At 36.9% G+C, this 72,089-nt stretch overlaps 2 protein-coding genes across 3 annotated transcripts in view; both read right to left on the bottom strand.

Annotated features, from left to right (window-relative positions):
• Positions 1-20,592, bottom strand: part of LOC145685834 (uncharacterized) — a 220,526-nt gene extending 199,934 nt beyond the window's left edge. For both annotated transcript variants that reach the window (XM_081758426.1, XM_081758427.1), the window contains exon 1: positions 20,311-20,592. In XM_081758426.1, coding sequence (XP_081614552.1) covers positions 20,311-20,368 — 58 coding nt within the window. In that variant the 5' untranslated portion in view covers positions 20,369-20,592. The remainder of the gene's footprint in view (positions 1-20,310) is intronic.
• Positions 20,593-38,546: 17,954 nt separating this feature from the next.
• LOC145684616 (uncharacterized) lies at positions 38,547-61,026 on the bottom strand. Its single transcript, XM_081757004.1, has 7 exons — positions 60,941-61,026; positions 48,272-48,493; positions 46,590-47,033; positions 44,504-44,745; positions 42,521-42,692; positions 40,768-40,864; positions 38,547-38,942 (listed from the first exon to the last, which is right to left on the bottom strand). The coding sequence occupies exons 2-7, from the start codon at positions 48,477-48,479 to the stop codon at positions 38,876-38,878; spliced, it is 1,230 nt and encodes a 409-aa protein (XP_081613130.1). The 5' UTR covers positions 48,480-48,493; positions 60,941-61,026; the 3' UTR covers positions 38,547-38,875.
• Positions 61,027-72,089: the final 11,063 nt, after the last annotated feature.

Here is a 72,089-nt window from a genome sequence, read left to right as displayed (position 1 = left end):
GACCCATAACGTACTTGAATAGGTAAAATTTGGAGAATGTCGGGAAAATCCCTACCATCAACTTAGGACCCCTCTGGAGTGGCTCTGGGTAAAAGCACACAATCCAGATGTACCTCAAAAATACTATAGGAGATAAGAAATGTGTGTACATAGCTTTGTATTGATAGGCGGAATACATATGACAGAAAAACTTCTATACCAATACAAGCTTACCCCTTATACTTATTCTGTCTATGAAAACAAAACTAGGTATACATATTTCTTATCTCCTAAAGTATTTTTCGAGATACATTTGGATTGTGTGCTTTTACCCGGGATCACTCCAAAGGGGGTTCAAAGTTGATGGGAGGGATTTGTAGAGGGAATTTTCCCGACATTCTCCAAATTTTCCCTGTTCGGGTACGTTATGGGCCCTAATACATAGCACCTCTAGAAAGCTTGTTTCATGCTGAAGAAAATGAACTATAAGCCATGGCTTTCCAATGAATAGTGTTGATGCAATAGCTATTTCACTGCGAGTCTACATTCTTCTTTATACTAACAGTGTTAATGGGCCCCAGGGACTTACTCTGTTGTCCATGGCACTTAATTTTTTGTGCATGACCATATCTTTGTTATGTTTATCGAATGGTCTAGGTTTGATTCGGATATCCGGATGACAGGTTAATGTCCGTTCCTTGTCATTGCGATATGCATAGGCGTAAATAGCGCCCCCGTAACGCAGAGCTCCAGGGGATCAAAATATAAAGAAAATGTTTAGAAAGTTAAGTGTGCATAAATAAGGATTGTGGACACTGAAGCTTCAAGTTACTCCACTGGCGATGTGGGTTGCCCGTGATGTCATCGATTCATCAAATTTGATTTTTTCTTTTGTTAAATTCGTAGGAATTATTCGTGGGCCTACATGCAAGAGAAGCGAGTCGCTGAAAAAGTCTTGTCGAATCTGCTGGTATTTTATTATTATTATTGTTTCTGGCTATTTATTATTATGATTTCGCGTATACCTTGGGTTGGAAACAGCGTTTGAAATGAAGTTTTAGTCCCACAGGTATGCCGCTGATGACTTATGGAGACGGATGAAACTGCAAGTGAATGATAGTGATTTAATGAAGAAATAGGTAGAATGAGAAGTGGGAGATGGAGAATCTCGAGATAATCCCGAGCACATTGTCATCCACCACGAACTCGCATGGCCTGGCATCGAGCCAGTGATTTCTCGAACCATAGGGGAGCATCCTTCTACCACGGTGACACCCAGAAAATGAGTTTTTTTTTTTTTTTTTTTTTTGCATTGATCGGTTGCATTACCCCTACACGTCAAACTCACTGTTTTAGACAATTCTTAAAGACTAACCATAACAATTCCTTCCACGAGTCCGAAAATATCCTCCCTATATATATTTTTTTTTCTGAAAAAGTACTTAGCAATTTGAAAAAAAACAGTTTTTAAACAATTTGATTACATTTTAATCAGAGGCGGCGTTAGGTGCGCGCGGGGCCTAGTGTGAATAATGACCCACGGGGCCAGAGTACTGCTAAAAATCGCTGAGGGTGCGAATTCAAAATTTATCTATGATATATATGTACGTGTGTGTGCAATGGGCTTTTGTACCCACTTTTTGGAAGAAACATACTCAGAAGACGGGGCCTTCTTAAGCGCTGGGCCTGGGGCGGTTGCCCAATTGCTACCCCTAAAATCCGCTTCTGATTTTAACTCTTAACCAGGGCTCTAGGATATACAAACATGAAAAAGTAGCATGTTGATTTTTTTGAAGTAACATATCAATAATGTAAACAAAAGAAAGTTGGTAAAATTCTATGTAAGGAATGAATTATTATTATTATTATTATTATTATTATTATTATTATTATTATTATGTAATTTTAATTTCAGAAGAGAAAAATTGTCATGAAGTGAAATTTAAAATGGCATTTTTTCAGTTTGTGTACCTACTGGTCAAATGAAGTGCTAGGAAACAAAGTATGTCATGTTTTGTTTGAAAAGAAGTAATCATTTCACTGGTGTATAAATTATTACATCTTACGCAAATGTATGTGAGTGAAAGGGAAGGCAATCCAAAAATATTTATTGAAAAACGCATTTTCTTATTTGGTGTTGGACATAATTCCCGCTAGGATGACCTTAACTTATTGTGCATTGTATTTTAAATGATTTCGTACATACTACCATTTCCAATGAGATATATTGTTTAGATCCATTCTGATAAGCTGGGGCTCTAGTACCCGTGAAAGACATACAAAGTGTAAACACACAACGAAAATCTGGATAATTCCAATCGATAATCTCGATATAAAAAATATATAATGCTAATAATTACCACCCTTGATGCACATTAACCCTTAGATTCATGGTATGAAAATTATACATAAATGCATATGCAGGGCCTCCGAGGCCCTGTAGTTTTTTCAATGGAAAAAATACGGTTTTAAATCATTTCACCTAAATAACATGCTATAACGTTTTTAATAATGTATTTTATTAGAACTATAGTCTATTATTTCTTATTTTCAGAAAGAAACAATAATGAGATACGCGTCTCAGATATTTATATATTTATTTTCAATGCGGTAGTTTCTTATTTTTTTTTTTTTTTTTTTTTTTTTTTTACTAAATTAAACATTGAAATGTCCTCAACACTTATTATATCCATGTTCATAAGATACTTACTATCATGTTGTAGAAATTGGTAACCAGCTATATATAAAGCTATTGAACTCTATGCAGCATGTATACCAAGAGCTTTAGTGATTTGATTATTATTGGGATTATAAGCCTTTTATGACATTTATATTATCAGTACAATGACTTAAGTAACATTAGTTGCTATATCACAATACATAAACTTTTCTAAGCATGTGCCGTCCAGTTTGCAATGTTCAGTAGTTCAGAAAACACTGTTCACTTATGAGAAGCATGAGTTACAAACTAACTTACTGTGTTGCTTACAAACGTTTTTTCCACACTTGGAGCATGTCAAGGTGCTTTTTCTGTGAAGATCGTAAGACCAGAATCCGCATCTCCTCCTTTTTGGTTCTTGAGCTCTGACTTCTTCTTCGGTTGGCTTGGAAACTCCACATCTTTTCAAGGTATCTTGAACTGACTTTGGGAGATTAGGTATTGTAAGTCTCATGATCATCTGAGGTTTCACTAATTCTTCTGCGAGTTCTCTAAGAAAAAGACGACGTTTGTCTGTTCTGTTAGGAAAATAGCCTGGATGTTGAGTGGAGAAGACAACATAACTGTTCAAAGCTGCAACATCCATCATATTCGTCCATAACACAAAAGGCCACCTTCGACTTTGTCTTTTCGAAGTATAGCAACGAATTTTCTGGTCCATTCAGTCCACACCTCCCTTTGTTGAGTTATAGATAACTTATTATTTCCGGTTTCTTCTTTGGATGGTCTTCAACAATGGATTTGTCATGATGCATTGTACTAAGCATAATTACTGATCTGTTCCTTTTGGGTACGTAACTTACAAGAGTGACGTCATTTTTGAAGGCGAAAATTGAAGATCTTACTTCTCTTGAGGGGGATGCTTTAAGCTCCTTCGGGATATCAGGTTTGTTTTGTCTTATTGTTCCCACTATTGTGAGTCCTTGCTGAAGCATATCCTTTGCAAGACTAACACTGGTAAAATAATTATCCATTGTTACGTTTCTTGAAGAGTTTTTCACGGTTTGAATGAGTTGTTTGACAATATTTACTCCCAAATTTTTTTTGAACTGGCTCATTTGGTTTCCTGCTTGTATATACACACCCATCAACAGCGTATGATGATTTGGCATCGCACAACCAAAAGATCTTTATGCCATATTTGGAAGATTTTTTCGGCATATATTGGATGAAACTACACTTTCCGCGAAATGGCACTAATTGTTCATCAATCGTTACAACTTCACTGGGAATAATTGCTTTTCTGCAATTATCAAGAAAAAGATTCCACACATAACTAATTGGTGCAGGCTTGTCCGTTTGCAGACGAACACTTCGTGTACGCTTGTCGTCAAATCTTAGTGCTTTACGGATATCGTCAAACCAGTTGACAGACATTGTTGCTTTATAAAGAGGATTAGACCTCTCGTCCAGGAATAGCTCACGAATAGGCACACCCCAACTCTTTTCAACTCCTGCTTGTAACAAAATACCGAAAAACGCATTCATTTCTTCAACGGAAACGTTCTTCCACTACTTCCCCTTTTCCGTTGCTAATCTTCTCCCTTCCATATTAGTGCAATGTATAATTTCTTCTATTATTGAATGGGTTATGAAACAATCCCATGCGTCTTTGGGACACGATGTTTTCACTTCCCTTGAAACACCAAGGGTACACTTTACAATATTATGAGCTCGGGTACGTGAAGTAGACTAAGCGTTCTTCTTCCATACTGTTCCATTTACGCTAATGAAGGTATCATCTTTCTGTGTTTGTTGTATGCACTCACTGTCACTGCAATACTCTGAACCTGATGAAGAATAGTCCTGATCACTTTCCTCACGAGCACTAATAGGCCCAGCAGTACTAGAACAATCCTCAACTTCAGAGTCGGTCGCACTACTATCGGATATCACTCTCTCTTCGTCACTGTCACTTCGAGTTTACAATGTAAAATGCATTGGGGAAAAAATCTACAAAAAAATCACTATCAACGTGCGTAGTGCCATCTATTGACAATCTTAAATGTGTAAAAGCACCCTGTTATTCAACGCCAGGTCTGAAAATATTATAGAAAGATATATTTTACGTCACAAAGTTTGAAAATAATGCAATGCGAACGCAATCTGGTCAAGGGCCTCGCAGGCCCTGCATATGCATTGATAGGGTATAAATCAAAAAATGCAAATTACTAAAAAGCGTTGACAGCTAATGGGTACAGAAAGACAATACACCATGTACATCCACAATCCGAAGATTACGCAAAGCCACAGCCTTTTACATAATAAAATATTTCAAAGGCTAAGGAAACAAAACTACATAGGGCCTCGGAGGCCCTGCTTATGCATCCAAGGGTTAAAATGAAACTAATTAGATTGTTCACTGGGATCCATCAAACCCTTTTATACCACAAAATGTTTGGGTTCCCAAAATTTGACTCGTAGGCTTTGGCTTTGGATGTCCTGGGGCAATTATTTTGCATTTTATAGGGAATTTCTATTGTCTGTCGACCCTCGTGCGAGGGAAGTGTTACTAGTATAGAAATACCTTTCCATATAAATACAACATACAAATTATATTTGTACTAGTAACATAGGTCCTCCAGGAATTTAAAAAATTGAGGAAAATAATTTTAAAAATCACTACTATTTCTATACTATTGTTTTACATCTCATAAAGGAGGGATTTTCGGTAGTCTTCTATTTCCAATACTCTTTTTTTATCATTAAGAAAAAAAAACGAGTTTCGTGCTGGTTTTATAGCCCATTTGAAGAGCCACATAATCTGGGAAAAGTAATGAAAATGTAAATTACAAAAAAAAAAAAAAAAAAAAAATCACTATATGTTAGATACTTTTAATTTTTAAATAATTTCACATCTAGCATCAGTGGTTAGCTACTTCGCTCAAAAATGGGGACCTACTCTAAGCCCCATTTACACTTCTGGAAAATATCTCCTGTTCCAAGAACTATATCATGGAAATAAAAGATACACGATATTTAAAGATGACTCAGAATATACGGAAGAAAGTTGGCCTTTATTTGACAATGAAATTTAATAAGCTCTATGCATTCCCACAAAATTAAAAACCTAACGATGCGTATGGTCTGACACTATTAGGTCGTCTGCTTTGGATTTTTCAATAAAACTTTTGAAAACCCTTAAAGAAAAAGTCTCAGCATTTAAAAGCTAACACCTTCAGCACACGCAGTCCCAGTTCGATTCCCACACAGAAAAAAAAAATTGTATGTGGCGTACGTAAAATCGTATGTTACATTTGTAGTTTATGGACTTAACGTACAGCAAACGTATAACGGAAAAAGCATGTTTTATAATACTTTCTGTATAAATGTTTCATCTGTACATACTTTCCGTATGAAACAATATAGGCGGTCAGGATCTCACATACAAATGGACGTATATAACATATACGGTAGCTGACGAAGGTAACATGCATATATGTATATAACATAATGAAGACTGTTAGATATCAGACATCCTGCAACGACGTGCTGTAACATCTAAGGGCAGTGACTATGTAGCATAGGGATAACGTATGCTCCGTACTGATTTCTGTAGTATGCAAGAGAATTCCATATATTTGTACAATATACTGCTGTCTGGAGAACGGATTTTACTCAATGCATAGGGAGAGTTTGAACGAAGATGCTTTGGATCCCATTATAAACTGTGTGTTCACGCAACTGCATAACAAAAGTTAAAATATAGGAGGGGACAAGAATATTTATTTAATTCCTTTCTCAATAGAGCCCCCCGCCACCAATAACGAGGCAATTCCGACAATCAGGACAGACAAAGGAATAAAGAATTAATTTACAGCTTACCGTTACTGCAATATGTAGCATTCCTTATTTTATTAAAGACGCTCCTAGACAATCGAGGGCGTCAAAATAACAGGAAAAGTGTCCATTGATTATAATAATACAGAACACTACATTTTGTCGAAAGCTTTGTAGTGTATACACAGCACTGTTTTCGTACTCAAGTTTTCAGAAAAGTTTTCACCCCTGAGTCTGATGTAAAATTAGGTAGAATAAACCTTATACGCCTTCGACGTCTCCCAATATCTTCTTCCAGAATTTGAGGAAGGGCAATGCCCTCTCCAACCCCCATCTTGTTACGCCACTGTATACAAGTCTCATATAGTCTTGTTGTTGAAACCGGACGGGACGGAAACGGGACTTCAAAATAACAAATCAAAAGTCTTTTTTTTTTTTTTTTTTTTTTTTTTTTTTTTTTTTTTTTAATGTGGATTGGTGTTTGGAAAATCTTTTGGAAAACTGCATGAACAAGTACTTTGTGACGTACTCATGTTCACGTGTAAGAATGTCAGTTAAGTTTCTTTTAATTTCACAAATTTCAATAGTTTTCTTCCTTTGCAAAATATTTGCAAAATAAATTTTGATAGATTCTCCTGCAGAATGCTTAATATTTCTGATATCATGAATGTGCTTATAAGTCGGCTTCTTCGTTATACTAGACGTAATAAACAATTGTTTTCGATTTGTCAATCGCTTTTCCTTTTTTTGATTTTATTGCAGTAAGTACGCCAGAAATTTTTACTTAGGGGGGTGCTCAAAATAAAAGGCTGTACTTTTGACGTGTACAGTTTCTTGCTCAGAATGTGCATCTCGGTCTTCTCTGTGGGAAAGACTGCTTTCTGTAGGTACTTCTCCAACTGTTTGTACCACACCTCGTGTCCAGCTTCCAGCTGTATCTGACAAAAAAAAAAAAAAAAAAAAAAAAAATCAGTACCTAAATTTTGTACAGCCTTTTCAGATTTAAAATTAAGTCTAAGATATAAGACACTTTTTTTTTTTTTTTTTTTTTTTTGAAGAAAAGTGTTTGAGGTCCGTATTTCATCAGTCACAACAGCCTAATGCTGAAATGGTATCTTAAATGCAGGCTTTAACTTCTTTTGGAGGCTGATCCTCCCATTTTTACACAGAAGATGGTTGCTTGGGAAGGATTTGGCTACGACACTCACTTGTGAGTAAGCTAGACTCGCAGTGGGTTTGTCATTAATCTCAAGTCTTATCCATTACGTGCTGGAATGTTGTGCATGCAACTATAAAAGGACCCAGAAAATTAACCTTGACTCTTTTAAATGAACATTTATAGCATTGTTTAACATGAATAGTTTTGTTTTAAATTTAGTTTACCATCCGCCTATTTGTCACGATGACTGGAGAGCAGGAAAGGCTTCGACAAAAATTAAGACGAACTCGGCCACGGCCTTATTAGATGCCATCAGCATTAACCTGGTAGGACTGGGAAAAACTTCTAAAATTGGACTACCGAACAACGTCTGAAATATCGCCATCCATGTTTTTTGAAAGGCCTGACAACTTTTGTGAGAAACTAATTAGTGCTGTTACTCATAAAGCGAACAATAATAGAGCGGATGATCGAGGTGCCTGAGACTTCAGGCTGCCAGTGGGGCATGGATCTTCGTGATTATTAAAACTTAACACCTAATGGCAACGTGCCAGGCCGATTGGTGGAATGAAGAAAGTGGGAGGAAACGGAAGAAACGCAAGAAAACCTACGCACACTGTGTTTATCCATCAGAAGGTCCACATGGCATGAGCCGAGTTTGAACCAAGGATCCCACGCACCAGAGGTGGGTGTTCCAACCAATGCGCCCACGCGGCCCCTTTATCAACATGAGTTAACACAAACTTGGGGTAATACTACTTGACAAAACTGCAGCATACCGAACATGCCTTGTTCACGTTCTTGTTGACAAGTGAGTCCGCGACGTTAAACTTTAGGGGTGAGTGCTAGTCAGGACTAGTTTTTTTTTTTTTTTTTGTGGGCATAAAATGACATAATATCCATTTCTAATGAGTCACTTTCACATCTATAAAAAATCAGGAAAAATAGAGCATTACACCTGTCAATATTATATGTCTAAATTTCAAAATAATGGCTCTCACCACAATAATTGGTACACTTATTTTAATACAATAAAACTGAGAGGCCATACCTAACAAGGGACCATTCCAATTTTGTAAATTCAATTGTTGAAAATGATTGTTAGCACTGGATTCAGCACCAAAAGAAACAGAGAAAAAGAGTTTAGTGGCATACCGTATACAGGGTGGGAAATAAGTGAGGGCAAAATGCGAAGATAGAACATAGAAAATGCCGAGAAATGTTATGTCAATTTTGAAACGAGTAGAGGGATTAGGAGAGTCTGAAGAAAATTTTTGACCTCTGTAACAGGAGGCGTTCCACGCTTTGGCAATATATCAATACTAAGGTGACATGAATGAAGAACTAAAGATCCTGTAATACGGTCCATAAGCACGTTGTATGCACGAAGGAATAACCTCGCTTGCGCGCATACCCACTATCACTGACGCGCCTGTTCCCTTCGGACGCATTCCTGCGCAGCCCCACAAGTTTCGTCTTACTCTGACTCGGTTAGATAACATTCGTGCTTTCTAGTGGCTACCTATCACCGGTTAGTTTATTTTTCGCACTATAGTTTTTATGGTACACATCCAAAGGCCGTATTTAGACGCAAATCGCAAAAGAATTGTAATTTTTCAACAGTTACTTTTTGTGGTTCCCTTGAATTTTATCTATGTCAAGTGAGATATTTTCATGTGGAAACCTTTTAGGGAACAATACGAAGGAAATTAGTGAAAGAATTATTATTCTTTTAGGCCTACTAATTTCTTCCCTATTTTCTTCTAAATGGTTTGCGCTAGGCGACATGAAAATATCTCACTTGGCATACTCGTAGAGAAAATTTAAGGGGGTCATCAGAAGTAGGCCTAATGGTTGAAAAATTATGGCCTTATTTTCTTTAATGATTTTCTTATATATAGCCAGTAGCGTACCCAGGAATTTAATTCGGGGGGTCGAAACTAAATATGAAAGTATTTTATATTAAAATTCCTAAAATTGCCCCTAAAATTATTCTAAATTTTAAAAAAGTCGAAATTTCGGGGGGGGGGTCCTAACCCCCAGGTCCCCGTCCCCTGCGTACCTCCCTGTATATAGGCCTACATAGTCCGGATATATGACAAAAACAAAAATGAAAAAACACAAATTCTCTGCTTGGTCGCCACTCAATAGCACGAATGCAATCTAACCGAGTCTGAGTAGGGCGAAACTGCAGGCCCGTGCGTAAGCGACAGGGTGGCGAACGAAGGGAGCAAGCGGATCAGCGACGGTCTTTCATATGCATTCACTTATTTCATCTATCGTAAAGCACTTGTACACTTGAAACCGTATACTAGTAAACCTAAAATACATGTGCATTACTTTGGCAGGGCTCTAGAACTTATTAATCGAGCAGACGGCTCTACCAAATTTTCACACATTTATTGCATTTTCTGATTTCTTGCAGAGCATGCACTAAATGCGGAGCTAATGCATAAACCACGAACCAACTCCTGCTACGTGGCCAGTAAAAGCACGAATGCTATCTAACCGAGTCAGAGCAGGAACGCAGCACGGGGCCCAAGCGGAGCGAGGGGGTGCTTTCGTAGGGACCAGGCGCGTCAGCGACGGGGGGCATACGCATAAAGAAGGATAGTGGAAAATACATAAAAAATCCCCAATAATTTTCACCTTGAAAAACACTTAAATAATCGTAACAATTCTTACTTTCAAAATGGTTTCACTGGTTTTCCGGGTACAAATGGCCCGCTGCGAGGAGAAATTAGTCTGTTTTGAATTTTCATTTCTTTTCCACACTTCGCATAGTTGATTTTACGTTTCAACATAACATGACGCTTCAAAAACTTTATAATATGACGCTCTTTATCACACAATTATTTGTAATAAAATCGTATGCTTACATTATACCCATCGCAAATGTCCATTCCTAACACGAACAGATTATTTCCACCTTTCCACCAGATTATTTCCACTTAGAATACGTTCACTGCCATTCAAAATGTATTTCAATATATCTAATGACAGAAATTACTTACAGTATATTCACAATCTACTTCTTTTACGAAATGCGTTTGTCATTGTATTTTACCTATAAATTTTGTTTTTGGTAGAGCCGTCTGATCGAGTGAACTCTTCTAGAACACAGGTTCCCATATCCATTTAGCTGTAATAAAGACACAAAACAACATTGCTTTGCATTTAATTTTATGGCCTGCAGAAATTTGTTTTATATAAATATGTCTTCTATGAATATGTGTTTCACATAAATATGCAAAGTTTTGAATTTGGACTGTAAATCTTTCACAATGTGGGTGCCAAGAGTAAACCAGCACCTTATAACTTTCCAACCCGTCTTTCTAGTGGTGCGCCAAAAGTAAACCTGCACGCCTTGTTTAACGTCTTTATTAAAGTTCCATGGGAAGGGGGACCAGTAATCTAGAACCTTGCCCTTAGAGGACAACCAAACCATTCTTGTTTGCTATGTTCAAGTAGTATCTAAAAACTTATATTAGAGATTTTTTTTTTAATAATACAAGAATGTCATCCATCAAAAGAGTGTGAAAAGTGTGTATTCCGAAATAATGTACTGAACGTAATGATTCATCTTCTGGGAAGAATCAAAAGAGCATTCCTACATGCTTTCCATCATTATTTCTAACAAACTTAATGTATATCATACGTTATTTCCACATACTGTACCTTGTCCAATCCTTGCGTGTTTTGTTGGAGGCCGGTCACAATATTCACACCACCCTTTAGATTCTTCTCTCGTGTAATAATCTCAGTGCCAAGTTTCTTCATTGCATCTTCCTCTTTTTACACCTCTTGCGTCCACGTCGGAGTCCATGATGCCGACTTGTTTTCACACAACTTTAGATTTCCCTGAACAACATTAAATAATTTCATGAAATAAAAATGGCTCCCGTTCGGGTTTGATCGACTTCTTTCGGATTTTAGCGAACATTTCAACGTAACGACACGCGATTTATAAAATTTTATACGTCACCGTAAATGCAACGGCGTGACACACAAAATATTCTTACATTGTCGTCCCTCTTAAGGCGAGGTTGTTACATTTAAACTTTACTTCTTGGTGTTTAAATGTAACAAAATTACATCCATTTTTTCCCAGCAAACCATATTTATACATCACATTCCATTTTACATATATTTCTTCTACAGTTACGTGTATTTATAAGTCAAACATGTGAATGAACGTCACAATTTTTCTCTGTGTAGACGCTCTTAAGATTCTGCATGGAAAAAGAAGCCTTAGGTAAGTGGCCTACTTTATGATTTATTTATTTTCACAGCATATAATAATTGAAAATATGAATGTTTGCAATTAATATAACCGACACTAACTTTTATACTATCCGGTACCTTTTAAATTATAAAATGCGTTGTTTGGACAACATAAATAACCAATATAAATATGTTTAATGTACAAATACATCGTGTCACTTGGTGTCAAATGTATTGCATTAAGTTTACCATACAAATTGAGTCAGATTTTTATTTTTTTCAATTTAAGGCATACGTCTGTCCGGACCTCCCTCAGAACTTATAATTTTTAAGAAACTCAGTTAATTGCAGGAACAAACACACAGAAACATTTGCATTACGTACTCCGAACCATTCTCGGAGCCCTGCCAAAAAGAAATCCTGTCGCGCCACTGCATCATTAATTTTCACATTACAGCTAATTGATATTCAAGTATCTTCAGCAAACTGTTATTTATTTAAAAAAAAATAATAAAATCGTTTTCGAGAAAATTCCCAATCTCAAAAATTATCACCTATCAAATACAATAAAATCGAGAAATTTTGTTTTGTGTGCATTCTAGTACCATAACATGATTTCTTGTAGGTTAGTGATGGCAGTGCCACAAAACGAGACATAATAATTTTCGAAACGAGACAGCGTTTTCAAGAGAAGTGCCGAGACAGCCTAAAATCTTGTTTCGTGGCATCACTATTGTCGATGCTGCTCAAACTGAGCTAAATGGGAGATGGTATTGTTCTTATTCATACTTAGAAGTGGTTTAGAATTTTTAAAATTGTTTTGCAAAAATGTTGAAGTATAATTTAAAAAAAATGGCTTTTGACTTTCCACCGTTGTAAATTAATACAACAATATACTTAGAAATTATACATTACATTATTTAATACAGAGTTCACTTCTAAGTTAGAAATGTTTTATTTCATTACTGTAGATGGTTTTGTTTTGAGCGTGGTTTGGTTTCAACATAAGAAGAGGCAAACGCTTGCTAAAGAATGGTGTATTTTATTCTCCCATTTATGACACTCTTCACATTTATTTTGCTTGTCTCCCTCCCTCCCTGTTCCTCTTTGCAGGCAAGTATAACAGAAAGACAGGGACAGGGGCAGACGGGCTCGCGATTACAAGGACCAAATGAAAAAAAAAAAAACTCTGATCGAGAACTCCCCGCGCTGTGTTCAAAATGAGAATTGCATTGACTTTCTCCCTCTTCTACTAAGCTCCGCCTATTCACATGCAAGGAGAACGTGCTGAACGAACCACAGTTCAGTTACAGAGAGTTGATGTCTTTTTCTTCTTCTACAAGAAGCCGTTCGAACGATTTGTTCATTTAGGAATGAACGTTTATATGAACGAACATATGAATAGTAGAAAAAATTTCGTCGACTACACTTTTGTGAACATCTGAACGAATCGTCCGAACTATGAACTAATAATCGATTCGTTCGAACTATGAGAAAAATCGAACGAATCGACTACGGTCGTTAGATCATGCCCATCTCTAGCAGTGAGGGAGTAAACTGAATTGGAAGAGGTTGGGTATCTTCACCAGCTTCCTTTGCCTGGCCTCCAAGAACCGATCTGAGACACCATACAATCAGTGTTGGGTAAGTTACTTGTAAAAATGTAACGCGTTACAACTTACTTTACTTTCTCTTAAAATGTAACACGTTAGTAACGCGTTACTTGCCTCAAAAAAGTAACTGTTACTTTGCTTCGAAAGTAACGCGTTACTTTTAGGTCCGAAACTTTGAATATGTGGAAAAAATCTTATTACTTCAGTTTTCCGTACTGCTATTACTACCGCTATTATTATTATTATTATTATTATTATTATTATTATTATTATTATTATTATTATTATTATTATTATTATTATTATTATTATTATTATTATTATTGCATGTTCTGAATCGATTTTTGTAAATGCAAGGACAAATTTTTACTTGACAACTATATGAATATTTTAATGTAATGTAACATTGACTAAAATGTCACACTGCGTTACTCGTAGGCAGGGTGCGAATTACCGGGGGGGATGAGGGGGATTTTCCCCCTCAATCACATTTTGTTCCCCCCAAAAGAAGTCAGCTGAAATATTCCCACCGGGGATGCTCGCTTTCCCCCTCAAACTATGCTTAGTATAACTCCAAATTTCACTGATTTTTGTTATTTCTTGTAAATTTAATCTTCTGGCTGTATTTCGAAATGATCGATGTAAACTGTTCAGTTTTGGTCATTTCTACTTACCACCTAATTACCCACTATTTTCAACGTTGTTTAGTAGAACTATATTATTATGACTACGGTTGTTACTTGCAACTGTACCTTCGTACCCTTCAGTTCGTCATCGTTTGTGAATTTGAATGCACTAATTGCGTATAACAAAGCCACATATGGATTTATAAATGTTATTAGCGGTTTGGCAAGAAGAAGTAAACAAATAGCTTCTTCTACCATACTTGAAGTTCAGATATGTCATATTATCCTCTATATTTGTATCGATTATCATCTTATTTTAATTTTTGTTATAACAAGTTATTTCATTTTCCAGTGTACTCTTTGTTAGCACATGGTCTTCATTCCCTTGTAGGTTGTGTGTATGCAACTCAAAAGTTGCATTTAATTTGTGATAATTAGCATAGTAATCACTGCTTTTACAGTTTACGGAAATGAACTTTTGAAACTGTACTTAAAATCTGAGATATAGGTATTCTCTCGTAAGTATATGTTAACGTACACGCTGGGTGATACGCTCCTAGTGAGCAAACATGTTAATGAAGGTGATTTTTAGGTGAATACGCGACAGCATTTGTTAATACGACTGGTTCTCCGTGTCATTGTCCGTGTCTGTATAAGCATTTGAACTGAAGCGGGTTTTTTTTTAAAGTTAACCCTTCATTTTTCCATTTTTTCGCTGTACAGTTTCCTGTCCACGCAATTAATGTTGTCTGAAAAACTTCAGTGTAATGTTTTACTTTATTTGAATAACGTAGCCCATAGTGAATCAACTCATCTTCAACCTAACAGTAAAGTAATTTTTAAGTGTTGACTTTCCGTGCCCATCACGGAATCGATATTTGGAGAAAAAAAGTCGTGATGAGCACAGATTTAGCGGAAAGTAGAAGCACAAGCTCGAAATTTGAATTGAGAGATTTTAAATATTTGGCCTTAGATTTGACCTTGATGTGAGAAATCAGGACCAGCAACAATCCATTTCTTATTTGATAGGCTAATATCTAGATTTTCTTAAAAAAAAATGTCCGGTTTAACTGATAATTTTAGTGGTTTTCACAAGACTGAAGTAGGTTTCTTTTCGCAACCTGTAGGTATTAATGCAAAGTGGAAGCTTTCAATATGAGTGGAAAAATTAACATATGCTTGTGATCATGGCTATCGCTCGAGGCGAATTATTAACTAAATAAACCTTAGAGAGCTACAAGGACAAGAGTGAGTACAACATTAAAACACGTTCAGAAAGGTTTAGTGGGGTGTGTGTATTGCAGACAATATATATGTGCATAGTTATTGTCGGTAGATTTATTAAATTAATAAATCTCTTATTTATTACAGATGTCACACACACACACATGTTATATATATATATATATATATATATATATATATATGGGGGGTAAGGCATTTATTGTCTCATTTTGAAATTTGAACCTTCAGACTATGTCCTTTGGCCTAATTTTATCCCCCCCCAATATAGATTATCTAATTCGCACACTGCTCGTAGGGATGGGCACGAGTGAACTCGAGCAAGTTTTCTTTGAAACTCGATTCGACTAGAAACAGACATCTTTGAGCTCGACCCGAGAACTCGGCTTGAAAAATTTCCTCCAACTCGACTCGCATTCGGGTCGAGTTTCGAGTCGAGTCAAATCTGATGTATAGTATCGAGTACTCTCTTCAAGTATCTTACATAGACACTATAATTATTATCAATGGTACTACTACTACTACATATTATTATTATTATTATAACAACACTGTATAAACATGAAAGATAGGCGGTTTATATATGAATACTAAAAAAGTAGTTGATTGCCGACCTCGGTAGCCGTGAAGTCTAGGAGTAAAGGACATTGTTCACGAGCTACTGAATTTGGGTTGAGGGTCTAGGTTGAGTATTCGGGCTCGAGCCAAACGTTGATAAAAGTTATAGGGCACTGGCCAAATATCTTCAAAACTGCTCGGCCCGGGTTTAGAATTGTCAACTACTCGAGCAGATCGGCTCACAGCTCATTCACTATCGACTCAAACCGAGAAGTGAGCTAAGCCAACAACTCACCCAACCGAGTCGGCTAGAGCCGTTCGCTCAGTTGAGTCGAACCGAGCAGATGGCTTATCCCAACCAAGCCAGCTCGAGCCGATGATTCACGCCAAGCGAGCCGGCTCGAGCCATCAGCTTAGTTAAGCCGAGCCGAGCTAAGCTTGTTACAAAAAAATCTCTTGTAGTCTCGCTATCGAGACGAGACGAGATGCGAGCAGTGTTCCCTCTCGTGAGCAACACTAAAAGTATTCCATATTACTGTTTAGCTTACATTTCTCATGGTTTTCGCTTTCCAGTGTAATCAGCCCATGATTTCGAAACGAGTTAAAACGAGCGAGCCACTTATCAAACTCGACTAGACTCGAAACTCGACGCCAAAAGCAGTGAATCGGTTCGGAACTCGACTCGAAAATATTACTTTTGACTCGACTTGGATTCGAGTCGAGTTTTAGCTTGACTCGTGTCCATCCCTATGAGTTAGAAAAAATGGTTGCTTATTATTATTCTGCTAAACTAATTATATAATAATAACAATGTTGCTATGTACAGAATATAGGGAAAGATTACACTACAACTGACGAAATGAGAACACATGAACTGGGGGTGAATCAAAATTGCCAATAACTCTAAAATCGATACATGCTTTTTAAAGCTAGTTTTCCAAACTCTATAATCAACGGGACTTTAGGATATGCAAACTGATCTAAAAGAACCCTAATATTACATACCATCAACATTACATCAATAAAGTAGACCTGCTCATCAGAACACCGTTTATTCATATTAAACCCTTACTGAATGTCGTTCATTATGGCACCCTAATTGTTGATAAATATTTCCCGCCGCGGCACCACTTTACTTTTAAATTCTGTTCAGCAGTGGCGTACTTATGATTTTGTTTCGGTGGGGCTTTGCCTGAAAATGTAAAAATTCTGCAAGATATTTTATATACTTTACTATAGTAAGTAAGATTTCGGGAGGGGCTTAAGCCCGGAAGCCCCACTCCTAAATACGCCACTGCTGTTCACCATTATCTTCAGCTTTTAAGAAAATGTATTCTTTCAAATGTTCGAACGATAAAATATTTTCGTTCTTCATCTTTATAAAACAGCACCATTCAAAGTAAAATAGACTACCAGTACCATTGCAGTCGTAGTTCACTCACTGAATGTATTGATTTGAAGCTGTCAAAATCTAAGACAAAATCTTCCAGGTGCTTGCAATCAGTACACGTGATTTCCCTGAGGCTGTCCTCATTTTCCAAAAGCAGCAAGTGACACAATATTTTGTTATGTAAATAAACAAATCAAATTGTATCTATGAATGTATTTGCAAGCCTACCAACATAAAGTTCGTAAGGCGAAACGGGAAAATGCACATCGAGATTTCCCGTTTCCCCTTGCATTAAGATGAAAAGTGATAACAGGTTTTACATGCTAATTTCATTGCTAGAGGTCATAAGGCGAAACGGGAAAAGGCAAACAGTGCAGGAATTGTCGGTCACTGACATCGTTCATGCTCCATTGTTCCATTCTGAGAAATTCACTTACAGGAAAGAAACATTTGTTTCCAAAAAAAATATACATATACATATATTGTAGTTACTCATCCGAAATGTAACGCGAAAAAGTAACGCAAACTAGGTACGTTACTTAAAAATTTGTAACGCGTTACCGTTACAGTTACTTTGGAAAAAATGTAACCCGTTACTTCCGTTACGTTACTTCCCAAGACTGCATACAATGCTCTCTTCGATTTCACCAAGCAACAAGTAAGAAACACTCGATATAACACAGCGCAGGAATTACGAACAGCTGTGGAACACGCCTTCACCTTCGTAATTCAGGAGTATCTCCGTAAAACATGTGCGAAAACTTGCCGCAGAATTCAACTATGTTACGACATGGATGATGATCATACCGATGTTTATGCCTCTCAACACTTCAAGGTAACTGGGTATAGACATTCCACCATAACTAACACTACACTGTTGAAACTAAAAGGGGTACAACCACTTGCGGACCACCCTGTAGTAAGAATTCTTTACTTTGTATGCTGTGTTCCTAATGATTTTTCGTGCACAGTAAGAATAGCCGTCAAATTTTTAAAATATATATTTTCCTTCAATTTTTGTGCTCCTAGGGCACCAGTTTCTCTGTACCTTTGAAGGAGGAGAATTGAGATGTGTGTTTGGCTGCAGACAATTTGCTTAGAAGGCATATATGAGGATTTTAAGACAAATTGGATTCATATTATGCCAAATATTGTATCTTCATAAAAAGTACATACAACAATAAAAATAAATGTAAAAATCGATAGAACTCTATTCAAAAAATACATGACAGAGCTACAACAGCATTAGGGGGCCCAGAACCGGCACCCTTACCTAAGACATTTTGCACTGTTATATAATTAGCCCTATGTTTAGCAGAGGGGGTCCAGCTCTTTTCTCTAAAACATGTTACAATTTTGTTAATTTCTGTTCACATTAGGTTAGTTTAGGGTAGTTTACGTAAGTCTAGGTTAGGCTCGGTTAGTTTATGTTATATTAGTATATGGGTCCAACATAATTTTCCAAAAAATGATAGAATTTCGCTTATTTCTACTAATATTAGGTTAGTTTATGTTAGTTCTGTTTAGTTTACGTTACTTTAGGTTAGGTTAGATTTGGTTACGTTCTGTTACGTCTAAGTACTTAATCTTCATTTCTCCTGTAAATTTTGTGTTCTGGACCCTTTATACTCCTTTAATTTGCATATGTCTAAATAATTTCATAGATTTACAATATGCGTCCAAAATAATGTGATAATTTACGGCTACAATTATTAGTCCGGAAAAATGCAATAAAACCTATCGTGCAAAAAAGACTAACCAGTGCGGAAAACATCAACCAACCCGTTTTAATTGGCCACTAAAGAGCACGAATGCTACCAAATCGAGTCAGGTTAGGAACACAGCAGGTGGCCATACGCACTTTTATAGGTTAGAGCACTTTGTGCACAAACACTTTCCGGGGGGAAATTAAGGGTTAAGTTTAGAGTTGCCCCTCCGTTTTTTATTTAAAAAAATGGAAAATTTATAGACGAAATGAGGTAAGAAATTATGATTTGGAGTTCTTATGTGATGTTTCGGTGTGTAAGTTTGGTAGTAAAGTTATGTTTAATACGAGGAAAGATGTGTGGAAGTTGGTACTATTTGCAAGAGGCGGAAGATTTCCTGATTCAGCAGCATGCCCATTTTGTGTCGAGAACAGAACCCAACGATTCCCTGCCGGGCTTCTAACCCATTCCTACTACTACTACTACCCCTACCCTTATTCCTACTGCTACTACTACTCCTATTCCACCTTTGGATTGAGTATAGCCCGCTCCACCCCGTGATTTTTAACGAATCATAGTGATTCTAACGAATCATATTAGTCCATAATGAATCGAAATTGCATGTTATAAAGATTCAAGAAATAAATCTTGTGTTAAGGAAGCTTTAGTATAAGTAGTAATAATAATAGTAGCAGCGGTAGTAGTAGTAGTAGTAGTAGTAGCAGTGGCAGTAGTGGTAGTAGCAATAGTTGTAGTAGTAGTGGTAGTAGTAGGAGTGGGTTGGAAGCCCCGCAGGGGTTGGGTTCTGTTCTCGATATAAGTAGTAGTAGTAGTAGTAGTAGTAGTAATAGTAGTAGTGATTGTTCCTGTATCGGTGACAACCAACTGGGAGGAGCGGGCTATACGCAAGCCGCACCTTTTAATGTTTTTACTGCTTTTTTGTAGGTTTTAGGAAACTGGAGGGCAACTCTAAACTTAAGTCGAAATAAATGTTACATAGATCTCTTTCAAATGCACTCACTCATCTCAACCATAGTATAGGACTTGTCATGGTTTGACATAATTTTACATTCGTAAACATAAAATACTAATTTCCTACATTATGCAGAAATGCTCCTCCAGTGGAGATAAATATCTTGGACAGTCCTCTTTCATATACTCTCACTCACTTTAACCGTGCTATTTCCACTTTTATTTATTAGCTATACTTGATTTCCACCTAATTTTTTCCTATGACTTCAAAGAAAAATGTAGCAAAACAGTGATGGTAAAAAAAGGTTTTAAAAAATCAGGTATCCTTATCTGATCACTTACCTGAAGGTGGTAAAAGGTAAAGAATGAACAAATAGCTTATAATCTTCACTGTGACCATATTTGCGACACATAAATTAAGAATTTTAACAAAATACAACTAGCTTCAATTTTGTTCCGTTTTTCATTCAACTATTGCATTGCTTAGAAGCATCTATGAACGGCAAACAACAAATTCAAATTACGGGTTTTTAAACATAGACTAATAATATAGTATAAGAGGTTTAAGCTGCTCTTCCCAGTGAAACTGTGCAGAGTATATGGATTATACGAGGAATTACACGGCTGCCATTTTGTGGGTAGGGGTCTTTTATATGCCTATGTGCAAGTTGTATAAATCTTTTCCTTCCTTCGTTTGAAATTTCATAAAACCATTAATCATTCATCTCGTATTAATTCATAGAGAACTGGAACAATTAGTTTTCAAAAACTAGTAGAAAACCATACCAGTTTGCGAAAATATTTTGCATGGTTTTATATCCATGATTTTAAATAACGTATTTATAAGTGGTCAAATTAAATATTCTACATTGTCATAAATAGTTTGATTCGTGTAGGTTGAATATAACCCGGCACACATATATTTAAAGAATTCGTTTCTGGAAAATCATTTAAACCATTAGTGATTATCTACTTTTACCAGGTAGTCTTTCATCAGTGAATAGCAGAATGTAATGTTGGTTACACCTGAGAGCTCATTCCATACATGAAACATTAATTAAGGGGACAATATTGACAAATCTCGAAGAAATACGAATAAATATTATTTATAAAGCCCCTAATAGTAGACATTTATACTGAAATGGGCCCACGACTCATTTTTGTTTTATTTACATTTTGTATGCTGTTTTGTTTATGTAATGCAATGAACCTGTTTGATGCTTCTTCTATAATTTCATGTTCGTATCGTACGTGGAGTAAGATTTGTTTTTCTTAAAATTGGCCCCCCTTGAACGGCAAAGAGCTTCCCTGGGGGCAGTTTCCCCCCCCCCCCCACAAGTTACGGCCCTGCAACGTGGCACAAGATGATTTGGGTTTTACGTTAGTTCGTGAGCATTCGTACTGTATCGTCGGATAACACGAAAATCGAAAAAAGTACCAAAATGTCTACATTCAGTTAAATTATTTTATGTTACATTAGGTAAGGTTATCTTGACTTACAAGTCAGTCACCTTCATTGTAAACTTTTGCAATTTTGAATAGAAAATTACTATTGCGTATAAACAGTGTGTATGTGGCCTCCCAAAATCACGAATGCTATCTAACCGAGTCAAAGCAAGGCGAAACTGATGGACCCGTGCGACGGCGAGGGGGTGCGTCCAAAGGAAACAGGCGCGTCAGCAACCTTGGGTACACGCGAAACGAGGGTATCGTAAAAAGGTGGGTTTTGGTAATGGTACAAGTTTCAATAACGCTAGTCATGGTTTAATACTAGTAACGCTCCACTTATAAACATAAAATGCAGTTTGTGCACACTGTGGAGAAATACATCGCCATAGCGGCCACCTAAGAGTTTAGGTTGCGTAGGTTTCACGCTCCTTAATATTTAATAAATGTATAAATCTCAAAAAGAAGTGTCATAACCTTGATAAATACGTGCCATTTCCACACTACCTTTTCCACCACTAAATCATAACATGTGTACTCTCCACCAAATAGTCCCTTCCGCCTACATATCAGTGCCGTTTACATCAGAAACATCCTACAAACAACAACCACCTTCTAAACTTAACTATTCCCATTCACAAATTAAACTAAACTCTCCAATTCACCCGGTAAATTGGTCAGGCAATACAGTACTTAATCCAGTTCATGTTTCATGTATTGTAAGGTTTCTGCCATGTCTCATTATGATGTATTTATACTCTGCCCTCGTAAAGTCAATTTGCACTCACTAATGCAACCTATCGTTAGTAGAATATACTAAGGAAAGATTTATTGAAAAAGTCAGTAAAAATGCAATGAATTTAAATATGAAACCTATTGTGAATCTGTGTTATTATTTTTAAGAATTACAGTTTGCTAATTTAATGTATGAGATAGTGTTACAGAACACTGAATGGATCTGAACGTCATTTTGAACATCTAACAAATTTGCATAACGTATGTAAAATTTTAAACATGGGACAAACTAACATTTTTTCATTCAAAACTATCCTACATTTGAAGGACTACAATCTGGGTGTAGGTCAAAACCCCCACAGCCAAAACCCCCACACTCAAGAAATGTCAAAACGCCCACACGATCGGTCATAACCCCCACACAAATGGACAAATCCCCCAAACGCACGAACGGTCAAAACCCCCACAGCCAAAAACCCCCACACTCAAGAAATGTCAAAACGCCCACACGATCGGTCATAACCCCCACACAAATGGACAAATCCCCCAAACGCACGAACGGTCAAAACCCCCACACTCAAGAAATGTCAAAACGCCCACACGATCGGTCAAAACCCCCACACAAATGGACAAAACTCCCACACATAGCAACGGTCACAATCTCCACATAAATGGACAAAACCCCCACACAAATGGACAAAAACCCCACACAATCGGACAAATCCCCCACACTCTGAAAATACCGTGATTACACGTCTTTGTTGCGGCTCTTTACGACGCCCACCTTAGTGTTTCTGTCATTACAAAACAGTGCAAGAAGAATAGTTGCAACATCGGTTTAAGTGGAATAAAAAATGTTATTAAAAAGTACAAAGGCAAGACATACAACCAGGATCATTTCAGAGTGTTTCAGATTTGACCGATTGTGTGGGAGTTTTGTCCATTTGTGTGGGGGTTTTGTCCATTTATGTGGGGATTGTGACCGTTGCTATGTGTGGCTGTTTTGTCCATTTGTGTGGGGGTTTTGACCGATCGTGTGGGCGTTTTGACATTTCTTGAGTGTGGGGGTTTTGGCTGTGGGGGTTTTGACCGTTCGTGCGTTTGGGGGATTTGTCCATTTGTGTGGGGGTTATGACCGATCGTGTGGGCGTTTTGACATTTCTTGAATGTGGGGGTTTTGGCTGTGGGGGTTTTGACCGTTCGTGCGTTTGGGGGATTTGTCCATTTGTGTGGGGGTTATGACCGATCGTGTGGGCGTTTTGACATTTCTTGAGTGTGGGGGTTTTGGCTGTGGTGGTTTTGACCGGTTCCCTACAATCTTTATTTTACAGAAAATATGAACATGTCAACCATCTTGATTAAAATCAATAGTTTTCAAGTTCATCTCGTGCTGTAGATGGATTCTTCTCATGAGATTTGAAACTATTTACAAATTTTTCTGTGTCTAAATCAGTGTTGGATAAGTTACTTGTAAAAATGTAACGCGTTACAAGTTACTTTACTTTCTCTTAAAATGTAACGCGTTAGTAACGCGTTACTTTCCCCCAAAAAGTAACTGTTGCTTTACTTCGAAAGTAACGCGTTACTAACGCGTTACTTTTAGGTCCGAAACTTTAAAAATGTGAAAAAATATGGCTTCAATTTTCCGTACTACTATTACTATCGCTATTATTATTATTATTATTATTATTATTATCATTATTATTATTATTATTATTATTATTATTATTATTATTATTATTATTAATTATAACAACATTGTATATAAAAAGAAAGATAGGCGGTTTGTATTTGAATACTAAAAAACTAGTTGATTGCCAACCTCGGTAGCCGTGAAGTCTAGGAGTCAAGGACATTGTTCACGAGCTTCTGAATTTGGGTTGAGGGTTTTGAATATTCGGGCTCGAGCCAAACACTGTTAAAAGTTATAGGGCACTGGCCAAATATCTTCAAAACTGTTCGGCCTGGGCTTAGAATTGTCAACGACTCGAGCAGCTCGAGCCATCTTCTCAGTTGAGCCGAGCCGAGCTGAGCTTGTTATAAAAAAATCTCTTGTAGTCTCGCTGTCGAGACGAGACGAGATGCAAGCAGTGTCCCCTCTCGTGAGCAACACTAAAAGTATTCCATATTACTGTTTAGCTTACATTTCTCATGGCTTTCGTTTTCCAGTGTAATCAGGCCATGATTTCAAGACGACTTAAAACGAACGAGCCATTTATCAAACTCGACTGGACTCGAAACTCGACGCGAAAAACTGAATCGGCTCGGAACTCGACTCGAGGATATTACCCTTGACTTGACTCGAAATTCGACTTGAATTCGAGTCGAGTTTTAGCTTGACTCGTGCTCATCCCTTAGCGTTAGAAAAAAATGGTTGCTTATTATTATTCTGCTAAACTAATTATACGAGTATAATAATAACAATGTTATGTAAAATTAAAAATAAATAATATAGAGAAACATTACACTACTCTATAATCAACGGGACTCTAGGATAAGCAAACTGATCTGAAAGAACTCCAATATTACATACCATCAGCAAATTATTTTCTAGTAATAAAGTAAGCCTGCTCATCAGAACACAGTTTATTCATATTAACCCCTTACTATAAATCGTTAATTATGGCACCCTAGTTGTTGATAAATATTTTCCGCCGGGGCACTTCAGACACTTTACTTTTAAATTCTGTCCACCATCATCCTCAGCTCTTAAGAAAAAAGTATTCTTAAGAGCTGAGTAAAATGATCGAACGCTAAAATATTTTCGTTCTCCATCTTTATAAAAACAACACCAATCAAAGTAAAATAGACTACCGGTATCATTGCTCCCCTAGTTCACTCACTGAATGTTTTGATTTGAAGCTGTCAAAATCTACGACAAAATCTTCCAGGTGCCTGCAATCAGTACACGTGATTTCCCTAAGGCTGTCCTCATCTTCAAAAAAAACAGCAAGTGGCACTAGGAACTTATCTGTTTCTCTGTGTGTCTGTGACTGTTGGTCACTGACATACGTAGTTCATGCTCGATTGTTTCATTCTGAGAAATTCACTTACAGAAAAGAAACATTTGTTTCCGAAAAAAATATACATATATTATAGTTACTCATCCAAAATGTAACGCGAAAAAAGTAACGCAAACTAGGTACGTTACTTAAAAATTTGTAACGCGTTACCGTTACAGTTACTTGGAAAAAATGTAACGCGTTACTAGGAAACGTTACTTAAAAAGTAACGCGTTACTGGTAACGCGTTACTTGCGTTACGTTACTTCCGAACACTGGTCTAAGTATACTCATGCAACCGAGGAATGGTAAACATTTCTTTTATATTTTTTATTTCATTGTAATTGAAAGTTTTTTTTTTTTTTTTGTATATGAAACCATTTTTACATATTGTAATCGCTGATAATTTGTACGTCGAGACATTCAATTACAATGAAATAAAATCATTGTGTATGTGTACAAAATAATTTCGAAGCAGGCCCGTAGACAGCCACAAAATGTACGGGGGGGGCATCCAACCATATAATAGTTCATCACCATATTATAGTTCATTGGCAAGCCCACCGTGAAAATTATAGGGGGGCAGCAAAAGATTAGAGGGATGGCTCCCCCTAGACACACCTGGACACGGGCCTGTTTCGAAGAAACTCAATGAATTGTGTTTCGCCATCTTCTCCGATTTGTTAGGTGTTTTGTTTACATAGTTTAGAATTTGCTATAGTCTGTGAGGGCACCCATTTTGGGGGTACTGGGAATATGTTTCAATGCATTGATTGGTAGAAAGGTTGTTTCAGGCTTTTTCATTTTTTTAATTTTATTTCCCGCAAGTAAGAATGAAGTGATATTACTTATATATAATGTCTATGTACTCTGAAACTGTTTAGACGGTGACGACGACGCTCAAGGAAGTTGGGCACAACTAACAATAGAGTAAAATTGTTTACGAGGTTTCAGCTCCTCTTATCGCTGAAACTGAATGACGTAATAGGAGACGTGGCACCGCCACGCATGGCAGTTATGAAGCACAAACTACTGAAAACAAGAGAACCGATTACTGTATGATCGTTTTCGTAAGCGGAGGCGGTAAATTTGTAACTGGGATTTTTAATATTTATAATTGTTATTTTATTTTTTGTTATCGTATATATACTGTATGGCATTTCATTGCTTTAAACAGCTTAATACTAACAAATGTGTTGTTTGTGAGATATACCAAAAAGATGGAGAGAATTCATGATTCCTACAGACCACGAAAGGTAAGTAGTTTTCAATTCCACTTTTTACATATGGAAAGCCTAGGAGGCCAAACTCGTATTCTCCAAACAAGAATCGAAATTATATTGAGATTTCTTAATTTAGAAATTAAAGTTAGGTTTTCCTTAATATGCAAATAAATAATAACGGTTTCTTGCAAATTGTTGTAGATTGGGCAGTACCGCAGAATAGTCCGTATATGAGTGAGTATATATTTAAAAAAGACACCCTAGAATATTCATTTCCACTGATGAGGCGTTTCTGCACAATGTAGAAAACAAGTATTTTGTGCTTACATGTCTAATATCACTAGTGTCAAACCATTACAAGAGCTATATTAGGGTAAAATTAATATTATGTTACGATTGTGGATGCTGTTAAAGTTGAAGTACAGCACATTTTGCACCAAAGTTAACAAGTAAAATTCAATACTCTGCGTGGAAAGGCATGTTTATGAAGTACAAATTTCTACACGCGAAAGAATTAGATATTAAGTAATACAGTTGTGTTTTAGGTTTATAAGAATAGAGTTACTATTGTAAAATCGTTACAAAAGCTTTACGACTGTTAAAATAAATGATCGAAGTGTGTCTAAACTTGACGTGCACGTGACTGGTGTAATATTTATTTTTATACGTGAAGTGTTTACGCATATATGTTATGTTTACAAGTATGGAGTTACTAGTATGAAATCATTACAAATGATTCCCGCACTATCCTCGATATTGCAAATTCCCTGCGTCTCGTACGCGCCTCCTCCCTACCAACGTGGACCCACACAGGCTTCCTATTGTGCTCGCTCTAACTCAGGTATCATTATCACTTTTATTGTCCACCTAACACATTTTTTAAAGTATCGTTTACGTGCATGCCTACCGTCCCCTACCCACCTGCTCAATAAGGACGAAACCTTGCGTTCGTATGCAGGCTCCAGAGCTGTATTTCTGTTCTGATTCCGTAAGATGTAATCAGACCCAATAGGAACGGGATCTGGGAATGGCGGAAATTTCATAACGAGGAACTTCATAATTTATATCGTTTACATCGTTGAACATTGTTAGGATCATCAAATCTAGGAAGCTCAGGTGCGCATGTCATGTGGCCAGAATGGAAGAAAGTAGGAAGGCTTTCAAAGTCTAAACTGGAAGACCGATCGGAAAACGACCACTGGAATGACATAGACGCAGATAGGACGACGGTATTAAGATGGATCTCCCAGAAATAGGAATACAAAGTAGAAACTGGATCCAGTTGGTTAGTGAAAAAAGTCATGGAAAACTTTTGTGAACGCGGCATTGAATCTCCGGGTTTCGTAGGCCATAGAGTTCGTTAGTATCCACCTAGCATAAGTTGGTTTGTGTTTTAAAGACAGCTGTTTTTAGTGGACGTCAGGACGCAGATTTATACCTGTTAAAGCTATTATCAATCTGTACTCAACTATTTGGGCGTGCGCCAGGTTTGTAACAATCTAGAACGTCTTAGAGAATCAGTTGCAAAAAGAATTCTAATTTTTATTTTTTTTTAATTTGACACACTATTCTCCAGCTGCACCGAATAGTGTTTCTTTTCTTTACAATTTCCTTTTGCTGCAACTGAAAAGAAACAGGTTAAGTTGAGGTAAGCCACCCCGCACCCAACCTATGTACTGAGTGTGTAAACGAAATAAAACCTAACCCATTCGTATGTCATTATTGTGTTGTTGAAAAACTGACGTGGCTTAACGAAATGAATAAAAAAAACAGGCCCCTATCTAGGGGGGATCTAAGGGGCCGGCCTTGCCTAAAGTTTCGCTGCCCCCCCAAAATTTTCACAGTAGGCTTCCAAATGAACTATAATACGATGATAAACTATAGCATGGGATTGTGCCCCCCTTACTTCAAATGAGTTCATATGAAAGAGGATAAAGTAGGATATTAATTTCTATTATCGAACAGAACGTTGGAAACCAGTGTGGTGGTTACAAATGTACTGTCAGTAGTGTCAAACCATTACATAGGCCTCAGTAGGGTTCGAGTGACTGTGATACTAAGTGTTTTTTTGGGGTTTCTTGTTTATGTGCATACTCTCCGTCGCTGACACGCCTGCTCCTTACGTACGTAATTCCGTGGGAGTACATCTGCTCTGATCGTGCCCTCACTTGGGTAATTAGCATTTTTTGCTTTCAGTGAGAGCCTAGGAGAAGTTTGTTTAAGTTTTTTGTACAGTCGTTTTTATAACGTACGTCCGGACGTATCTACCCGTAAGGGGACGTGTACATAAAGTAAATCTCCACGCATAAGTGCAACTCCTAACCCAGGGGCGGATCCAGGACGGACTTCTGGGGGGGGCGGTCGGCGGTAATACTGCTACTTTTAAGAGCTCCAAACTTGTTATGGATGGGTTTATTTATATATAAAATAAGAAAGTTTCCTCTTGTGGGGGGGGGCGATCGCCCCGATCGCCCCCCTCTGGATCCGCCCCTGTCCTAACCTAAGAAACAATTTCTAAGGGCGTGCGTAGTCCTGGCCCCGCACCATCACGCAATTCTTCGAAAACAATTTCAATCATTTGTACTTCGTTTGCTCCCATTTGCTCCGCAGTAGCTCCGTTTGCTCCCTTACCGAACCCGAGAAAATGGAACCTTAAAGTGGGGGGGCCAGAACAACGTCGTCCCAGCCCCCCACCCAACTAAAAATAATCGCTGAGGGAAATGGATAGTGGCATTCGTTTGTACTTCGTTTGCTCCCATTTGCTTTGCAGTTTCTGCGTTTGCTGCCCTACCGTTTCCGAAAAAATAGAAATTTAAAGTGGGGGGGGGCAGAACAACATGGTCCCAGCCCCCTCCCAATAGCAGAGGGAAACGGATGGTGACATTCGTTTGTACTTCGTTTGCTCCCATTTGCTCCGTAGTTTCTACGTTTGCTCCCCTACCGCTCCCGAGAAAATGGAAATTTAAACTGAGGGGCCAGAAAAAGGTAGTCCCAAACCCTCGAATTAAAAACAGTCACACAGAGGAACAGATGGTTGCATTCGTTTGTACTTCGTTTGCTCCCGTTTGCTCCGCAGTTTCTGCGTTTGCTCCCTTACCGTTCCCGAGAAAATAGAAATTTAAAGTGGGGGGCCAGAACAACATGGTCCGAGCCCCCCACCCAATAGCAGGGAGAAACGGATGTAGACATTCGTTTGTACTTCGTTTTCTCCCATTCACTCCGCAGTAGCTCCGTTTGCTCCCTTACCATTCCCGGGAAAATAAAACCTTAAAGTGGGGGGTGCCAGGACAACGTCGCCCCAGCCCCCCACCCAACTAAAAATAATCGATGAGGGGAACGGATGGTGGCATTCGTTTGTACTTCATTTGCTCCCATTTGCTCCGAAGTTTCTATGTTTGCTCCCTTGCCGTTCCCGAAAAAATAGAAATTTAAACTGAGGGGCCAGAAAAAGGTAGTTCCAGACCCTCGAATAAAAAACAATCACAGAGAGGAACAGATGGCCTCATTCGTTTGTACTTCGTCTGCTCCCATTTGCTCCGCACTAGCTCCGTTTCTCCCTTACCGTTCCCGAGAAAATTGAACCTTAAGTTGGGGGGGCAAACAACATGGTTCCAGCCCCACAATCAATAGCAGATAGGAACGGATTGTGGCATTCGCTTGTACTTCATTTGCTCCCATTTGCTTCGCAGTTCCTAAGTTTGCATCCGTTCCTAAGAAAACGGAACTGTGAGGGGCCAATAAAAAGGAGCCCAGGAACTTCGAGGGGCCAGAAAAAAGTGATCCCAGCCCCTCGAATTAAAAAAGTCACCGACAGGAGTAGATGGTCGCATTTGTTTGTATTTCCTTTGCTCTCATTTGATCCGCAGTTTGTCCGTTTGCTCCCCTCCTATTTGCGAGAAAATAGAATTTTAAACTGGGGGAGCCAGAACAACATGGTCCTAGCCCCCACGCAATGGTAGAGAGGAATAGATGGTGGCATTAGCTTCTACTTCATTTGCTTCCATTTGCTGCACAGTTTCTCAATTTGCTCTCCTGCCGTTCCCGAGAACATAGAACATTAAACAGGTGGCCCAGGAAAGCGTAGTCCCAGCACCTCGAATTTAAAATAATTTCAATGAGGAACGGATGGCGGCATTCGTTTGTACTTTGCTTCGCGGTAGCTACGTTTACTCCCTTACCATTCCCGAGGAAATCGAACTTTAAAGTGGAGACTAGAACAAAATTGTCCCTGCAATCCCACTCAAATAAACATAATAACATAGGAGAGCGGAGCGTTATAGTAGTGTATGAAATCCTGATATATGAAGGCCCATAAATACGCAAATTACCTGTATGGGCCGTTAAAATTAGTATTTAAACTTTGCATTTAAATCAATTTTAGATGAATCCCGAGAGGACACTTCGCGAATGTACGTGGTCAGAGGTCCCTATGAAAATGTACTGCACTACTTTATTTGAAGTCAATGATTTCAAAATCTGTTTTTCCACATATTGTGGTGTTCAGATTCCGAAGTAAAGCCGATATTTACTGCATAAAATAAATTGAAAGCTTATTTTCGTAAGTAGAATATTATTTCAAACTTCGTAATACATAGCTATAGTGAAATGTACTGTATGTTCAAACTTTTTTCATTTCATTATGTTCACTGCATAAATTTATATTACAGATGCAGACAATGGATTCTTTTGACGAGAATTCCTACTTATGTCAAGAAAAGTGAGAATTTGTGCAAGCCATTTCCTTACCTCACTCAGTTGATATTTAGATATGATCAGAGGAAAATCTGATATATTAGTACTTTTGCTATTCTTAAATATGATACGCATGGATGAATTTATACTGAAGATTTTCACGTCAGATGATGCAGAAATAAATAGCACTCATTCTTAGCTGTAAGGAGAATAATTAATGTAGGAGAAACCGTGTCGCTAACTTAAGAAATGAGGACCAGATTAGACAGAATGTTGGCGCGGGAAAGCACTGGGCAGGAAAGAAAAAAAAGTTGATGGACTATACAAAACAATCTGATAGAAGTGGGTAATCAAAACCCCAATTAAACTAGTATAATTTCATTAGTAGGTTCTATTGGGATACTTGTCTTATGTTTCTAAATATTTTGCTTAAATTCAGTAGTGTCTATTCTATTAGATATTCTATGACTACTATTATGTACATATATATATATATATATATATATATATATATATATATATATATATATATATATATATATGAGTGTGTGTGTGTGTGTGTGTGTGTGTGTGAATTAATAATTTTCAATTGTACATTTAATGGAAATATTGTGCTGCTCTATAATTTCCATGTTTTTTTTAAAGAATTATGGATCTTAAAAATTTATTATTACTGTAAATTATTGTTTTATTTTTACTTGTCTTTGTTTAGTAGTAATCTTAAATTTAATTACAGTTATGGTCGTATATGTTTATATGTGTGGTTTAATTTGAGAGTTGTCTCACAGATAAGATAAGATAAGGTGCTAAAGGGCTCTTAGTTAAATAATGTATAAATAAGACATTCAAGCCTAATTATTTCTGTTGCAAATTATTTGTGTTGTTGCTGCTATAATTGTGAAATTAGAATATACACCGTATATTTGGATTTTGCAATTTTTATTTGTATGTAATTACAGGAAAAAATATTGTTTATTTATTGGGTGGTTGGATTGGAGTTTAGTGTCCCTTTCAGCACCCAGGTTATACGCGACGTGGACCTATAGATTAAGGTGGAATCCAAAAGACTGTACTGGGTTCAAATATTGGAACGGCTCTCCCACCGGGAATCGAACTTGGAACAAAGTGCACCAAAGGCGTGAGCGCTTAGTCACTAAACTAGCAAGGGGGCTAATTATTTTTTTCTTATGTTGTTGAACTATCTTAAATAATGATAATAATAATATTTTTCCTGTATTATATGGGGCATTCAGAGTACAAGGGAAATACGCCCAATTACCAAAGTTGATAGAAAAGAAGGGAAAGTTCTTACGGAGTGCTGACTGTGTGGAAAACTTATTGCATCTTTTTCTTTAAGAAAAATATTTATAAGAGTTATTTACAATATTTGAGTAAGAATCTTTTAAAGGGGCTTCGATGGAAGTCTTGAAGAAGATACGTCCAAAATGGTTTTGGTTCCTTGTGCACTGAGCGCGCTATATTAATTGATTTCTAGATCAAGTGTGTGCCGTATACTATTGAAGGATTTAAGTAAATAGGCTCATATATTTGCATCAGTATTCATTAAAATTTAGATATCCTCTACGACCGTCGTATCAGAATTAAATTTCTACTCTGTCAATTACTCTCAAAGGAAAAGGACTAATGGGTGAGTTACCTACATATTTCCGCCATTACATTCAGAATAATTTGTTTTCGATGAGTTGCAGAGGAGTCTTGAAGGAGGAGAAAATTTTTCGAACGATCATATTCCTATTTTTGTACTTTCGCTGACAGCGGAAGCAGCTAATTTACGTGACTGATACATTCTCGTACGATAAGAGGATTCTATAAACAATTTCTGAGGACTGGTAACAGAAACGTGCTGTTCGTTTCAAAACACGCGAGCACTTGTTGTCAATACGTGGCAGAGATGGTAACACCGTTTGGGACACAGGACTGTACCATCAGCGGTGAGAGTGATGACTTTTTTGATACTTAACAATACTCGTAGAAGTGGTGACGTTTTCATTACATCATGTAATCATTTGTTTTCTCCATTTGCCTGGTGTGACACCCCTTGAAATTCATCGCCAATTGAGTGAGACATATGATGACGGTGTCTTGGAAGAGTTTAATGTGGATTCGTGAGTGCAACAATTCAAAGAAGGTAGACTGTCGTATGACAACAAACCAAGACAAGCCGGTCTGACGACATGATCGAACGAGTGCAGAAAGTTGATTTGGAGGATCGCCGTATGAGCGTGGAACACATCGCCTCCAAAGCTGGCATTTATGTGACATACGTGCATACAAACCTGCATAAAAACCAAAAATGCGAAAAGTGTCCTCCAGGTGGGTGCCACGAATGCTGACGGGCAACCACAAGACCTCTCGTGGCATATTTTCAGGCAATGTTGACGCATGATGATGGAATAAATAAAACTTCCTTTTCTTCCATTGTGGCTATGGATGTGACACGGATGCTGTTTTCCAAACCTGAAACGAACGCCAGTCTGCTCAATGAAAGCACAGAGATTCACCGCCACCAATAATAATGAAAATAATTGGGTAAGCGTCAGTTGTGGTGGCGCAGCAGTTTCTTCATGACAACAACTTCGAAATGATATGTCATGCTCCGTGCTCACCTACCCTGACTCGTAGCGAATTTTGGCTGTTTCTAATGGTGAAAGACACTCTTGTCCGTGCTCGCACATTTAATAGCCGTGTCGCTATTGCATCAGTGGTTTTCCAGTGGTCTACTAAAGAAACGTTCTTTGCAGCCACGGAATCATGGCGTCGTTGTGAAAAATGTTTACGACTGCTGGGAGATTACGTCGAGAAGTGACAAGAGTTTAATAGTTTTCATGTGATTTGCTAGTGAGAAAAAAATATGTGTTATAACTTGAATGCATGTCCTATTAAGCAAGGAAGGTGAGTATTTCGTTGGCTGTATGTAAGAGGCGAGAGTATTTTTGAGTAAGATAGAACTCATCTAAAGTGAAGTTAAAAGTAAATGACAAAAATATTTTATTTCGTATGTGTAATAACTTCCTTGTCTTTCTACACAACCTCTACTCACGATTTTTTTTTTTTTTTTTTTTTTTTGGTGGCTACCACCATGACTTTATCAATCAAGTTATATATGAAGGAGGTGGAATTCTAGTTATTATGCTAGAAAGTAAGAGGTAGAATTCTGAGAAAAACCACGTACAATTTTTTTGCCAGTACAAAACCCACTTGGTGCTAGTAGCTGTGAACGAGCTACCAGAGCTGAGAGCTCTGCCACTGACCCATCGTGGCCTCCTTATAAAATCAGATATTACCCATTTAAGGCTCTCCCTCAATAAATGTGCCATACTGATATACATTTGTTTTGCCATTTAGAATTTGAGTTCTTCCGACGGAAATCGAACTCGGGACCACGTGCATCAAGAACAAGCGCCATCCACTAGACCAACAAGAAGTGCTTTATCCTCATGCAAGCTGACTGTCATCGAGAATGGCAACATGATGTTCACGCTGCAGGTAAAAGCAGACGATGCAAGTAAATTACAACTGCCGCCGGTAGAGGCGCCAGGATCAATTTTGTTGCATTGTGGGAAAAAGTAAATTTCCATTAGTTATATAGGAAGTGATGCATTGCTATGATCGTTGCAACGTACTACGAAAGACAAGAACGAATCAAATCATTCAGAACGCGTGAGTTTGATAGAGTTAGCCAATGATACAAGGGAGCCCTTAGGTTGACACAACCAGAGCACCACAGAATATGATGTCACTAAACATGATATAAAGTGAAGCAGTGTTTGCAATGGATTTGGTGTCAACTTATTAATTTTATACTAGAGTAGCAGACCAGTAAACAAAGTATGTTAAAAAAAAACATAATGCATTAACGAAAAAATATACTTAAAGAGATATTTGTATATTTGTATGAAAACATAGCATCTCCACACGCGAAATTTGATTATGTACTTCGCGAAAGATTTGTTGCCACCAAAAATGTGGATATTTACAATATATAATTGGTATAAAAATTAATGATAGGCCTACATAACATTAGTATGTGATAAGTGGATGCAGGCGTAGATTCCATAAGCATAAAAACAGTAATTTTATGATCAAAATGAAAAACTGCGTGAAAGAGCACTGTACTTCTATATTTTTTAAATATATATAATTTTTAGCTATAGTTAAATCAGAGTAATGGATAATAAGCTAAAGCTTGGAATCTATGCGTTGTACATAGTTTGTCACAGGGTTTATAATCAGTTCTGTCTAGGAACATAACGCCAGTTTTCTGTTCACTTCTTTTCTACAAACAGAGTTCCCAACTACAAGACGTTAAAATATCATTAGTAGTCGGTGAAATATGAACTTTTTAATTCAGTTTAATATGGACACACATATTTTTTGAAAGTAATGAGAGAAATGGACGTGAGGAGCTTTTTCAACAAGCTCTTCTACATTATCTAGTGTTGCTGTGGTGCACATATCACCAACCAATAGATCCACAAGACTAGACCTTGCCTACTTCGCAAACACTGAACCTCAACCTGGAATATCAAGCGCCTCAGGAAACACTATCAAGCAAGTTCCTCAAACACCGCGGAAAATAGTCAAATTACTTTTTTTCTCTGCCTACTATTCAGAGCCAATGCAACAGGAAAGGTAGAGATAGAGGAAAAGCATGAAAACTTGCATCAAGGAAATTGATAACACAGTTTCAGTCTAAAGGCACTTCAAAAGAAAGGTTTCCTGTAAAAGCTGAACAAGCAAACATAAACAATTAATTCTAAAGTTCAAGTGGAAAATAATAGTTCTATTTTTAAAAAAGCGCCTGAAATACTACGCCACGAAAGAGGACAGGCTTATTCACATAATGTAAGAATGATTGTATTTGCCATATTTGTAAAGAAAAGTTTAGTGAAGACTCCAACGGGGAAGAATGGATCAAGTGTGATATGTGCCAAGACTGGTATCATGCCCTTTGTGTGAACGTTCAGTGTCCTAAGTTCTTTCTTTGTTATTGTTGTAGCAGATTTAGTGCCTAGTTGTTTACGTCAAACCAATAGACAGAACTCTTGAAATGAACTGTGTTTTACGTGTATGTATAACTATTTTTGCTTGTTATTGTAATAATTTAGTTTTATTTCTTCTTTTGCACATTATTTGTATCAGTTTTGTATGTTATGTGAAAATATTTAAAAAAAGAAATTTGTGTTATGTGAAATGTGTTATGTGTGTGTGTGTGTTGTGTATGTTATGTGAAAAGAAATTCTGCTCATATTTGTTCTATGAAGTGCTCATATTACCCTTGTACTACTGAAAATATGGGCACTGGGTACCTACCTTACTAACCTGTTTATTACTCACGAACAAAAGTAAGTATAGCCTTGTACTTTTTAGCGTTTGTAGACGAAGAATAAAGCTTTCTTTTGGTGAGACTTTTTACTTTCTGTAATACATATCTTTTTAGATATATTAGTATTTTCATTAACTATGGTCATATTCAATTGACTTCCCCTAAATATATATATATATATATATATATAATGTTTACTGTATGTAGAAAACGATGGTGCTGTCCTATTTTATGAGTCTGAATTTGCGTAATTTACGAAAGAAATATGTAATATTGTTCTTGGGATATGTAGGATTACGGGGAACATAAATTACGTAAACACGATGTGTACAGGTGGAATGAGTTCATGTTGCGCAAAGATAATTGATATGTGAGTAATTTGTGAAATGCCTTGGAAGACATGAAATGCCTGAGTAACCGGAAATGTCATGTGCGCAATAGAGAATTTTGCAATTACTATTTGCTTTTAATTATAATGGACAAGTACAAACTGCATTGCGGCGCTCTAAACCGACTTTGCTTGCTAACGCTCGCTCGTCAATATTTATTTATTTATTGATACAAGTTATGGCCATTACCGGCATCTACGGCCTTAAGCACGTCATGTTGGAAGGATGACGCCCTCGGCGGGCTCACAATCAGAGTACTGGGGAGGGATATAAGGAACGGGTAAGGAAAGGAGCGGCCTGGGGCCTGTAAATTAGATACCATCCCGGCATTTACCTGAGGAAATTCCAGGAGAAACCTCATTCACGATTGCTGGCCTGAAAAAGCTGTTACGCCTTTTCGACCGACTTACCCTGCCGGAAATCGAGCCCGGGAATAACGGCAACGGCATTTTTAGTTAGTGGTATGTTTGTAAATAAATAAATATAGCTGACGAAGGTAACATAAGTATATTCATGTGATATACGGAAAACTGTTAGATGTCAGACATCCTGCAACGTCACGATGTAACATCTAAGGGCAGTGCCTATGTAGCATGCGGATACCCAGATAGCAAAAATGACTTGCAACAAACTTGCAGCAGATTTGCAATTCAAGTCTGGCAAACTTGCAGCAGACTTGTGATGCAAGTCTGCAAGTTTGATGCAAGTTTAATGCAAACTTCCTAGTTGACGCTCTTCGAACTTGCAGCACGCCTGCAGTGCAAATGTATGGTAAGTTTGCAAAGCAAGTTTCTACTTGCACTGCAAGTGCGCAGCAAGTTGCCAGCAAGCTAGTCCAGGTTTGACGCAAGTCTCAGCAAGTATATCACTTGCACTGCAAGTGCACAACAAGTTGGCAGCAAGTTTGTGTAGGTTAAAAGCAAGTCTCTGCAAGGATACGACTTGCACTGCAAGTCCCTAACAAGTCCACAGCAAGTTTGTAGTAAGTCTTCTGCAAGTATATACTTACATTGCAAGGCTACAGCAGGTTTTCATCAAGTGAGTGTAGTAAGTCTTCTGCAGGTATATACTTACATTGCAAGTCTACTGCAAGTGTGTGGAACTTAGCATAGCAAGCCTGCAGCAAGCACTTTACTTCCTCTGCAAGTCTTCTGCTAGTGATAGCACATTGAAAGACGCATTAGCGAGTACAGCTTGCACTTTCATTGCAGAAGAAAAGTGCATTATTTTGCTATAATACAAATATACCACTTGGCGAGACGAAGTGATGTATTTGTAAAAGAAAGTAACACATGCATTTTTCTTTTACAATGGAAAGTCTAGGCCGCGAAGGTTAATGCTAATCTCGCCACTGCCTGCTGACTTACACATGACTTATGGAAGTGAAACGCTTGCAGAAGGTACAGCATGCAAACTTACACTCATACAAGAATCCAATTGATATCAAAGAAAATGACAATATGACCTAAAATTCTGCAACAGCAAAATGTGACAAAATAATCTAAAAATTCTTTTGCTGTAACCGTGAAAAATCAAGTTATTATTTGTATCTGCATTGTGGTTCGTTAAAACAGTTTTAACATGTGTGTAAACTTCCTGATTATATCCAACCACATGGAATTCCTCGACAAAACTATAACTAAACGCTAGTGCATAAACCTTGATCTTCTGAGAATGGATGCATCAATAAGAAACTAGAATACCCCCTTTTTTTAAATATACCTTTGATGTTGAAAAAGCTCACCCTAGACTTACGTTACAGCAAGAAATACTTTTTTTAACTTAACAGCACACGTCGGAGGGTGAAAACTGGAAAGCTTTCTGGTGATTTTAGCTCTTTTTCATGTCTATTTAAAAATATTTCGACTTTTATAGGTTCGTATTCATATTCTAAAGGAAATTAAAAAAAAAACATAAAAGAAATTAATACTTCAATATTATAAGGAAAGTATTCTAAATAATATAAATGAACAACACTTAATTTAGTTTCATTAATTATATTTCGCCCTTGTTAGTTAACATTTCTTTCGTCCATGGGCTAAATATGTAATACAAAGTTTGCTTTTCAAAGTACTACGTTAATTCTTCCACTTCTTCCCCACCAACTGCAGCTGCTTCCTCTTTTTGCTGCTTCTCCTTACTGAAATATAAAAGGAAATGCAAACCGTCAATTTCTTATATTATAAACTAGCAGCGTTCACCCCGCTTCGCTGCGGTCACCCCGGAACGCAATAAACTTTGTTACTTAGATAATTTTTACTTTTTCGCTTTCAAATTGCAGTAAATGTTAAAATTATAGCGCCTGTCATTTATGTTAACCCGCCGAGTCACATGGTCATGCGGGTTGCATATAAATACGTTTATTTTTACCTATGATGAACTAATAACAAAGGATTTGTACGTATGGACACTTGAATGGTCAATTATCTCAAGACACTGGTAATTAAAAATTAAAGTGATATGATAAAAACCATCTAGGGTCCAAATCATAATAACCCCCCAAAAATGAAAGAAATTGGTTCAGCCGTATTAGCGTGATGAGTTCACAAAGGATTTGTGCGTTCTCTTTTACATATATAGAAGATTCATTACATATTTCATTACATTAATTAGAAAGCAGCTTTCGCTTTATTAATTCCACAATGTCTGTAATCAAAGTGTCTACTGGACTTTACTTTTATATTTCGAGTGTTCTACTAGAAATACTGCCTACTACGATATACTGTCCACCACGCAGCTTGTGCAATATCTTCATCACTATCTCAGTGTTTTACCTTATATCTTAAATCTTATATAAGTAGTATCTATCAACGCTATCCCGAATCTAATATATTATATACAAACTAAACCTTTTTTCTTTCTCTGGCTAGATATTTTTTTCTCTAAATTGTGGTGATTTGTTTGAGAAGTGAGTGATTAAAGCCTGTGCTTGTTTCTAATAACTGAGACTTAGAACGTGTAATTGTTTAAAGGAATGAGACATTCAGTACACAGTTTAGGTTTCTTGAGGGTTAATAAACACTGGCATCTTTTGTATCTTCTACGTCTGTTGTCCCATTGCATCGGCGGTAAAGACGTTGAATCCGCTCCTTGAGGTACTCGGTTCAATAGAGTTGTTTACTGTACTGCTACAGGTTATAAATGGATATGGAGAGAGACTTAGTTTGGTGTAGAGACTGAGATCTTAACAATCCGAATCCGACTGAGGGAAATAAGCGCGAATGAACAGAATGAGTCAGAGTGAGCAAAATGAACCAGAATGAGCCTCTGTGTGTCCTTTTCAGGGATTTTAATAATTTCTTTGTGGTGGACAACACGGTCGCGTGTTATCTTCGTCACCTACTGTTTCTTCTCCGAGTCTTGTATTCTTGAAATGTTCAGTTTAAGAAACCTAAACGTGACTTCATGAATGTCCAGTCAGCTTACTATATTCTTTATCTTCAAACAATCACCTATTCTCAAGTGTGTTTCCGTTTCATTCTTACAAATTGATAAAAGAGATCCTGTTTGTTACTTTTGTTTCTAAATTCAATTCTAAATAAGACACCTGTATGACCATCTTGTACTTCAGTACTACACTCCGACTTCATCATCCTTCTGAATCTAGCTGGTACACTCGAGGACAAAACTTGGGTCCTCGACAATATTTTAAACAGATTTACTGCGTATCTAATCAGCCCTCGAGCCATTCAACGAATCAGCTTAAAGAAGCGAAACGCATAACTTTTACTACAAAGCAGTAGTACGTATTACCCTTATATGATATTTGACAATTATTAAAGATTTCTTTAAGTGTGTAATAAAGGGCTGCATTATAGGTGGCATTTGCGTTATAATACAGGGATCTATCATTCGCTGAGGCGATTAAGAAATCTATTAAATATCCAGTCTAGTTTTCTTTTACGAAACCCAAAATCTAGTTTTCATTTACAAACCCATCAATTATAAAATTGCATACTACTTACAGCCTAGTCAACCTCGTTTTAGCTTGGTGCAGCCAGTCGCCTATGTTTTCTTTCACTTTCTCATCAGTAGTCCTAATGTACACTTTCTTACACGCATCTGAAAACAGAAAAAAAATAATTTAAAAAAAATGTATTTGAGTATACACAGCAATGCAAGACACTGGTAAAGACGAAGTTTTATGAACAAGACTACATCAATATATTCACATTTTTTCGTAAGGACAGAAAGATCTCGAATTATTTATTCATATCATACATGGAGTTAATTCCATCCCTTTATTTTTCTCATTTTAAATGAAAAATACAAGGTAAGCACCACGGACATTGCTGCAGAGTTTACAAACTGTAAAATATAGCGCGAAAAAAAAATATAAAATTTATTCATACAATATGTAGTTCTATTGGCTGTGAGAACTAAAATCTAAATTCTTATAAACAACTATGCAAAACAAGTTTCAAAATAAAATAAAAATTAAAAAAAAACTTTCGAAGTGAAAAGCGTGGAGAGCACTATCATTAGTATATAAAGATTTATTATTTGATTTATATAAGAGCGCTTCCCACGATTCTATCTTTCAAAGAAAGATCAAATTTGAAATTCTAAAAGCGAGAAAAACTCGCAAGTTTTTTCTCGAATTTCGATAATCGGACCTTTTTTTATATATAGATTTTTCTCTCAAATTCGTATTTTCGAGTTAGAAGCGGATGTGTTTACGTCTTCGTTAGTGATAATATTGACGCGCCTCTAAAGGCAAACAAAGTTTCGAATCAAGGTAAGTTACCGGATCATTGTTGTACATGGGAGAGAGCACTTCCCAACCCTAACGTCACCGCAAGCGACAAGCGAATATTTCAGCAGTAAATTAGCCCCGAAAACTTTTTTAAATGGCAACAGACAACTTCTAAGAGCCAAAGTTTCTCCTACGTATAAAGTAACAAAAAAGAATAGGAAAAATTTAAACTTCCAACGACACATTTTGTTGAAAGAAACTCGGACTCGTCTTACAGGTTTGTCATTTCTTAAAAATTACGACTAAAAAATCAGGTCCGATATTGATAGCTACACAAATTTGCAGAGATTTCCACATTTCTGGTAAACAGACAATATGTAGGTAAAACTGAAAAATGTCGTCCTTCTGGTGAGTAAAGCGGAATCCTATATAAATATTTTAAAACTACATTTAATATTTTTATGGAACCTCTTTTTATACGAGGGTTAAGTCATAAGTCATGACAACTATTTCAATATTTATTTAAAATAAAATTACGCTAAACAGCTGCCTAATTCAATAATTCGAATGTAGCGTCAAGAATCACCGATGTTCCAAAGTTAATTTACTCCCAGCAATTATTTCAGTTTCTTTCAGCAACACCTACCTGACATCTTAATGAAGAATTGCCATGTTGGTGTCTTGGTGCAATATACGATGTGGGTGATAGCATAACAAAGTCGCAAAATCTTTCAAAAATTTTAAAATCCATATTATTTATAGCTTACTGCCCTCACCTTTTAAAATCTTAGACATATTCACAAACTAAACTTGAAAGAATGTATTTATACCTCTTGGGCATCCAAGGCTCAGGCCGGGATAAGGGAAGGGAAGGATGTGGACAGGCAGAGTCCCAGAATCTACCATCCAATCATTCGTCTGCTGGAACTAAAGACATAAGGGGAAACCTCATCAGGTAGTCCGATCGGAGCAGTGAGATTTATAGGTATCAGTATAAAGAAAATTTTATATAAAGTACTTACGTAATACAATATTTCCAATTTGTGTCCCAATGAACGCTTTCTTATCCAATTTCTTCGTCGATCTCCCACTTAACGTGAACATCTGGGCCAATTCATCATGTAAGAGGCGTCGGAGCATGTTATTGATGAGCGTCTTCTCATCACGACCACCAGTACTGATTAACATTTGAACCTGAAAAAATGCAGATACTTAATGCTTCTATTTTTCACAATAAGCAACTACAAGCTTACATATTACATGTAAGAGACTAAAGTTGTCTTATTAAGAACTATCTTTTTCATCTAAAACGTGTTTTTCCCACTCACATTAAACAAAAGTGGCTATTACAAATTTAAACCTAGAGAGTATAAGCTTGCAGAGAAGGCTGTTCCTATCCACATAAAGGATTTAATGCGTGGCGTATTGTGATTTTCTATTTTCTTCATTCCTGCAACAATTTCACTGTTGAATTATTTGCTAATCACGAATCAGTCAACTGATTTTAACAATGGAGAATATGGAAAATCAATAGAACCCTTTACATGGTTATGAGCTTCCTTCTCTGAAATTTTGAACCAAGTTTAAAAAAAAAAATACAGAGAGGTTTCGGCCATCTATTCGTAGAGCCATCTGGTATATAAGCTCTCTCTTTTTCGATGTACAAATAAAATCATTACGAGTGAAGGCCATCAGCAGAAACTGAAAATCGGAGATAGTTCCTTGCCCTTTTCAAGCAACAGTAAAGGAACTGGAGCTCGGTAATGTAATAAAAATTTTCAATAGAGAAATTATTTCAGAATAAGCTTCTTCAGGTTTTGCAAGCATGCAACAGAAGAAGCTAGATCATTAACCTGTTTAAGAAAGACTATACAGAGGTTTCAACTATTAGTTATCTTTTCACCTTTCTAGTAAACTAAAAATATCTACAGAAATAAAATATCGTATTTGCCTAAAAATAAGCATGGTCCAATTCTATTCGTAAAAATCTAGTACGCAGCTTACATGACATGAGCAAACTTTCAAACAATCATCATTATCATAATAATATACAATACTTATGTCAATAATATGGTGCTTGTTGCTCATGTTATCACTAGCATCTATAAAAGAAAGATAGAAGTATTCCATAATGTATTAGGCACTAATAAATTTGATTGGACAATTCCCACATGCCAATCTTTGCCCTTCTGTTTTTCAAGCTATAGTGGAAACTGTCGAACTCAAAAAAAAATCTTGGGTTTACTAAGCCCCCGTCTCTCCTCAGTGATGCACTTCGGAAATTTCTACGTGGAACTATAAAAAACTTTAAAAAAAATCAGGATGACTATAAACGTAATTAGAACTCATAACCTAGCGAATGATTACCCAACGCTCCACGCCTTTTAAAATTAACTTTCCGTCGACGGTTTAAGGCTAACATTGCTTCAAAAAGAAATTAAGCGAAATGAAACGAAATATTTAGTTTAGCTCCCCACGGTTGTGCCAGCTTAGGGTGAAGGAGACGACAAAGGATGGATGAAAGAAATGGTGGAATGAGAAAGTGGAAGGAAATGGGAAAGCCCCGATAAATCCCACGAGCACGATGTTGGCAAGGGCTGCGATCGAACACGGATCCTTGAAACTAGAAGTGAGCACTCTACTACTGAGCCACAATGGGCCCCTGATTCGAACAGGCCCACGTAAACAGTACTTTGAGGAATACGGTTTACTATCCAGCATTAGATGGGAAGCACATAATGTATGTGCCAAGTAGTTTCAGACTGTATGAGAGAACGAAATATCGGGGAGGTTCCCCATGACTTCTATCAGTGAATAAAAAAACATAGATCAAAGAAAGTAGCATTCACTACAAGCTGGAAAAGTATAACCTATAAATATAAAATAAAAAGCAACGCCTGACATATCTATGAACAGGTGAATACCTGTATAATTAGGATCTCAGAATAAACTCCAACTACTATATAATATACACACAGCTACATTCAAAGCAAAATGTTGCTTACCAATTTCAATCTGAGTTTAGAGTTGTCCTTCAACTGTTGTTCAAACGTATGGAAGTCTTCCAATGTTTTCAACGGTAGCACGCCCAAAGAAGCAAAATGGTCGTCATTCTCGTCTTCTTCTGATACAGCCTTACTGCCTAGAATATTATTCACCTTTTTATCGAGATTGTTTACACTGTTTGATAAATCTATCATCCACTGTTGTAGAATACTCCACTGTCGATTCGAAAACGATTCATGTCCTGCAACAAGTAATTTCATTTACGTCAGTGTAAAGTTGAATAAATTGTAACGTTCACAAAGCTTATACATTCCGTAAAATTATAAGAGCTACCACTACCCTGTTCCTTTTTAGGTTTCTAAGGTATATATATATATATATACTGCATATATAGAATAATCTTAGTTTACAATAAAAGTTACACCAGCAACAAAAAGCTTGGTGAATGTAATTACGTAGGGAAAAAAGGGAACTAATAATAAAGAGAATGTATACAAATTTTTATAGAGTGGAAGTTATGTGGTTGAGAAGTGGATCGATTGGCTGCGCAGTTGGTAGCACATTGGACGTAAGTTCGAAGGTCCCAGGTTTGATCCCCGGTTCATCACGTAACTTACACTCCTTAAAAAAATAATTTGCACCTAGAGGAATTTGGCATATCAAAATCGGAAGGTTAACCGTTATTACGAGAAAAAAACATTATGGCTCTTATTCACCCATATTTTACCACGCCTATTTTAATGGAGCTGACAGGAAAATGGCTTAACCATCCGAGTGACAACAGCTAATAAAGATACTGTAGCCAGGCAAACACAATAGGGCCCTTCAGAAATATGTCAGCCAAACTTGCCCGTTAGAGATTACCAATTAAGGGTCGAATTCGACCAACTGAAGTCCAGCAGAATTCCCAAACACAATAACAGTTCAATTTTTATACTATACGAAAAACGCTTGGCGGAGTAAAAATTGTTGCATGTTTTAGAGTTTGGAGTGGAGGAGTTATTGTAAAAATAAATAAATAAATACAAATAAAATAAAATAAAAAAGTAGGAGTTATGTAACCCGGATTATCTAATTATCAGAGCGCCTTTAGTGGCAGGTTTTTGAAACTAATCGGTCATAGAACGCTTCAATGACTTGCGTCGTTCGAACCGTGAAATGACAATAGAACATAAAGTTCGAATAGTCATGAGTGGAATTAGAATTGTATATCCGATTACGTTGTGATGATTACTCCAGGTTGCATAACTTTTTAAAAGTAACTTCTTCACTCCAAACTCTGAAACATGCGCGAAAATGAAAGTGGCTGGTCACATTAAATGATGTGATCATTTATCTCACACATCATAGACAGATCTAAGCCAATACGTACCGTTACAGGATAGACAAGGAACTTTCCAAGGTGTCTATAGTTTCGAGAGCAGATTCATTATTGCCGCCCAATCAAGTTACGCGGGGAAGGTCTACACTGGATGGTGGAAAACAATGTGAAGGTGAATGCTGCCTATTTCCAGGACGCAACGTGACCCCGATCTATCGAACGAACATCCCCGTTTGTACGGAGCAAACAGGAATCAAGTGTTAACAGAGAATCGTATACAGAGAAAAGAAAAAAATGGTATTTTTCCTTTATGACCCCTTTTCTCTTTTAGTCCCTGTAAATAATTTGAATTCCATTTTCAGTTTTATGACAAATTTGGCACATTATGGGAAAGGAAAAAGGTGTAAGATATGGGAAAAGACGTCGAATAGAAAATATGTGTAAGGTAAGATCCCGATATTTGTCAGTTTGGACTCAGGAAAAGATTTTCAAATGAACAGCTCTATTAATATTTCTTTCCGATATCCTACATTTTATCCATCTGAGCCAAATCGTCTAAAATCAAAAAATGAAATTCAAATTGTTTCTTTACGGACCCTCACAGGAAAGAATTTAAATGGAAAAAGTGTCAAATAAATTTTTCTCTCTCTCTGATCTCTAGAATCATGAGTTGGTTACCCTCACATTAACACCCATGTATTTTAACATACATGTTGGCAAGCTTAACAGAAACAATTAAAACTAGCTATTAAGGAAAAAAGTACCTGAAGAAGAGCAGCTACACATCAATGAAGAATCCGTACTCATCAACGATGTATTTGTAGATAAGCTGCTGAGAGGTGAAGTCGTGCGTGAGTAAAGTATCGATGAAGTTAAATCACATTGACCAGAAGATGAACTATTATGACATACTGTTACTGGAGAGGACGATGTAGCACATACTGTCTTTGATGCTTCTTCAGTATTTATTTGTATAGAGTTTGTATCAGACAGGAATGACGTTGTAGCAGGAAAGGATGGAAATGGAGAACTGGTCACTCGCTTCCTTTTTCTTTCCACTGGAGTGGTGGCAGTGATACATTCTTCCTCGCCGGGAAGGATGACATCCTTGGGCTTTCTCTTCCGAGGTCGATCACAGTCATCATCTGATGCCAAATCCGAAGTTTCTTCTGCTGTCCTCAAAGAAAGCCTCGCAACAGAATACGTATCTATTTAAATAATAATAATAATAATAATAATAATAATAATAATAATAATAATAATAATAATAATAATAATAATAATATAAGTATAAACAGATGTCAGAATGTGCATCTGGCACAAAAGATACCCTCAATTTTGACATTAAAATGAAAGCACTGTCTAAATTAAAAAGCAAAAGAAACATGGAAAGCAACATAAACTACCAATTACTAAAATGTGGATGATTATTCTCTTGCGTATAAAGGCACACTAAAGTAGAGAAATTATATTAGTAGAACACAAGGTTGTTTGATTTGAATCAATGCTATTTAAATATCGATTGTTTTTTTAACGATATCCAGGATTAAAATGAAAAGAGTTTTATCATTAAAACAAAATTCAGTATTTTATATTATTATTAGAAGGACAATCTGAATGACTGCATTTTAATCTGAACTCGCATCTTTACCACAACTATGTGATTATAGCCTTTTAGTAATTAAAGTCCGAACTCTAAATATTAACTAAAGGAATGTATCTGAAAAAACTTCGGGAATCTCGAATTACCGAAATTCCAAACAAATTGCAGGCTGAAATTCACCTGTACTGCACTACAAAGCTGAAAAGAATGTATTCCGGAGGCCTTTAAAAATACAAACAAAATGTTTAATTTCTCAATAAAAGTTCATGTGTCAGTAACATTAACAATGTAGTTGCTGTATTCATTTTGTATTATACTAGGGATCCTATATTACAACAGTAAATAACCGCAACACTTACGCATTTTCAACCTGGTATTGTGTTTCGCTTGCCTTCATCAGTTATACATTCTCTTCTGTGGACTATGCCTAGATTACCTAGCTTTCTAAAACCTTATTTTCTCAGATTGCAGTACTATTTTAGCATTGGCCATCCATACAGAAATCAAATCTAACATCAATACCACCAGAGCTGAGTATGCTAACCATTGTGCTCTTTGCATTCCCTCCTTATCTATTCAACTTGATAAAATAAAATTTTAAACAGAAATACAACCGACTTCAAAATTCAAAATTAAGCTGAATTGTGAAGTAGGTGTCTGTCTAACTCAACATATGCGTAGTAACTCACACCCAATTTCAAAATTCTCTATATCTTGATTTGTGAAGTCTGTTTTCTTTTTATTTTAAATATTTCGTGTTACTTTCTTATGCTACCAAACTGTTGCATGAAACCGAATAATAACAGAATCATAAAAATATAATGCAATGTATAATGAACCAACCATATTTGTGCAATATTTTTATGGCGTGCACAGTCCAAGACATATCCGGGTTTGCCCTTTGGTTTACCAGTCGCTCCTTGGCTTCTTCCGTTTTCACATTTGGATACAGGCATTGTGTTTCGTTTGCGAATATCCAATTTGTTGGCACAACTCCTGGTGCATCATTTTCATCCACAAATTTTGCAATGGCGTAATCTTTCGTCGCCATTCTTGCTTCTTAGCCTACAAGTACATTAGGAAAACTAAATAAGGAATTCACACATGAAAACATAGTGTAATTGTACTGCAACTTTTCTCTCTAAGATATTTGTTAATGTTAAGTATTTTAAAAATGTGGCTTGGTACATTAAAAAACTAACTATTAATGCAAAATTATATATACTAGAAAAGCATAAAGTTATTTTTAATTGGGTGGCCGGTACGAGGATTCGACTCCAGAAACTCACAATTGTAAACTAAGCCATTTCGGCTTCGTCCACATTCAGTATCACGCATAACATATTCTGCATAACATCACATTTCACGACTGCAATTTCGTTTGTTAGGGCTTTTAGCGTCCCTTCTCAGCAGCGAGGCTATATAGATACGGGTTCTACAGCCTAAAGTGGGATTCGAACCACTACTCATGTTAGGACTTCTCAGAATGTTTTGAGCCTTAGCTGAAGACTAGCGTGTATACAGGGTGGTCCATTTATCTTGTAACCCTTTTCTAACTTTTAAACTAATACACAAAGAGCACTGAAATTTTGCACCCTTAAAATAATGGCAAGGGGACACAGTCTGACGTACTAGCTAATACCACCAGACTAACAGTGTTGCCAACCCAACATAAAGTTATATTTTTTCCAAATGGCACTACGTCAGGTTATTACAAATTTTAAATCTATATACAAAACGAAAACGTACAATACCACACTTAATATTCAGTGTTGCAAATTAAGGATGCTAGAGTATCACAAAAATTCAAAAAACATCCTAATTTTGGGAACCTCTACAACAGTAACAATGCAAGTGAAACGGATGGGGCAATGCACATCGGAAGTACGTAGTGCAGAATACTGTGACCACGATATGACGTATTTCTAATAAACAAAAACAAAGTCATAGGAAAATAAAAATTTGATTTTTTTCGAAGGGCGTTATTTCGAAAAAGTGCCGAAATAAGTATCAAATCTAATTACGTAGACTCTTTCCAAAATAGGTAAAGATCATAATGGCGTTTACAGCAATTTTATATTTTTTTAATATTTCGGGAGGTATGATAAATATAGTTAAAGTTCGCAATACGGCTAAAATCATGACTGTTACTTTCGTCCCTGACTGTACAATACATTTAGATATTCAGAAACGGGAGTTATCTTTAATCCTCGTGACAATGGTGTATACCAGAATTTTAAATCTTAATTCAATGATTTTTTCGGGTTTACGAACAAAATTTTAGGTAACTTTAAAAAAAAGCAAATTTTATACTTCCTAAAAATTTAACTTAAAATTGTTACTATGTTTGCTTTCTTCAAACACTAAAATTTGCATATATAAACAGCAATCGACACATTTGTTTTCGTTTTTCTATAAGCAGTAGATATAACTTAAGGGTTAAATGGAGAGACTTAGATATCAAAGTGAATTTGTATTATTGACACGTTAGGAGAAATGCTATCTAACAAGGCATGATAAGTTGTATGGAAAATTAATCAGAAATACAGTGCTGAAATTAGCTAGTCTACAACTTTTCCTTTAATAATTATGGTTAATGTCCAAAAGTGTGGAAAATGATATACCGTACGTGAAAACCACTATAAATCTATACGAAACAATAGCCATGTCAGTTTAAAAAAGAAATGACTTAATTGGCATGTATGTGAGCATAACTTGATTGTTTCATGAAAAAAAGCAATAATAATAATAAAAAACACCTGTTCTTAGCTTGTCACTCCTCTTACACGTTCTTATGCAAGCATACTTTCTTTTACTTATATGTGCATATAGCCAAGTACAATATTTTGATAGATTTTAGTAAGGGTTGGGAAAAATGAGCCCCGCTAACATTTATTTGTCAAAGAAAGAAAAAACTAAACTGTGTATGTTGAATTGAAAATTACATCTTTTGATGTAGGTTGTAATTTTATACAGATTTTTCAGAGGCATGCAGAGCGACTGCCTAAAATGATTTAGAACAAGGCACATGGCACATTGTGTACAGTGGTTTTCACATAAATCAATTTCCACGCTTTTCTGTCATTAACACTAATTATAGAAAAGTTCCAGAGCAAGTAATTTCAGAAGGATATTTTTGACTAGTTTTCAATACAATCTGACGTGCCACATGGTCACAGGTACTTACATTTTTAAATTCCGTCGAAGGTTTGAAACCAGAAGACGATCTATGGTAACTTTCAATTCAATCCTTCATTTCTGGATTAAGCACCTATAAGTATGTGTGTGAAGGTCTTTTCAGGTACCCTACCAAGATGCCAAGTTTCATCATAATCGTTCCTTGCAAGAGTGGAAGTTATGTGCATTTCTGTTCATAATTGTGGAAGACATAATTCTCATCTTAATCTCTACAACAGCAACGAAACTCTAGAAAGTCGTTCTAGAGTGTTTGATTACAAACCACTCTTCAGAATTACCATTCCATCCCATAGACTGCAACTCTACAGGAACAAACTACACCGAATAGTAACTACTTAATTAATGGATATGCAAATAATATTCAATTTTCAAGATTACATCACTAGCATTGCAATGCAGACAACACCTAATTTTAACTAACACGAACTACAGTACTAACAAAATATTTCCTCTAGAGAGAAACATTTTATGCGGTCTATCCGGAGCTCACGCTGCCAATATATGTTGTTTTCATATTTAATGATACTCCGCTAAAATTTTCGATATGAAGTTATGGTCTTTCAAAAATCTAAAGTTCCGATGAAAGAATTTTCAAGTTTCACAGAAATCTATTGCTTCTATGACTTGCTCATCAAAAATAAATAAATAAATAAATAAATCGCGAAATACAATTAACATGTATTTTTACTAAATGAACTGAGAGAAGATTGATTTACGCAGATCAAAATGCTTTCAATGGGTAATACAGGCACGCAGCCAAGGGAGGGGTATCCGGACCTCCCCCTTCGAAACCAAAAATGAAAAAGGAAAAAAATAAGGAAGAATGAAGGGCCCCTTTACGAAATCCTGGCTACTGTTTACCCTCGGACATTAGGTCCCTCGACACTTCTACGCATGACAGAAGTGAAGTGTCCATTACGAAAAATGGGTATGTGTATGTACGGACATGTGTTCGTTTTCTCCTCTGGGAGCGAGAGAAAGAAGGTTGGAAGTTCCTTCGCCTTCCTTCCTTTTCTTTTACAGTCCATTCCTTTCATTAAGATAGACTTTTCTTGGCACTCTGCCAACTAGAGGTCTCGGCCGAATGGGTAAACAGTGCGTACCAGGGTAATGCAATAAATGTGCTGGAGGTCTGTGCTTGATGCACTTCAATGTATGTACAAATATACAGGGTTTCAACATTTAACTTACAATGTGAAGGACATTGCAGGCATCTTATGGGGGTTTTAGTCCCCCGCTGGATTGACGTCAAATTCTGCATATAGGAACCTAAGACCAAGAAAAACACTGTTTCTGAAACGATTTTCTGGGGATTGATCACTTTGATGGTACAGGACCTCAATCCCACACAAGTAGTCAATTACTGAAGTGAAAGCTCGTGTTTCCCCTGAACCAGATATGCTATTTAAGCGCAAACACATTAAAGTTGATTCTATATTCTTACCAACAACCATCTGTCCTCCAGATGTCAAGCTCTAGCTCCTCGTGCGGTCTTTTGTCCGTTCAATTTAATTAAAACTGCTAGCGATGTCCTTCGAGGTCAAATGGTTCATAAGCATCGATGGATCAATCTTCCCGAGTCACTCGCGGTAGTAATGCACGGAATTTGTAAAATTAATATTTACTACTGCAAGCTGGTATCTAAGTGAAAACGGAAGTGAATTTGATTTACTTTTAAATGACAGCGATAAGAAAGGCGTACCTAAGTTTCTGAATAAGTGCAATATTTTTTGATATTGAAAAGGAAATATAATTGGAAGGTAAAATTGTATTTCTATTCACGATTTTATTCGCTTTACGTTTTTTTTTTCAAAATTGTTGTTTTATTCACCAAAAAATTTTCGTCTAATGACAAGTGATCCCTATCATCATAAGTACCTATATGCAGAATTTGCTGTCAATCCAACAAGGGTCCAAAACCCCATAATATGCCTGGGTTGTTATTTCTTCTAGATATTTATTTTCTTCCTACTAACAGCCTGTAGTTTAGACATATAAATATACACCACCCTGACCGAATCTTGGTTTCCTAACTTTCCAGATCTGTATTATTATTATTTTAAAAAAGAAAAAAATAAATCCGTAGTGGTAACAGTACATATGGCTTAAGTCATATGAAGCAATGGATAAACTACATATTTATCGCGAAAAGGCAATAAAACTAACTTTTCTCGCACATCAGACAGAGTCTTGACTTTCAAACTGGACAAGTTATCTACTTTATATATTCCTAACGAGGAACTATTACAAAATGGTTCGGAATAGAAGTCTTCTTTGTGAAGAAATTCCTTACATAATATAAGCATACGTTGATGAGTTTCTGAAAATACAAAATTTTCTATAACAACAATGCTATTGTCTATTAAGCTACAACAATTATTTGGCTTCTCTGTCCTCAATTCAAAAGAATTAAAGCGAACTTGTTTGAACTGCCTTGATAACTCGTAATCTTTAAGTAAAGGACCAGAAGAATGAGGCGATAAAAATTGTGGTTCACAGTTAGGAAGAGTAGATGGTTTGGGCAGCAAAATATTTGTTGAACATAGTTCACTAAGCCTCTTCACTACCTGTTGTAAAGGTTTATCCCCTTTCCTAATAAGTTTCTTTATAGAATATAAATAGTTCTCAAATCTGAAAGTACTACAAGAATCTAATGCTCCAAACGTCGAAACATCATCAGCAATATGAAAGAGACCGTGGAAATTATGCGTAATATATTGCTGTCCGTAAATATTTCCAAATGACTCAACGAAAAGCTTAAGCAGATCTCTAGCATACACCTGATGCTTCACACAAAATTTTGCACTTAAAAGAATAGTCATAGCAATACTTAAAGACATAAAGTTCACATAACAGGAGTGGTAATCATCAAGTAAAGGATCAAACAGAGCTATGGGACCTGTGTAAAGCAAAAACTGCCTGAACTCTGTGGCTTTCCAACGTTTTACCAAGTCAAGACTACGAGGTTTCCTAGAGAATTCTAAGGGTATGTGTGGAACAAGTGCAACTAGGTTCTGCGATATGTTTCTTATGACTCGAGCTGGAAATTTTAACGGAACAGGAGCAAATATCCAAACGTATAAAATAGTTCGCATCACCCCTAAACAAATCAAATGAAGATAATCCAAAGGAAATGACGTAATGAAATTTAAATTTGGTATGTCCACTAATGGAGAATGAGTGACGTGAAATTCATCATCATCTTTACGCAGAAAACCATCATGTGTTGTTGGAGCACCTACGTTTGGAAAAGTCATTCGATTGTTAAGGAAGATTCCCTCTGTTCTACACTTTGTGCACGAATAATAGCCGGTGTGTCCTTTCACGCCTAAAATAAAGGACTTGGCTGGCGCATTACAACAAATACCCTTAATTGTCACACCAAGCACTTTATCTTTCCAAATAACACCATCTCTAATTAAGTGGATAGCTTCTTCAACAAATTGCTTCAAGAAACTTTCACAATTCCAAGGTTTTCCAGGTCCAAAATAAATACCAACTGGAAACACAAAGATGGGTAAATTCCAGAATGAAGCCAATATAGGCCAAAACTCACCACTACTACTACTAAACAAAGGCAAACCATCAATTCCAATTAGAAGATCAAGGTGATTGTTCAACTTAACGTCGGAAAATACAGACAAAAATTTCTTTATGCCTGCTTCAATTCCTATATGTGAATACCATCCTGGCTCTACCACTTCTACACTTACTGAAGACGGTGTTTGTAGAAAAGAACGAGCATCAGAGGGCAGAAGAAAACATCTGTGTTTTCTCAAAATGCAGAGTAGAGCGGACAATGCTACATGCGTTATTTGGAACTGTAGAGCCCAGTCTTTTAGGGAAGAGTAAAACTGATTAGTGTCGGATTCCCGTTCAGACTCTTCCGAATATGATTCTTCCGATGAGGATGGCTCATTTGCAACTTCAGATTGTTCCAGTTGGACACCATAATCAGGGGCGTCATTTCAGACTTTGCTTGGGGGGGGCAACAGCATCACCGACATAAGACTTTCACGTTTTGTACTAGTATATTAGTAGGCAATCTATTAAAGTATATGTATTCCTGAAACTCTTGGGGGGGCAATTGCCCCCTCCTGCCCCCCTAAATGACGCCCCTGACCATAATATGTAGGAAGGTCATTTCCTTGCTGAACCTCTGTTTCCCTTGCAATTGGTATAGGATCAATTTTTCCAAGATCTTGATTTTGATCGGCACCTTGTTCATTGTCTGTTCGAAGAATGATATTCTCAAGAAGAGATCCATATCCTTTTGATGGACGTTTAGCTGCTATTCTAATTCGTTTTGCTTTTCCTTGCCTTTTCAGCTCGAAGAAGCGCTTTCTGTACATGTTAGCAAAGCTAGAAGAGAAGAAAAAGATCAGTAACACACTGACACGTGTCAGGAGCGTACGCAAGGCAAACCATTTTTTTTTCTTTTTGTAAATTCAGTTTACTTTTAGCGGTGACTTATATTTTACATATAATTTACCCAGACTTCCCAAGAGAGTTTGGTACCTTCCGAAATGAATTCCTTCTGCCTGCCTGTCTACTTTCAAATTATAGGACGAACTAATGTATTGCAATCAATATACTGCAATCAAGAAAACCCTTACACATGGTGTTTGTTCACCACAAAGCCCACTTAACGCAAGCTGGAATAGAACCAGACCCCACGCACAAGAGGTGAACATTATCGCTGAGCCACCGCAGCCCAGTACTAAGAGAAGAATATGGCAGTATTATATCCCATAAGCCTGTAAGGGTCTGATGAGACAGTACTCCACAAAATTAACTTTAAAAAAGATGGGTTTATGCGGAGGCGGATCCGCGTTCTGGATAGGTGCTAGTATAGAGGGTTATAAGGTATTTGTTTCAAACTTCCTTTAATTCTTTTCAAATGAAAGTAAAGCTTTTTTTTTAAAAAAAATATAAAATATTAATAAATTGTAAAACCACAAACGCATATTAGAATGCCATTCTGTGTCAAACGATACGATGCTTGCCGAACTACTTGAACGCGTCAGATTATGTCACTGTCAAACAGTATGTTCATATCAAGAATGCCATCGAATTAATGGCGGAAAGACAGGGTCACCCTATGCGACAAAATAGATGAAAACTTGTAACTAATACACAGGGTTTGCCCAAGTGGGCACAGCCCGAAAAAACCCGGTGGTTTTTTTCGGGTTGGGCCCACCTGAAAAAACCCACTTTAAAACCCACCTGGGTTTTTGACCTATTTGTTAGTATATTGTTGGTACAACTAAGGTGATCACATTGTAAGTGATTTTCATCAGATTTTAGACTTTCCTTGGGCGAATTAGAGGCTTTCATGTTAAGGTATACAATAACATTCAACATAAGACCTTTATAAAGTTCTGAATGCACTAAAGGTTTTTTTTTTTAAACTTACCTTAGCTTGAGATAGTTATAAAACAAATTAATGTATGGGTTATGCTTATAGTCTATTTGAAGTAAAATAAGCGATTTTGTACTTTCGAAAATATTTTCCGTGAATAGTATGCTCGTCGACTTGGCGACCCCGAGGGACATTATCACTCATACGTTTGACGGGTTTAAGGTCATAGGTGCCGGTACTATTAGTACACATGTAAATACATTAGTAAAACTACTAGTATTATTTCTTACTTTTGATGTAAAACACAAGTTTCTTCAACTAAAATTTGGTTCTCCAACAATAACAGTTTAGTTCAGTCATTTGTTGCTACTCTTCAAACAAGCATTCTGTAGAATCAACACCAGCAATAGCGTAAAAATTCTTGTCAAATTTAAGAAGCTTAATGCTCGGGGTTTCGAAGACTATGTACCGCTTACTATTTCAAGTGCTGAGTTCAACGCCGTAAAAGAAGTGCTCGGGAAATTAAACGCAGAAGGATCGGAAATGAATACTTCAACAATAAAACTGGTTATTTTACGCTTAAGCCTGCCATACGTCCCGTAAAAAACGGGGCAGTCCCGTTTTTGGGCCCGAGTGTCCCGCGTCCCCGTAAATTTAGTCGTGACAGGGAAATGCCCCGTATTTTAACTCCGTTCCATTCCTGCTATCAATATCAGCTTATTCGAAAAGTTAAAAAAAAAAATCTGACTGGCTGGAAATCCTGTAATTAGTGAACGAACAGTGGGCTGTTGCAGGTAACAGTTTCGAGGAAGTTATTACACCACCCTGTTCGACTTGATAGCGAGCGAAATTTGCAATGCTACTTTTTCCATTGCATTTTATGGAAACTCGGATAATTTCCGGAACATTAAAAAAAAAAAAAAAAAAAGAGATGGCTTTGAGTGTTTCTACATTTACAAACACAGGGAAGATGACTAACCTTTTCTCCGGCAACACATTAGATAAGTTAACAAGAATTATAATATTTTTCAGAGGCTACAGAATTCTGCTTTGGTCCAGGTCTTAGAAAAATGTAAATCTGGTCCTGACAATTACACACGACACAAGAAGAAAAATCAGCTTTTCATCAGATTAAACTGACGAACGTAATTTTGGCAAATACAGCCATGTAAATAAATATTGCTAAACGCGCGAAGAATATTGAAGGCAGATTGTACCACTGATTTAAATAATTTGCATATTGTTTTCCTATAAAGCATTTTTATAGCACATCTTAAGTTTTTAGGCATCTTCAGTCCGCACAATTAATTGCAGGGTACGAAGAGAGAAAAGCAGCTGGTGCTTAGTGAACTTTCGCTTATTATATTCTTGAAAAAAAAAATAAATTGAATCTTTTAGTTTTAGTCTCACGGTTATGCCTGCTATGCTCAAGGTGACGGTGATGATGAGAAATGAATGAAATGACGGAATGAAGAAAGTGGGAGGAAACGTGAGATTCCCAAAAAAAACACGCACAAGGTGTTTGTCCACCACAAAGCTCACTTGGCGCGAGCTGGGATCGAACTAGAGACCCCATGCACCAGAGGTGAACGCTCTACCACTGAGCCACGGCGGCCTATTATACTTTTGTTCATAACCAGACTACAGTTCATTGCACTGTGTTGGAAAGTTGAGGGGAGATCTGAGGTGTCCGTATTCTCATGGAGAAAATATGGGAAGTTCATTTACGCTGGAAGATGTTAATTTCATATAAAACATTTTGAAACATCTATTTATTTCATATAACATGAATTGTATCTTTGTTTTAAATTAATAGACCCCTTTTGGTATTCATATTTGGCAAACGTCAGTCAGGCTTCTGGATGACTTGATGTATATTTGTTCGTTTGTCTGCCGAGCTCCTTCATGACTAAGCGGTTAGTGTACGCGTCTTCGGCGTGGGAGACCCAGGTTTGGTTCCCGGAGGGAGCTCATGTGGTTCGGATTCCATGTTAATCAGTAGGTCCCGTCTCATATAGCCTCGCTGCTGAAAGGGACGTTAAACACAAAAGCAACTCAACTCGTTTGACTGCCTCTACCACACACACTACAGGGTACAACTTCCGGCCTTTTAAGTTAAAATTTTCAGAGTACAAGCACGAGACACACTAAATTTCCTGCATAGATTTTGGCGGTATACCAACGTAAAATATCAAAATGGCGGCCATTTTTTCAAAACAGCGAGTATCCACGGTCCAAAGCGCAATTTTCAGTCTTTTAAGTTGAAATTTCGACAGTAAAAGCACGAGTTACGCTAAATTTGCTGTACAGTTTTTCTCGGGAATCTAATGTAAAATTTCAAAATGACGGCAATTTTTTCAAAAGAGCAGTGAGTAGAAAATTGTTGCAAGTTGTGACAATGACAATCTTCAAATATAAATCACATTTTAACACTTTTAGCCCAAAGACATTGAAATATTTCGAAAAAAACCTGAAAAACCCCAATTAAACCCGAAAAACCCATATGGGCCCAGATGGGTTGGGCTTTTTCAAAAAAGCCCGGGCTGGGTTTTTTGAAACCCTGCTAATACATACCATATTATTTATTTATTTAAATGTGCTGTGTAAACAGATGTGATAAGAGTTATTGTAGCTAAAAAAACTCACTATGATTATTTACCCTGTATTTTGGAAAATACAAATAGTTCACCTTTTGCTGGACCTCCTTCAATATCTGTTCGATTTAACAAACGCGGTGTCGTTCTTAAATATTAGCACGTACCGCTCGGAAACTTCCCACAATCCAACGATGCTGTAACATTCCGCTAAGTAATTCCATCATCACTTATGAAACAAATACATCTTCACGTATTATCAAGCATACAAACGACAAATTCTATATTTCGCACGGTAATTTTCTCAAAACTTTGACTAAAATTAACACATGCCCCCTTTCCCGGTTTCCTATGGTGACTCGATCGGGAAATTTGGAAGCGGATCCATGGTTCCCAAACAAATTACGAGCTTCAGTAAGCTTAGTTCGGGGAAGGTTTTAGAACACTGGTCCTCTCACGTGAGTCAGATTCGCTGCTTTCTGTACAACAAATCAATACTTAATCCACACGCACTATTGCCGAGCGAATGAAAGCGTGTTTGAAGCCCCGCAGGGCACGTTGCTTTTACGTTTATTACAACTCAATGGAGAGGGAGAGTGTTCTAGTACCTTGCTCCTCGCCCCAGAGCAAGCAGGATAGGGAAGGGTGGCTTCGGCACTTTTGTGGCAATATATGTCGGTGTTCCGGGCAGGCGGTTAATACACTTATGTCGTTTGGGTGATAAGAAGTGTCATATTATAAAGTTTTTCCAGCGTCATGGTGTGTTAAAACGTAAAATCAACTCTGTGACGTGTGGAAAAGAAGTAAAAATTCAAAACAAACGAATTTCTTCTCGCAGCGGGCCACTTGTACCCGGGAAACCAGTGAAGCCACTTTGAAAGTAAGAGTTATTACAATTATTTAAGTGTTTTTGAAGGTTAAAATTATTTCGGATGTCTTATGTATTTTTCCACTACCTTGTTTATGCGTATGCCCCCGTCGCTGATGCGCCTGCTCCCTACGGACGCACCCCTCGCTCCGCTCGGGTCCCCTGCTGCGTTCCTGCCCTGACTCGGTTAGATAGTATTCGTGCTTTTAGTGGCCACCTAGCACAAATTAGTTCGTGGTTTATGCATTAGCTCCTCATTTAGTGAATGCTCCTCAAGAAGAAATCGGAAAACGCAATAAATGTGTGAAAATTTGGTAGAGCCGTCTGCTCGAGTAATGCCGCAGCTTTTTGCACAGTGAAACTGGAGGGGCGTTCCTAGACTTCTCCATTATTTTGCATTAACTTTAGTTAGTCCCCTCCATTTTGACAAGACATCTGCAAAATTTGTAGGAGAAATGAGGTAAGGAATGGTAATTTCGAGTTCTTACTACTACTACTACCACCACGGTAATGAATTTCAAGAACACAAAGAGCGTTGCGGGGCTACTAACCTACCTTCGTTCGCTCGGCAATACTGTGTGAATTGAGTAGGCTATTGAACTTTTTCGTAGGTTTGATAGAGGAGGGATACATCTAAAAGGTAATAGTACTCTGTGAATTAAGTATTTCGATTTTTTGATAGTGGAGGGGAATAATTAAAGTTAAGCCATTATTTGCAATTACCATCGGTATCTTTCCCCCGTTCTCGATTTTAATGAAGTGGAAATCAGGATCAAAAAGCTACAATTACATAAGTATTCAATTAACTATCAATGTACACAAGGGCAAGGTTCTAGATTACTGGTCCCCTTCCCATTGAGCAGTAATAAAGACAGAAAACAACGTGCCCTGCGGGGCTCTAACCCGCCTTCACTCGCTAACGCTCGCTCGTCAATACTGTATAAGCTAAATGTATAAACTTTAAAACCTACCCAGCTACTAATCTACATATGGGGGACCAGTAAACTAGAACCTTCCCGTACACAAGGGTATAATGCAAGTAAACTTCACAGCAAATCTTCACTTGCAGTAGCACAGTATTTAAACATGAGTTCGAGTACATATTAAATACACAAGTCACATTGTAGCCAATGTTACAAAACATATTTTTACATTGGCTTTATTAACCAATATATAGTAACATCGAATAATGAGAGATGGACCAGTGATAAGTTATTTTGAATTTTTTTATTTTGTCCTGATTGTCCACTTCATAGTAACAGCTGAAAATAGACAGTAGGAATTACGGCTTATATCAGATAATTAAGATATGTGTGTGTGTTTTTACGTATATAAAGACATATTGTGCTGTAGAAACTGATTAATTTTGAATGCCATTTACAAACCGAACATTTACTGCATACGAACATATACTCAGTATATTTTTCTCAACAACTTAGTCAAACAATACACGTTTAAAATATAAATTATCTCTACATCTGGATACTTACGTAATTATCTTAATTATCCACTTCTACCTATATACGAACCTTGCTTCTACCTTAGCACCTGTACAAATGGCGACCTGGCGCGAAATTTCTAAAATTAGACTTTTGTGCCACCTGTTGGTAGAAACTAGAACTGATACACTTGCTACAAATCTCCAGCAAGCCTCCGAGGTAAGTAAGATCTAGCAAGTGAAAATCAAATTACGACATTTGCGGGTAACTCTTTCAAAAAGCCTGCAGCAGGTGTACAGTGCACGGAAAGTCTAGCAAGTTAAAATCAAATATAATGAAAGACTTGCTGCAAACCAACATGCTATTAGGGTAACGTATGCTCCGTACTGATTTCTATAGTAAGCAAGAGGATGCCATATATTTGTACAATATACTGCTGTCTGGAGAACGGATTTTTCTCTGTATGGGTTCAAAGTCCAAAGGAGGCAAAGTTTGACAATTTGATTGCTTATGTCTTGCAAGAAATATACAATAGAGTGGATATTGAACATAATAATATTTTTTCTTAACACTACAATCAGAAATTTTTGTCAACAAATTAAAAACGAATGAGAGAAAGTCGGAAGACATTGGCAACGTTTTTTTCATCGCCATTCCCAGTGCCTTGATGGGTACGCCACTATTCCCAATGACATCGTCAACGATGTTCCTAGCACATCACGAACATCCACGGTAGGATCTGGTCGGGCAAGGAAGCCTTTTTCTGTGTGTAGTTCTAAGGCTAAAACCATGAAAGTAAAACATACACAGTCATACACTGAAGAACTTAGTACCACTATTACAGTACAATTAAGAAAAGAATGCAAACGAGATTCTGCGGCTGTTGTCAGAGAACTTTCCACTGCATCTTCGAATAGAGGAACGACAATTAAGAAAGCTCGAATATCCTTGCTTCAAATGCCAGCGTCATTAACACCAGAACAAGCACTTGCCTTAGCGGTAGACACTAATTTATCTACTCGTCAATATCGACGAATTCGCGAGCAAGCCGAAAAGAAGGGTTCCAAATTATATCCTCTTTATCATAAAGTTAAGGAGTCGAACCAGTTGTGCTATCCAGAAGGCATTATTATTACGGAAATTTCGGAGGAAGTACCTCTGCAGTCGCTCATCGATCACATAGTTTCTCGCTTGTGTAAAACTGAAGAGGTGGGGAATTACATCTATCTACAATTGCTGTTTTTCACATGATCATCAAGTGGGGATGTGACGGATCGGGCCAGAGTCGGTACAAAAAAAAAGTTCTCTAAATAACATTTCAGTGATGCAAGCATGTTTAGCATTTCTATGGTTCCCTTGCAAATTTGTGGTGCAAACGACTCTGACACGATCATCTGGCAAAATCTTGCCGCGTCTTCTACTAAGTACTGCCGCCCTATTGATTTTTTTTTTCACACGAATCGGCTAACTTAGTTATCACAGAAGTTGATAAGATCAAACAGCAAACAGGTACACTGATCGACACTAAAATCACTCTTAATTATTCGGAAGTGACCGTAAAACCATTTTTATGGTGGATGGAAAAGTGTGTAATGCTATGTCCACATGCTCTTCTACTCAAACGTGTTACCTATGCGGGGAAAAACCCAGTAAATGAATGAGTTGGATGTGATCACAAGAAGATAAGTATGAACCGAATTCCTTTCGTTCAGTATATCGCCTCTTCATGCTTGGATTAGAGTTTTCGAATGCATTTTACATATTTATTACCGGCTAGACATTAAAACGTGACAAGCAAGGGGTTCTGAAAATAAGAACAAAATTGCCATGAAGCAGAAAGAAATTCAGGAGAAGCTAAGAAAGGAACTAGGCATTTTAGGTTATATGCCTAAGCATCAAAGTCGCAACACAAACGATAGCAACACTGCTAAAAACATTTTTCAGGAATCCCGAGCAGCCTGCAAAAATCAATGGAGTGAATCTTGAGTTAATTACGCGTGTAGGCTCTATCCTGGAGTGCATAAATTGTAATGATAGGAAAATTAATTTAGACAAATTTCAATGATTCACTAAAGACATCAAGGACCTATACCTCCAAACCAACAGCTGGTATCCAATCCCTATGAGCCTGCATAAAATTTTATTACACGGAAGAGAAATACTTACGACATGTCTATTCCTGAAAGAGCAATTTTCAGAAGATGTCCAACTAGCAAGAAATAAAGATAGTAGACGGTTTCGAGAATGATTTACACGAAAAACTTCCATAGTGGACACAAATACAGACTCAATCAATCGACTGCTTATCACCTTAGATCCATATATAGCAAGTTCCCTACATGCAAATCACAGGAAGATGAATCAAGATATACAAGAGTTGTTAGAAATTGAGGATAGACTTTAGAAGGAGACAATTCCGTCAACTACAATTCCGAAGACAAATCAGATGACTTCAGTGATTCTGAATAATGTAAGTACCTGCTTTTGTCAGTTAGGTATTTTTGTTTCTTTTTAATTTTTTACTTGTTTTTGTTTTCAATAGTCTTTTATAATCTGGTTACTTTAAGGTCTCACAAATGTGTAATTCACCACCATTTTCAATATACATATGTAATTAGCATATTACATTGCTTATTTTGTATTAAACTTCAAATCTATTGTAAATGCTTATTTTAGTGTCAGAACTACCATATTTATTACTGGAAACTCAAACAGACTGTTCTTTACTAAAATTAATTTTTTTCCACCTAAATTGCTGAAATTTAACACTGTGCCACGTCCAGAATCACTACTCAAGATAAACCTGATATCTATATAAGAAGACAACGAAGCTGTACTTTCATTCAGTTCTGTTCTAGATCTAACGGTGCCACTGATGTCCAGGAACCAACGGAGCACAACGTAATAGCCGTCGGGCAAAGAGACCACCCATATCGACGTGCAGCTGTGGCTTGTGAGAATGGAAGACTTGAAAAACCTCTTAGAGGTGTTTGATGCCGATTCCTTCATACCTGTATCACAATATAGGCTTAATCTTCTGCTGTAGTTGACCGTGCTCGACCAATATTTCTCCTTCTTAAAATATTACTTGTCTTCCAGAATGCTCCTAATACACATAGAACTATATTGTATCCAATACCAAACTCCTAGGCCACAATCGTCACACTTTATGGTTCTTTCAGTTTCCTGACGACTCTTCCCCGTATGAAGTCACCATAGTACCAGGTGTGATCTAAAAGAAACAGTATTTTTGAAATAGCACGCCAACCGGCAATGGGAAAGCGCTACGCCTACTGAGCGCACGTAGCGGCGATTTTAGACCAAAAAAAACTTCCATTTCTCTTCTTTCGCAGTGATTGTTAGTCGCCGCACTTCATCCGCTGAACTGAGCACGTGCACAAGCTGTTCGTTACATTAATGATAAAGTGACAATGAATGAGCTTGAAGAAGAACATGTGTGTGTGGAATGTTGTTACAAACTTGGCAAAACATTTATAGAAAGATTCCAAATGCTTTTCAATTTATTTGGTTCTCCTGCTCCAAGAAAGCACGCATAAATAGGGAAAAAATCAAGATGATGTTGGTTGTGTTTATTATGAATTTGTATCAGGAGGTCAGATGGTAAACAAATAGTTGTACCAGAATATTTTTGCGCGTTTGAGGAATGTTGTGCGCAGGAGGAAGGTTGAGTTATGGGAAAACCGGACTTGGATGGTGCACCGTGCCAATGCGCCTACTTAAACTTGGTTCCTCATTCGCAGTTATCTGGCAAAATATCAAACTTTTCATGTGTCATCAATCCTGTTCTCTGGACCTAGTCTCAGCGGACTTTTCCGGTTTTCAAATCTAAAATCACTTTGAAAGGACGTCATTTCCAGACCATAGAGGATTTCCATGGTCCACAGTATAACAAGAGATCTGTGCAACATTCGAGAAAGTGCGTTTCTGGAGACTCTATAAAATGGAAGAAACTTTTGGAACGGTGTGTTGCTCTCTTGACGATCTTGAGAAGGACAGTGCTTAAAACGTGAACTCAGCAACACATATTTTATAGCTAAAGTTCCATCTTTTTTCTGAACATCTCTCGTATTCTCTCAGGCGATGTCATAGTTACTAACATCTTAACAGCTCTTTCAGAGACATCGTATGTCTTGTCTCTGCCTTTCAATTCTGTGTGTTTAGGAAGCATATTCATTCGGCACTACAGTCACCCTCTTATCACGCTATGCAACATCTTGCTTCATGTATACATGTGTGAGACCTCTGAGAACAGGAGTCTAGATTTTAGTTCATTTTCATTGACAACACAGTATTTTATATTATTTAATCTATATTATAATAAAGTTTTCACATAAGTGTATATTAAAAGACCTCCATGGTGCTGTTTCTATTTCATTCCATACCATTATTTAATCAGGTAGTTCTTTAACGTGACCTCAATCAAGCCGGTAACACCAGATCCTTGACGTCGAAGTAACACACTAGAGTGGCAATCATATTGGAACCATTGGCAAGTGTAAAAATAGAGTTCTATCAAGACCAAGGGCGCCGATTTCTCTGTAATTTTTTTTTTTGGGGGGGGCATTCAGATGCAGAAGGCATATATGAGGATTTTAAGACAAATTGTATTCAAATTATGCCAAATATTGTATATTCTTAAATACAATAAGGGGGCCCCCTCGGCCCTCCAGGATCGGCGCCCTTGATAATGACCATTGCTTTCGTTGTTGTGCTTTCCATATCTATCAGCCATGCTTTGTGGAGCTTCCTAACGTTTGCACTCTCGTTCTCAATGCAAATAAATAAGTTAGTCGACTCATCAACTGCTTCCAATGTATTCCCTGAAATAACGTTAGTGTGAGAACTAAAATTACGTGATGTTAAGACTGTCGTATATTAAACTCTATTTACATTTCACAATGTTGGAATAACTTTATTTACACTATTTTCTTCTTTTGGATACGAAGACATTAATTTACTAAAGAAGATACCATACAATACTAAAACGAACATAGTATCGCATAAAATGCATGAAATATCGTAAGAAGTAGGACTGACAATGCTAATTTGACACCACCACCTTGAGAACTCTTTTCCTCTTCCTGACACTGAAGGCTATCGTACATGTGTTTGGAATAGCTGTCGAAGAAGCTCTTATGTTCGGTGCAAGCGGCTGTCATAGAGTCCGCAGAGCAGTTAGTATTTCTTTGTAAGAATCTGAAAATAGAACAAGTAGAATATATTAAGCATGGAACGCAATTCTGACTTGAAGCTTTCTTACGCAAATGGTTGGTTCATAGGGAGGAACTGTGTATTTTCTTTATTGGTAAAGACATGCGATTCTTGTACGATAAATTTGAAGATTTTGCTTTGAGTTCTAGACCTATAAATTAGACTACTGTCTTTTTCTCTTGACAGTTATCAAAAGAGAAACAATCAAGAATAGCGAATAGTTGTTAGATAGATAGATAGATAGATAGATAGATAGATAGATAGATAGATAGATAGATAGATAGATAGATAGATATAGAAAGATACCGTATATACACTGAGAGAAATGCATACTCCAGTCGGCATGTAAATGCTGTTTTTACCAGGTTACGAGCGTCACCTCATTAAGTAATGTTGTTTCATCCGTAGTACTGTCTACACCACCGTCCAGCGAAAATTTTGTATTGTAGGACCACCCTTTCAAATCTAGAATTAACGCCATACCCATTCCGACGGTGGTAACTTACGTATATAATGTTGTTACCACCTTCCTACGATTGTTCCCTCCTGCTTCTTTCTAAATCTGTGACTCCCTACCTTACGAGAGTAATAGTTTTTAACACGAAACATATCATGTGAATAAAATTATCCAATCACAGCGAGTCTAGTTCGACGCCGAACTCCAGACTTGCCATGGTGTTCCCACTTGCTGTACTTTTATACATGAAATTACATTACTTAAGGAGCGCACCCGCGTAAATACGATGTATCAACACGGAAATCCTAGTCCTTTTTTTCTCAGTGTAATTATTAATTCATCATACGAAGAATATATTCCATCTTATCTCTCTGCTAAAACCGAAAACGGTAAAAATCTACGAACTTCAATTTCAATATGAATTTGCACTTCACAAAAACAGAAAATAATTTTCTGGAATTTAAGCGCTCCATATATCTATTACTGTAATTAACAGAATCTAATACGTAAATGTAAACTTGTTTCAAATTTAAAGTGTTTTTTTTTTTAAGAGTCGGAGAACTTTAAACTGGCAACATTGTTTCTTGTGACAACTGATATTACAGTTCTCGGTTGTTTTGTAGTGTTGTAAAATTCACGCCGGAGTAGTGTTGTAAAATTTCCGGATTTTTGAACCTGCTGGTAAACCATTTTTTGTTTGTTTGTTTGTTTCTTTCCGGAAAAATTGGGAAAAAGAACAAAAATCTTTGTATTAGGTTAGTTTTACTAGTAATGAAACAGTTTTTTTTTCGAACGTGTGAAATTTCAATATTATGTTTATTTTTTTTTTTTTAAAAAAAAAGCAGCATTCGAAAATAAAACTGTTGTATTTATTCATGAAAATTAATAGTCTGCACTTATTTCCTTTATGTGCCTTTTAGTCGTTTACTCCTGGTTGTGCATTAATTACCGAACTTTTATAATTGCATACACATATACCATCATGAAGCGCTTCTGTTGCAACAAATAGGACTCTTGAATTAAACTGAGATCCTAATATGCTCTTTGAACTGGTGAAATTTAGTTAATTTTAACCAAATTACTTCTTAAAACAAAGAGCAGTAGGCAAATTTCACTATGCAGCAAGACATATAATTACTATTATTTAAGGGGATCTGATACCTCTTCGCTTAGGTATCTAACTCTCCATTTGATAACATGTAAAATTTAATATGGTAATTTCTAACAAAGTATTGCAGGTAATGACTTGAAATTTTTAATACAAATACAGAAGACACACATAAATCCAACCACGGTCTCCAATTTACGTTACATGCGTTAGATTTCCCGTTTCCCCTTGCATTAAGGGGATCTTCTACCATCTCCGCTTAGGTTTCTAACTCTCCATTTGATAACATGTAAAATTTAATATGGTAATTTCTAACAAAGTATTGCAGGTAATAACTTGAAATTTTTAATACAAATACACAAGACCCATATAAATCCAACCACGGTCTCCTATTTACGTTACATGCGTTAGATTAATTGCAATATATTCTTCAGTAAGTTTGGCAACAGAGAATAAAAAGTATGCTGCAGAGGGGAGAGGGCTGACCATCTGTTTGCTTGTTAGCTGCTTTTAAAAGGACGCTCTTACCAGAAAAATCACGTTGTGATTCTCACTTCTCAGTGGTTAGAATGGTCTGGACTGGAAGAGCCCAAAACCTCTTCTTTCTTCCTTTCACGGTTTGTTTGTTTCTTCCACCCCCTGCTGTCACAAGAAGACAACTTGTTTCGGAAAGCACTTTGAATTAGTAGCGAAAAGCCAAACTGAATGACACCACGGACGGATTAAAGGGAGGGGCGGTCACTCCCTCCGAGAACATTTGAATACTTTGAATAATCGGAGTAAGAAACTAGAAATTGCGTAATCTAATAAGAAAAGTTTGTTGAAGTATACAGATCAAGACGCATTTCATGTGTTACAGTATTGTACTCTCCTCCCCTCTCCGCCCCTTCCAATTCCCTTCTGAAGAAGTTCTCTTTTGTTTCTCTGTTCCATATTAGCCTTTACACTTACACTTTCACTATCCATTATTGATTTTGACCATACCATCTGCAGAGCAAGGCGAGTAAGGTTTACGAGTCCTTCCTGCCCCCCTTTTTAAAAATTGCTAATTATAAAAAATAATTTATTGAAAACAATTCATCTCAACGATAAACACTTATATGCAATCTTAAAATAAACTCGCCGCCTGTCGCGTATGCTAACGATCTAATATATACGAATAGATGAAAAGTTAGTTTGAAGCCTTATGTATTGTTTTTCTGTAAATAAGTCCGAATTCATATTTGTTTCTATTGTTGCATCGACAAAAGTGAGTGCCAAATCGTTTTAGGCTCGTTGGTCTTTGCGAGGTCCCTAAAGATGCAAGGCCGTGGGCAGTCGCACACCACTTGAAATGCCTCTGTACTAGAGGTCTGCACGTGCTCGGGCCTACAAAGCATGCATCACTTCGGGCCCGGGAGGGGTTCGGGCAGTAGCGTTATTTCAGATTTGGCTTGGAGGGGGCAAGACCCCTTCATATATATATAAAATTTCGCATTTTTCACTGACTTACTACTATCCTATTGATAAAATATATATAAATCTCAAACTCAGAGGGGCAAATGCCCCTCCCTGCCCCCTAAATGACGCCCCTGGGTTCGGGCTGTGAATTTTTAAATATACAACCATATTCCTCGGACTTTTTCTGGCCTAACTTTGTAAATATTGTGTAAAACGATACAAATTGCACCTTTCTTTCCGGAGGACATTTAAAACACAAATGCAAAATCAAACCTCGAATTGCCGTAAATAAAAATACAATTTTGAATTAATAATTAAGTTTCTGTAATTCGGACTTATTTCGGGTTCATTTGATTATCACAGAGCTCAGTCCGGGCTCGGGCCTAAATACTAAGACATATTTCGGACTGGGGTCGGGCCTCATATTGTAAATTCAAGGGCCGGGCCCGGGCTGAGAATTCCGGCCCGTGCAGACCTCTGCTCTGCACCCGCACACATTCCTTCCTAGTCCAGAAAATCACCTCCCCTCCGCATCGTCAATAATGGTAAATTTGTTCCTCGTATATTTGCTTATTATTGTAAGAGAAGTTCAAACCGGAACTCTAAAATTTGTTCGTTCTGTGGGGTAATGTGAGTAATGCAAATTAAGAAAGATATGCGTAATATACACATGTCAGAAAAACTTGATATAAATTTGAATAGACCTTGTACGTAATGTTTATTTTAGAAATAATAAACTTATGCAAATATATCGAGACATCTGAAATTTAATGTTAAATAGTGGCGAGTGAGCCAGAAGGGGCGTGCACTATTCAGTTAGTCAAAGAACTCGTAGCTTGAAAACTACTATTTAAAACAATATTGAATTAGACAAATTTGTAAAAAGTAAGATAACCATAGTTGGAAATAGTATGTGTATTTTTTTAGGAGGAAACCCAGAAGTACATTCTCGATAAAATAATAATAATAATAATCAGTGGCGTATTTAGGGGGTTTCCGGGCTTAAGCCCCCCTGAAATCTTACTTACTATAGTAAAGTATATGAAATATCTTGCAGAATTTTCACATTTTCAGGCAAAGCCCACCAAAATTTAGCAAAGCCCCCCCGGGAAACAAAATCGTAAATACGCCACTGATAATAATAATAGTAATAATAATAATAATAATAATAATAATAATAATAATAATAATAATAATAATAATAATAATAATAATAATAATAATAATCTTCCTCACTTCAATCATAGGTTGATGGGCAAGAAGGAAATTTTAAAACTTCTCTCCCCTGGTAGAGCTGTTTTATAATTTGATAAGGTCTCTACTTCGTTACTGCATCTATTCTTGGTCGGGCCGCGGTGGCTCAGTGGTAGAGCGTTCACCTCTAATGCATGGCGTTCTTATTTCGATCTCAGCTCGCACCAAGTGAACTTTGTGGAGGACAAACCCATGTGAGGGGTTTTTCCCGGGGTTCTCCCGTTTCCTTCCACTTTCTGCATTCCACCATTTCCTTCATTTCTCAACATCACTAGCTCCTTTAACCTACCAGGCATAACTGTGGGACGTAAAACTTATAGATTTTTCTATTCTTGGTCTTCCACTTCCTGGTTTCTCTTCTGCCTTTTCCTCTATCTAGACGGTGTCCGATCTGAGTGTCCAATAAGATAGGTAAACATGCTCTTTCTTTTCTTTCCTATTATCTTCATGATCTGTCGTCCTTTACTAGCTTCCTTTAGTACGTCTTCATTCCTTCCCTTATTATTATTATTATTATTATTATTATTATTATTATTATTATTATTATTATTATTATTATTATTAATCTTTCTACGGGTACATCTTGCTTTTGTGGCAAGATTCGCCCATTCTAAGGTTTTAAACTTTCGCTCTTGATTATAAAAATTCATTATACATTATAAAAGTCTATACAAAGAAATGTATAGGTCTACATCTTATAAATAGTATACACACATTCTACCATTATAAAAATAGTATACATCTTACAAAAATAAATTATCAACGAAATATCTCACTACTGTCAAACAACATTTGTAGTGTGTATATATGGTATTTATATTAATTATATGTACTGTCGTCTCTTTTAATCACATGGCTACCCAGCTTGCCTCACGACGATTGGCAGACGTCAATAATTTGAGTATTCTAGTAGGGACTCGAACCTAGAACCAGGCGATCAGGAGTCGAACGCTCTAACCATTAGACTATGAAACCCCACTGAATGACTATAAGGTTAAAATTCAAATGATTCTACAACAATTATCAACGAAATATTTCACTACATTTCTAACACTAACGACATTTATACTGTTGATACATTTATATTAATTACTTTATGAAAACGAAACTATATATCTGAAATTAAAACGATCCTACAAAAAGAATTTTTTCCAACAAAATACCTTACTATTGTCAAACAACATTTATACTCTGTGTACACATTTATATTAATTACATTATAGAAAAGAATATAATGATTATATGCTTGAAGTTAACTCATCCAAAAAGCAATTATCAATAACATATTTTAATATTGTACACTGATTACATGTACTGTACACTTAGTATATCACCAATACACTAATGTCTGAAAATTGAATAAAAATATTGTATGTATGAAATTATTACATTGACCCCACAAAACCAATTTTTGCCAAGTCTAATACCATCTTTCAAGGCCATTACTTTTAGTTTTATTACAAAGTAGAGCATTTATAGCATCTTATACGAGAACAATATAAAACTTCTTACCATGATAAAGTACATTTAACACAAATACGTTATTTAGATGCAATATTTTTGTTCGTTCCAATTTTTTCATACAAACTACTGCTGCTGTTGTCTTTTTACATTTACTGTCTTCGAGTTTATTTTTGTTTGTCGAATCTAACACTGAGGTTCACGACGGAGAGGAAGTGACTGTTCCAACCGAGAATCAACAATTCCAG

This window comes from Thermobia domestica, chromosome 5, assembly GCF_964235325.1.
Source record: "Thermobia domestica chromosome 5, izTheDome1.hap1.1, whole genome shotgun sequence".
NCBI classification, from domain to species: domain Eukaryota; kingdom Metazoa; phylum Arthropoda; class Insecta; order Zygentoma; family Lepismatidae; genus Thermobia; species Thermobia domestica.
The sequence above is the reverse complement of the archived record's forward strand: the minus strand, read 5'-3'. Positions and strand labels throughout refer to the sequence as shown.

Coding starts and splice junctions, on each gene's coding strand:
- LOC145684616 (XM_081757004.1), bottom strand. CDS start 48,479: ATGGCGACGAAAGATTACGCCATTGCAAAATTTGTGGATGAAAATGAT. Junction 47,034..48,271: donor AAAAATATTGCACAAATATG/GTTGGTTCATTA, acceptor TTATTTAAATAG/ATACGTATTCTGTTGCGAGG. Junction 38,943..40,767: donor AAAACGAGGTTGACTAGGCT/GTAAGTAGTATG, acceptor TTTATATTTCAG/TAAGGAGAAGCAGCAAAAAG.